This window comes from Hevea brasiliensis, chromosome 9 (genome assembly GCF_030052815.1).
Source record: "Hevea brasiliensis isolate MT/VB/25A 57/8 chromosome 9, ASM3005281v1, whole genome shotgun sequence".
NCBI lineage: Eukaryota > Viridiplantae > Streptophyta > Magnoliopsida > Malpighiales > Euphorbiaceae > Hevea > Hevea brasiliensis.
Window position 1 is genome coordinate 34,911,260 of NC_079501.1, and position 72,089 is coordinate 34,983,348.

The window sequence follows — 72,089 nt, forward strand, 5'->3', positions numbered from 1 at the left end:
AATTATATGATATGTGCATGCTAAATTGATAATGTGCAAAGTGAGACCTTAATAGTAATTAGGATGACCATAAAATCTTCCAAACAAATGATTAAGTTGGAAATGCTATAATTAAAGTAATTATAACATGGGCCCTCCATTGGGGCAATTATTTTAAGAAATTTTAAATAGTTGCATAAGATGCAATTAATTTAAGAGATTTTCTTAAGAATAATTGTTAAGCATGAGATGTTGTAAATATGTAAATGGTTTGGTGGCCAATATTGGATGTACCTGAGGACATTAAAATTATTTGCATAATTACTGGCTCAATAGGATCAACTTAACTAATGCAAGATAAGTCAATAATGAATGTACCTGAGATTTTGAGCATTAGAGGCTAGGTAAAGGATTGAACCTCACATGAGATGTGATGGGCAAGGAATTACTCACTTATAGTTTATTGTAATTCCAATAACGGATGTACCTGAGGATGATCAATAGAATTATAAGAATTCAATCACCCACTAGAAATCCATCCAACTAGGATTTTCGTTTTCTACTTTGGAAGTGTAAGATTCGCTAAGTTAGTGGGAGGATCAATTTGATTAAAAGACTATAATCATTTTGGTTAATAACATGATGCATTTACTAATTAATCTAGTTATTTTCTGCAATTAATTTTCTGATAATAATGAGCACAGAACAACCACCACAATCCAATATCCTTGCAAGCATACTTGATCGCAATAGGTTGACAGGGCCTAATCTCTCTGATTGGCTAAGAAATTTGAAACTTATCCTGAACCTTGAACATATAGGATATGTTCTAGATTTAAATGTTCCTGGTCCCTTACCTCCAGAGGTCCCTTACCTCCAGAGGAACATAAAACTTTGGACAAGTGGAAGGAGCATGATATGAGAGCTAAGTGTTACATGCTTGCTTCCATGAGTAATGAGTTACAGAAGCAACATGAGAACATGCAGAGTGCGAGTGAGATCCTCCTTCACCTACAAGAGTTGTATGGTGAGCACAGTAGGAATGCTAGGTATGAGATATCTAGGCAGCTGTTCCGCATGAGGATGTCTGAGGGACAGAATGTTGGGAATCATGTCCATAAGATGATTCGGCTGATTGAGCAGTTGGAACATCTTGACTTCAACATGGATTTCCAACTATAGACGGATTTGATCCTTCAGTCCCTTCCTGAGTCTTTTGGGAATTTTGTGACAAATTTTCACATGACTAAACAGGAATGCATCTTAGCTGGTTTACTCAACATGCTGGTTATTGCCCAAAAGAATATGCCGGGCAATAAAGGAAAAGAGGTAGCTTTGATTGCATCTTTTTCTGCTGGAAAGTCCAATAAGAAGAAGGGCAATTAGAAAAAGGAAACCTTAAGTTCCAGGATCTTCCAATAAGATAGCCAAACAGAAAAACAAAGATCAAAGCTGACAAAGGCAAAGGAAAGTGTTTCCACTGCTAGTAGGAAAGTGTTTCCACTGCCCAGAGTATATCAATCTAAAAGAATGCAATGTCATGATGAAAATCAACTCAAGTTCAAAATATATTTGGCACTTAAGGTTAAGTCATGTTGCAGAAGATAGGATTGCAAAACTGGAGAAAATGGGGATTCTTTCCTCATTAGGCTCTGAGCCTACTCTAACTTGTGAATTTTGCCTTCAGGGCAAAATAACTAGATCACCCTTTGTTGGACAAGGGCTAAGAGCTGAAAGTATTTTGGAGCTTATACATAGTGATGTATGTGGTCCATTTAAGAAAATGGCTAGAGGCGGTTTTCATTACTTTATTACCTTTACTGATGATAAATCAAGGTTTGGGTATTTGTATTTGATGAAATACAAACATGAATCCTTTGAAAAGTTCAAAGAATTTAAATCTGAAGTAGAAAATCAAACAGGAAAGAGTATTAAAGCTCATCGATCAAATCGTGGAGGTGAATATTTGAGTATTGAATTTGATGAATACTTGAGAGAGCATGGCATTGTTTCCCAGCTGACTCCTCTAGGAATGCCACAGCTGAATGGTGTATCAGAAAGGAGAAATCGTACCCTATTGGATATGGTACGTAGTATGATGAGCTATACTGATATGCCAATCTCCTTTTGGGGATTTGCATTAGAATCAACTTTGTATATTCTGAATAGGATTCCATAAAAATCAGTTTCTTCCACACCTTATGAGATATGGCATGGAAGAAAACCAAGTCTTAAGCATGTTAAGATTTAGGGTTGTCCAGCTTATATCAAAAAGCTGAACACTGATAAATTGGAAACCAGATCAGAAAAGGGTCGATTTGTTGGATATCCAAAAGATAGTTTTGGATATTATTTTTATTTGCCTATATCACAAAAGGTTGTGATAAGTAGAGATGCCACATTTCTTGAACAACAGTTTATTCAAGAAGGAGGCAAAGGAAGGCAAATAGAGTTGGAATTGGAGAATTCTGACCAACCAACAGATCAGATAGATATAGATCCATCTAGTCAACCTACACCCGTTGATGAAACATCTACAGCTGTTCCTCGTAGAACAACTAGGGTATCTCACCCACCAGTGAGATATGGTTTCCTTCATGAAGAAGAACAAGAGTTGTCTACTCATGAAGAAGTAGATCATGGAGATGATCCACTTACCTATGAAGAAGCTATATCAGATATAGACTCTTCAAAATGGATTGATGCTATGAAATCCGAAATTGATTCCATGTATAAGAATCAAGTTTGGGATCTTATTGAACCACCTGAAGGTATTGTACCAATAGGTAACAAATGGGTTTTCAAGAAGAAAATTGGTTCTGATGGAAAGGTAGAGACCTATAAGGCAAGGCTAGTAGCGAAAGGGTTTCGCCAAAGGCAAGGAATCGACTATGAGGAGACTTTCTCGCATGTTGCCATGCTTAAATCAATTAGGATTCTATTAGCAATAGCTGCATACTATGATTATGAGATTTGGCAGATGGATGTCAAAACAGCTTTTCTCAATGGATACATTGAAGAAAACATTTTCATGGAACAACTTAAGGGTTTTGAATCCCAAGATGGTTTCAAGGTATGCAAGCTAAAGCGATCCATTTATAGGTTGAAGCAAGCTTCGAGGAGTTGAAACATCCATTTTGATGAAGCCATTAAATCATTTGGTTTTATCAAAAATGAGAATGAGCTATGTGTATATAAGAAGGTTAGTGACAGTGCTATCACTTTCCTTGTTTTATATGTGGATGACATACTATTGATGGGTAATGACACAGGTATGTTGGCAACTGTAAAGGTATAATTGTCAAATACATTCTCCATGAAAGACTTAGGGGAGGCAACCTATATTCTTAGGATTCGCATCTATAGAGAGAGAGCGAAAAGAATAATTGGTTTGTCCCAAAGTCTATACTTGGAAAAGGTGTTAAAGAGGTTTAACATGCTTGATTCCAAGAGAGGATTGTTACCAGTGAGACATGGTATCCACCTTTCTAAAGAGATGTCTCCAAAGACACCTGAAGAAAGAAATAAGATGGCCAGGATTCCATATGCTTCGGCTATTGGAAGTTTAATGTATGCAATGTTGTGTACTAGGCCAAATATCGCATATGCTGTTAGTTTGACTAGCAGGTATCAATCCAATCTAGGTTTGGAACACTGGATAGCTGTCAAGAATATCCTTAAGTACTTGAGAAGAACTAAGAATTTGTTCTTGATATATGGAGGTGGAGACTTGCAATTGGATGGTTATACTAATTCTGATTTCCAATCAGATATCGATGATAGAAAGTCTACCTCAGGATATGTGTTCATTTGTAATGGAGGTGCGATGCTTGGAAGAGTTCCAAGCAGAGCACGATTGCAGATTCCACTACAGGTGACTATATTATCGCATCGATGTCGCAAAGGAAGCAGTTTGGATAAAGAAGTTCGTGATAGAACTTACAGTAGTTCCTTCCATTGAGTCAGTAGTTCCACTACACTGTGACAATAATGGAGCAGTCATACAGGCTAAGGAACCCAGGTCTCACCAGAAATCCAAACACATAGAAAGGCGCTACCATATTATCAGAGAAATAGTTGGGCGAGGCGATGTAGCCATGCAGAAAATAGCATCAGCTGAAAATCCAGCTGATCCATTCACTAAGCCTATGTCACAGACTCAGCTAGACCGACATCTTGAGAAGATGGGTCTAAGATATTATAATGAATGGCTCTAGTGCTAGTGGGAGATTGTTAGTAGTATGCCCTAGAGCATATCATTTAGTATGTATCTTGTACATATTTTTATTAATAAAAGGCATTTCCACTTTTCCGTTTACATAATATATTTATGTATAATAGAAAAGGTCCATTGATATTTTGTTAGAAATATTATTCTTAATTTGTTAAAAATATGAGTGACAGTATTTCTAGCACAAAGTATCATAAATAGGTTCACAATCGAGAATACTTCATAATAAGGACATGACTTATCCAGAAAGATTGTATTCATGTTTGTTCCCAAGTTATTTATATGAGATATAAATAAGATGGAATGGTGAGTCTCATGCCATATGACAAACATGATAGGCACTTATAAATGATAAGTAGGCCGAACCAGTGACATTTATGACAAGCACATGGAGTTTACTCTTGTCAATGCATTGTCATAAATCATATCAGTGCATATAATCTTTAGACCTGAGATAGCACAGTTATCTTATATATAGGTGGTTTGAGTTTGATACTACTTTCATACTTGTACTATGTATGGGTATATGGCATGTGTTGGCTCCTACTAGTTATATATGGAGGTAGGTGTTAATCAAGATGGAATCTGTTCCTCTAAGTAAATAGAGATAAAATCCTATGTTCATTTAATTGTTCTTGATGTTTCAAGTTCCTGGCCAGGACAGATAGATTTATTCAGAAAGAGTTTCTGATGAGAAAAAAAAAATCTTTTTAATCAAGAACTGGAATTAAAAGAGAACATAATATTCATAGCAAATGGGGTTTGACATAAACCATGACTCCAGCTTGAGTTGGGATTTTGTAATAGAGAGATTCTAGTGCATGGTAACATATGATTATAGGTTCATTTAAGGTAAACCTTATTACTAATTGGGTGGCCATAGCATGCTATGCTAGGTGTTAACCATGGTCTATGAGGTGCATAAAATGATTTAGAGAAATCATTTATGGTAAGAAAGAGTTCTGATGATATTAAGAGTTGATATCATATCTCATTGCCAATTAGTGATGAGCCTAGTAAGTCACACACATACACAAGTTATCATCTAATTAAATATGATTTAATTAATTAATTAAAGAGTTTAATTGATTAATTAAATAGGTTTGGTTTGTAATTAGATTGCAAAGTCCCTAGCATAACTTGAAACCAAATCTAGATTATTGGATGTATAGTATAAGTTAAATTTATATTTAAAGTGTTTAAATATGAATTTAATTAATGAGAAAATTAATTAATAAAGATTAATTAATTGATTTATATTTGATATAAGTTGATTAGAAGAAGAGAAATAATTATTTTGGGTTGAGAACTCAAAATTAAGACACAAGGGCATTTTGGTCATTTCACAGGGTGACATGTGGCACCATAAGATGGTGACAAATGGCATTACACATAAGCTTGCCAAATGTTTTTAATCATGTAAGATGATTAAAATTAAGATTAAATATAGGTTTGACACTTGGCACAATGTAATTGGGTCAATTAAACCTAGAACCAATCAGAGGGTGACATGTGGCAAGGGTTTAATGTGTTGACCTAGTTATATAAGTGTTGTTATGAATTAAAAATAACACAACCAGCAGCTCCTCATCCTTGGTGCCACCACCCAAGTGTCTCCCTTCTCTTTCTCTTCATCTCTCATCTATTCCAAGAGATTAGCAAGCAATCCCTTAAATTAAAAATACTAGAAATTGTTTCTAGTGTCCTGTTTATATCTTTAATCTCTTAAAAGGCAGAACTTGATTTTCTAAATGATAGAAAAAGCTTTAGAAGCTGTTCAAGGGCTGCCGTAGGTGTTCTTGGTGTGGACAAGCTAGAGGAACAACATCTGGTGTCCTGAAGACGAATCTCAAAGGCACAAATACGCTGCAGTACATCAAGAGGTTAGTGTGTTTGTTCTTGATTTAATCTAGGGTTCTAAAATTAATCTGATTAATTTTAAAATCTTAAATGGCAAATACAGATCCAAAAACATATTAAAAGAGTTTTAATATGTTGTTTATCATTGAAATCAAATAGATAAAAATAAATCTTGCATGATGCATGTGACCCTAGGTGAAAATTTTTGAATTCAATGGTATAAACTTGTGATTTTCACGCTTCCGCTCCTTCATTTCATTCCACACCAATAAGGGGTTGTTTTATTGCTTTGCACACTTATAAAATACTTACAACTAATGTTTATTAGAAAGGTATGATAAAAAGGATTCAGAAATATGAAGCTAAATGTTCCATTTGTCAAAAGCATAAGTATTAGACCTTGAATCTGGGAGGTTTGTTGTAGCATTTACCTATTCCAAAACAGCTTAAAAAGGCTTTGGGACTAGTTGCTATTATTTGAACCCTACTGTTTGTTGGTTTTACAACCCTGCAAGTGCACAGATCGCTAACAAGTAATAAAGTAGTGAGTGAAGTATCATCCCACGGGAAATTTAGTTAGTAAGTACCAAACTACACAGCAGTTCTGACTGTTTAGGCTACCGAATATGAATGAAGAGTATATTAAACTTAATTTGGATGCTGAAAATAAACTTTGAATAAAACTATCTATTGAAACAATTCCATAATTAAGATTTCACACTGTAATCTTATTATGGATTTTAATCTCGTCTATTCATTGGATTGAGGATCGTCACTTTGATGGAAATTAATCCTAGGATATCCTAGGTCCTCTCTCAAGGCACCTAAGGTGTGTTCCAATTAGAGCCAAACCCTACTTTCGTTGGTGATTAGTCCTAATAAAACCCTTTAAGATTTATGATTAATTTTGAAACTCCATAAAGGTCATCAGCCTATCTCTAAGTTAGATTTCCTAGGTTCAAAATCTTGATTTTCTAATATTAATCTTCACATTTCAGTCCTTCAATTAATATTTGTAATCAATACTAAGTGAGTACCAACACATAGCATGCATTAAGATCACAAGAAATTGAATCAAATGGGAAAACTCAAATCCAATAAATAAAACTCAGTATTCGTCCACAATAATAATTTCAAGCGTTACTTTCCCAATTCCAGAATTAAGGATTTACTCACTCATGGTGAGTTTAACAAACATAATAGAAATAAAATTAAAGAACATGAACGGTCTTAAAGAAATAGAACAAAAGAATCGATGAGGATTTTCTACAACCTTGAACTTGTGGAACTTCAGCTGGAGGCTTCCCTCTTGTACTGATGATCTACTCTCCAAGACGGCTGTGAAGGATGTGAATATGAAGGTGAGATTAGGTCTGGAATTAAGATTTCTCTCCTAAAACTTCAAAACTAAAAACTCTCTTCTGTTTTTTGCTGCTCCTCTATTTATATTGAATGATCTAGGGTTAGGTTTTTAGAGTCCTCAAGGCATTACGAGTCTCTTCTCTCTGTCAAAGTTGGAGCTGGAACCAATTTAGGAAACTGATTGTCGCGTGATACACGGCCCGTGTGTCACTACACGGCCCAGGGCCGTGTAACTTACTGGAGCTTGAATTATTGCATCTTGTATTAGGACAGGACTTTACACGGGCCTCAGGTAGTTACATAGGCCTGATTACACGGCCTGTGTAGTTTTGTACTTCAGCGAAATCTTCAAGCTTGGCCTGGCAGGTACTTACAAGGGTCTTCATATTTTACACAGGGCATGGTACACGGCCTGTATACTTTTATTCCTCCTTAGCTCTTTGTCTTTCTCCTGGCAGTAAGTTACACGAGTCTGTGGCTTTGATTACACGACCTGTGTAAGGTGTATCAGCAATACTTCTCAATTCTTTGGCCTTTCCAAGCTCTCTACTCTGCTCCTATGCCTTGGAACCTCTTCAAAACACCTGGAAACATATAGAAAACATAGAATTCAGAGTTTGGCAATGGAATTTACAAAAGTACATGGAATTGATGATTATGCATGAGATTACTTATCTAAATGCTATGAAATATTATACAAATGTACTTAAAAACATATATATAATATAAGTGTATCAAATACCCCCAAACTAAAACTTTTACTTGTCCTCAAGCAAATTGAAAACCTTTTTAGAATATATTTTAGGGAAAAACTCAGAAGTATAACCATAAATTCAATATGCATATAATTGAACTTCTTCAACCTTCATACCAATTCCCTTCCTTCAAGGTGTAAAGGTTTCAATAGCTACCTGCTTAAAACCTCATCCCCCTTTTTGTGGTGTTTCAACCAATTGCTCTTCTATGCATGGCTATTAATAAGTCACAAGTAACATGTTTTACCTAGATAGACTTATAAAATACTCACTCACCTCAAATTTAGCCTCTATTATGGAAATTGCTGAGATTGATTTAATTCCAACTCCATAGGCACATCTCAATTTCCTATCTCCACTAATGTAGCACATACTTTCAAAAGATCAAAAGGTCTTTAAAAAGGTTATAATGGGGTTAAAGGATGATAATTTGGTTACCAATGAAAGGGTTTTAAGGAATGAAAATTTGAGGTTAGATTTCATGCACAAGGCCTTAAGTATATCAAGTTTGTTCTGTTGATTTTTGCATGGGGAAGAAGGGTTTGTAGTGCCAAGCATACTTGTCATGGTGTTTAATTTTGGGACTCTTCTCTCCTTTTTTTTTCTTGTCCCTTTTGTCTTTTTCCCCAAACTCATTGCTTTGTTAAGCTAGAAAGACAAGTTTTTCTTTGATTTTAATTGTATACTTGCACTCTTCTTGGTATTTTTCATCTTCTCCTTCTTTTACATTTGATATACTTATCCTTTATGCACTAGACTTCCTCAAATGAGGTGAGTGTTTAGGCTAGGGGTTAGGTAAACATGCATGGGTAAGCAAGGAAAATTATACAGGTGAAAATATAGGCTCAAGTTGGCTATAAGGGGTATATTGTAACTAAAGGTGGCTTAAGGCTTAATAGGGCTAAATGAAAGAGTGCCTTAATTATTTCTTTTTCAAACATATGCTAGGATTTCGCCTCGATAGGTACAAGAGACATGTTCTAGAGCTGGTGAGGCATTTTTAGGTTTGTTTGTATTTCAGACATGTGACAAATTGATAGCTATGAAGGGGTTTAACTAGTCTAGCTCCACTAAGGTGATTAAGTCTTTCACAGATAATAAATTAAAGCCTTTTTACCTATCAAGATACATTCATTCCTCGATCCCATGAAGAACAATTATTAGCTTATTAATATTTGTGGTTATAATTCTTAGTTAAAAACCAGTTTAAAATTTCAAAATTTGTAAAATTTTCTGGAATTTTGATACACAAGTATAATATGGATATAATTAAGCAATGCAATGAAATGCAATGATATACAGTGCATGAAATGCATCTGTACCCCCAAACTCAAAGCTGACATTGTCCTCAATGGCAACACAATATGCAAAATTAAAGTACAGCACACAAAATTAGCAAAAAGCATATTATGTATTAAAATTTGAAAGTTTGGAAAAAAAAGCTGGAAATAAAGACCCATGAGCACTGAGTAGGACTAAGGCAACTAGGTTTTTACATGAAGGAACCTATCCTATAGTCCTAATTCTAAAAAGCCTCTGATGAGGATGATGGTCCCTCTCCATCGAGTCTCTCCATGATCATGTCAAGCTTGTTGTGGGCCTCTTGGAGACTGTCCTCTAGTGCTTGCATCCTGTTGTTTATGGTGGTCTCCATTCACTGAAGGTATGCAAGGACGGGTCTGTCAGTGGTGGAGTGTAGGGAGGCACTCAGGCTGGGGACTCATGGTGGAGTGGCTCTTGGGCTTCCTCCTGTGGCTGTGATGGTTATCCAGGTTCTACTTATGCTTCGTTTATCTTGGGGATGACATTCCCATTAGCATCGAGCAAGAAGCTAGTGTTTATGACCATTTTGCACATCCCCATGGAGATGCAGATGGTCTGGTCGATTTTGGTGGTATCAGGGATGGAGCACAGCCTGTGATGCCCCTGGACAAATCCGAAGTGGAGTGCTATAGCGGTAATGAGTCCATCAAGCACTATGTGGCCTGTCGGCTGTTGAGAGATGCGGTGAAGGTGGTTGCAAAAGAAGAAACTCATGCTGCATCACTGCTCGGTGACCATACACCAAAGGAAGAAGAGCTCATTGGCGTTTACCACGCCTAAGCTATCACTGTGGCCTGTGATGGTGTGGGCGGCGAGTCGATGCATGTACCTCAAAGCAGGACTAGTGATGCAGGAAGATTTGGACTTGCTGGAGTTATAAACCTTGGTGTTTGGTACAATGGAGCATCAGAAGTCCATGCTGTTATAGATCATTTTATTTTGCGGGATCTTTTTGAATCCGGCGCTGTCAAAGCCAAACACAGCCTTGAACTCGTCCATGTTCATAACTCGATCAACGCTAAGAAGCCAAAATTCGATCCTCCCCCTGTCTTCACGGTTTATGGGCCATAGGGTGGCCTTAAAACTGCCAAGGAATTCTAAAGTGGTTTCCTTGTAGGCCGAAAACTAGAGTTAGGTGAATCTGGTCCACCCAATGCCATCGAGTAACCCATCAATCTCTTCACGCAGGCCGAGTTGCTCCAACAACCCAAAATTCATATACCTTTTAGAAATAATCCTCCAGTTGTTAAGCCGCGCAAACAAGTCTAGGTGGGCAGAATCACGAAATGCCCAGGTAATGGAGAACTTAGGCTGTGCTGGCTGAAGAGGTTGCAGGTGAGGTGCTAGTTGTGGTTGGGTTGGCCTTGTTCGTGGGCTTTGGGGCAATGGCTGAGGAGGACAAGGTGAGAAGTCACATTCTTGCCTGGAGGAGGAGCCTATTCTTCTAGCTGGTCTCTTTACATGTGCCATTAGAGGTTTGGGAGAAGGAAAGGCTAGGGTTTTATGAGAGAAAAGGAGATTTGAGGGGTTTTTAAAGGGAGGGAAGCTTAGAGAGGAAGAGTTTCTGAGTGAGAGGGAGTTTAATGGGAGTTATGTGAATTTAAAGGGTCGTTGTGACCCTTCATTTTGCACATTTCGCGCCCTAGGTATCACGTCTGTGACATGATACACGAGGCGTGTACCACTACATGGGTCCCGACCATCAAACCTGTATAACTTTTTGCCCTAGAATGTCCCTTCTCTGCCAAGTTACACGGCCCATGTAAATTTGTTTTGGGACCCGTGTAACTTCCTGTCTGAAAATGAAAATGCTAGCTAAGTTACACAGCCCATGTAAATGCGACTTAGGACCCATGTAACCCTCTGTCCTCCTCAAACTTAGAGCTTCTCTCGCGATTATCGAAGCACGCCCCGTGTGACATTACATGGGGCCAACTCGTGTAAATGTCTGGAGATTTTTATAGAGGTGTTCCAGGGTTTCAGAATATTACACGAGGGGGTGTAAAACTTATACACGACCAGTGTAATTTTCTAGCTCTCCAATTCTTCAGTATTAAAATTTCATGCTATGACTATGAAGTAACCACTTCCTTGCTCTGTCTCTAAGGGAGAATGGGAATGCTCTGAGTCTTATAGTTTGATCAGATACTCCATTGATCTTGAATGTATCACAAAGGGCAAGAAAGCACTAGAGGTGGTAGTGCAGATCTTCTGTTGGTGAACCTCCAAACTGGGTCTGTTGAATCATTTAGAGCCATGCTGGTTTCAGTTTGAAGTTATTAGCTTCCACTGTAGGTCTCATAACACTAGGCTGAAATCCTTGGATAGATGGAGGTCCGTAGTCTCTCAAGAATCTTAGCCTGTTACTATTATCGGTCATAATTAGAATTTCTAGATTTCCTTAATCTTGCTCTTGGTGTCTCCTTTCTCTCCTAATGGCTCTCAGAGTTCTATCTATCTCGGGATCCAAGCCCAAAACTTCTTCTTCCTATTTTGCTCTGGTCATGCACCAAACCAAATACCTGAGAGAAAAGAAAAAAAATAAAACAAATTAAATAAAACTAAACAGTAAATATAAATGCCTAAATCAGCTAAATTATCTATCACTTAATATTACTAAAACTAAAATCCCCGGCAACGGCGCTAAAACTTGTTTGCTAGTTTTATAATCTCGCAAGTGCACAGATCGCTAACAAGTAATAATGTAGTGAGTGAAGTATCATCCCATGAGGAATTTAGTTACTAAGTACCAAAATACATAGTAGTTCTGACTGTTTAGGCTATCGAATATAAATGAAGAGTATATTAAACTTATTTTGGATGCTGAAAATAAACTTTGAATAAAACTATCTATTGAAATAATTTCAGAATTAAGATTTCACACTGTAATCTTATTATTAATTTTAATCTCGTCTATTCATTAGATTGAGGATCGTCACTTTGATAGAAATTAATCCTAGGATATCCTAGGTCCTCTCTCAAGGCACCTAAGGTGTGTTGCAATTAGAGCCAAACCCTACTTTCGTTGGTGATTAGTCCTAATAAAACCCGTTAAGATCTATGATTAATTTTGAAACTCCACAAAGGTCATCGGCCTATCTCTAGGTCAGATTTCCTAGGTTCAAAATCTTCATTTTCTAATATTAATTTTCACCTTTCAGTCCTTCAATTAATATTTGTAATCAATACTAAGTGGGTACCAACACATAGCATGCATTAAGATCACAAGAAATTGAATCAAATAGGAAAACTCAAATCCAATAAATAAAACTTAGTATTCGTCCATAATAATAATTACAAGCGTTACTCTCCCAATTTCAGAATTAAGGATTTACTCACTCATGGTGAGTTTAACAAAAACATGAACGATCTTAAAGAAATAGAACAAAAGAACCGATGAGGATTTTCTGTAGCCTTGAACTTGTGGAACTTCGGCTAGAGGCTTCCCTCTTGTACTAATGATCTACTCTCCATGACGGCTGTGAAGGATGTGAATATGCAAGTGAGATTAGGTTTGGAATTAAGATTTCTCTCCTAAAACTTCAAAACTAAAAACTCTCTTCTGTTTTCTGCGGCTCCTCTATTTATATTGAATGATCTAGGGTTAGGTTTTTAAAGTCCTCAAGGCATTAAGAGTCTCTTCTCTCTGTCAAAGCTGGAACTGAAACCAATTCAGGAAACTGATTGTCTCATGATACATGGCCAATGTGTCACTACACGGCCCAGGGCCATGTAACTTACTGGAGATTGAATTATTACATCTTGTATCAGGATAGGACTTTACAGGAGCCTCACGTAGTTACACGGGCTTGATTACATGGCCCGTGTACTTTTATACTTTAGGGAAATCTTCAAGCTTTGTCCGGCAGAGACTTACAGGGGTTTTCATATTTTACACGGGGCATGGTACACAGCCCGTGTACTTTGATTCTTCCTTGGCTCTTTATCTTTCTCCTGGCAATAAGTTACACGGGTCTATTGCTTTGATTACACGACCCGTGTAAGGTGTATCAACAACACTTCTCAATTCTTTGGCCTTTCCAAGCTCTCTACTCTGCTCCTATGCTTTGGAACCTCTTCAAAACACCTGGAAACATACAAAAAATATAGAATTCAGAGTTTGGCAATGGATTTTACAAAAGTACATAGAATTGATGATTATGTATGAGATTACATATCTAAATGCTATGAAATATTATACAAATGTACTTAAAAACATCTATATAATACAAATGTATCACCTACCACCTAATTTGTCTGTGGATGAAGACATGTTTGAACACAGGAGATGTTGCAACGTCGCACTATTGCCATAATGGTAATGTGGTTCCTCAAATGCTGGTGAAATGGAAGGGACGTGTTGTTAAAAAAGGCACTTGGATTGATGAAGTGGATATTGTTAATCAGTTTCCTTATTTTTGCCTTAAGGACAAGGCTGTATTTTAAGGGGTGGGTAATGAAATGCAGAAAATACAAAAAGCAAGTTAAATGGCCCTCGACCTTTGAGAGTATATACAAAGAGAATAGTAAAAAAAGGGCAACAAGGATGAAGGGAGTCTAGAAGACTCTAATACGAAAGATTATAGAAGAATTAAAGGGCAGCAAAGGGCATTGAGTAACAGCAATTGAATGAGCTGGCAGTAGCATGAGATATTATAAATATAGTACTAGAATAAAGGGAGAGGCAAAGAAGTTAGTTATTAAAAGTGTTCGAGCATTCTTGCTTGGGCCAGAGGACGAATTCCCTAGTGTTTATTTTTATTGGCTATTGTATTTTTTGGTTGGCTATTGCTCTGTAATTGACAATTGCAGTAAATACACGCTAAAATTCTCCCTTCTTCCTCTTTATTTCTATTGCAAGTTCTTTATTCTATCAAAATCATGCTGACATGGTAAAATCCCGGTACATACAGCATGCAAAAAGCTTGAATTGGTTAAAAGAATCTTGAGAATCATGCTAGAATGTATCTTAACACCATATAAATAGGCAAATAACACCTACTTAGGTACGTTGAATACACTATTACACAATATTGTTTCATTGTCATTTTCTCTGAAATAACATAACTAACTTGAGCGTTGTAGTGACTATCAAATAGTCGCTAACCTCATTCCATTTCTAATTTCAGGTAATCCAGGATCCAACATTAAGCAATCCAATGATCCAAAGACACACGCCAACATCACTTCCTAACTTTTCTCTTTAAAGAACTATGAAAATATAAATTTCCTTTCAATAAGAATCTTGCTTTTCTTTTCTTCCTTACCATCCTACAAACCAAATAAATTGACGAAAGGAATCTCAATCGGTCGGAAAATGTGAACTCTCATAAACTAAACTCAGCCAAAGCCGACATATAGTCAGACTAAGGCCCATAAACCCAATAATTTTTTATTTTTTATTTTTTTTTATTAAGACCCTTTAGTTACTATTATAGTTGAGACTTTAGCTCTATCTTAAATAGCAAAGATTATGAGAAGCATTTCCATGTCCTTGTCAATTGAATATGTTGCTTGCATCCAACTTTATTTTACTTATCAAATCCCTTTCAGTCATGATGCTTTATTTACTTATTTGTTACACATAATTCTAGAGATATATTCCATTTTTTTATTTTTATTTTTTGAGTTTCAAATTTTTGAAGCTTAATATAAAACAATTAGTTTGCTATAGAATATGTTGGATATATATACTTAGCTTAATTTTAATTTTAAGATTCATCAAAAGTTATTATATATTAAAATAGGGTTTTAATTAATTTTGTCAATTATGTAATCCTTTTTTCAATATTAAAAAAAAAATAACTTTTTAGATATCAAGTACTAAGTCCAAAGATCCTCCATAGTTAAACTCAAACATTTAGATATTTAAATATTAATCAATTAATATCAAGTTACTTGTAATTATTAAAAATTAATGAAGATTTATAATTATTTGATGAATTTTCAAACAAAAATAAGATTTGGAGTCTAAGTAATATTCTACAAATGGTATGTGAAGCCAAATTAACTTCCTCTTAACTAGGAAGACAAATAGAACTTTATACAAGGATTGCAAAGTTATTCCGGGAGAGGTTTTAACAAGTCAACTTCGGTTAGTAGTCTTGGATGTCAAGTTTAGAAACAATTCAAGGCTAAAAGAAATATTGTAGCTCGAACAAAGTGGTGGGAGTTCAAAGGAGTAAAGCAAGTGAAGTTCAAAAATGAGCTTCTCGAGTCCGAAGCATGGAAGTTGGATGTGGAGGCCAATGGTATGTAGATACAGATGGCATCAAAGATTAGAGAAGTAGCTAGAAAAGTACTTGGAGAGTCTAGAGGACATGGACCACCCTCAAAAGAGAGATGGTGGTGGAATGAGGAAGTATAAAAGGCAGTGAAGAGAAAGAGGGAATAGCATAAGAAATTACCTAAGTGTGATAATAATAAAGCTTATGAATAGTACAAGATAGCAAAGAAAGAGGCAAAAAAGGCAATTAGTCAAGCAAGAACACAGGCCTTTGAAAAGTTATATGAGAAACTTAGAATTAAAGTAGAGGATAAAGATATTTATAAATTAGCAAGGAGGAGAGAAAAGAAATGTCAAGATCTCAATCAAGTTAGGTGCATTAAGGATAAAGAAGGAAAAATGTTGGTGAAAGATGAGGATATTAAAGAAAGATGGATAAATTATTTTGATGATCTCTTTAATAATAGTCAAAGTGGTAATAGTGTGAATATAGATGCTAGAAAGATTAGATCTTCAGAAGTAAAGGAAGCATTTAAGAAAATGAAAGTGGCTAAAGCTTGTAGACCTGATGGAATACCAATTGAAGTGTGGAAGTGTTTGGGAGACGTGGGAGTGGCATGGTTAACTAAATTATTTAATAAGATTCTAAATTCAAAGAAAATACCTGATGAATGGAGGAAGAATATTTTAGTACCTATTTTTAAAAATAAGGGAGACATACAAAGTTGCTCAAACTATAGGGGAATTAAACTCATAAGCTATACTATGAAATTGTGGGAGAGAGTTGTGGAATATCGACTACGTCATGACACTTCTATCTCTCCCAATCAATTTGGATTCATGCCCAGTCGTTCAACTATGAAAGCAATCTTTCTCATTAAAAGCTTGATGGAGAAATATAGAGATGTGAAGAAGGATCTACATATGATTTTTATTGATTTGAAGAAGGCTTATGATAGTGTTCCAAGAGACGTATTATGAAGAGTGTTAGAACAAAAGATGATATCTATTAGGTACATACAAGTGTTGAAAGATATGTATGAATGAGCAACTACTACTGTGCACACAATGGGAGGGGACACAAGAGATTTTCCTATCTCAGTTTGTCACACATTACCCCTCCGTAAGGCATAACATGATCCCGTAGAATACTTAATGAACTACTGAACTTCACCTACCGATAACTCATTAAGTACCCTACAAGGGATTTTAAAACAATTTTCTTACATTTTGGAAGTGGTGAGCATTTTAGTAGGAATTAAAAACCATTTATTCAAAGTTAAAATACTAGTAAAAATTTTTGTCCATTTTAATTTTGCCGCAAATTTTATAAAAATTTTGACAGAGTTCCCTCTGTATTTTGAGAAATCAGTTCTTCAAATACCTGTAAAAAGCACTTCCAAAAATATTTCATAACTCCCAACCACCAATAATTCTCAAATCAACTCAATACAAGGCACTTCAAATAATTTCACAATACAAATCAAGATTTCTCATCTCAAAATATTTAATATCTTCATTAACAAAACATAAAGTAGTAAATTCATATGTACAAATATTAAATTTACAGAAGAAAATCAAAAAAATATTATTACAATTTATTTACAACTGCTCAATTTACATTGATACTTATGACATTACAGTATTTACATCAAAATAACCATAAGGGTATAAAACAATACCCGTACAAAAGGGATCAAGAAGTTCTTGTCAATCCCGCAGCTCACTCTGCTGCTTTCTCCTTGCTCTTATCTGCGACAGTAAATTAAACTATCGCTGAGTATAAACATACTCAGTAGTGCACAATAAAAATTTAAAATGCGATACATAAATCATTTATTGATTAAACATAATTTGAATACTTCGCAATCACATTTCACAAATATCTAAGCTCATAACAACTCATTTTGTCAAATAATATATTAAACACAGTTTAGTCAAACAATTTCATAAACACAGTGTTGCCAAAATCATACACAACTTAAGCCATGACACAAAATTTCCGATCAATGCCGCGTTGTACACCACGACAAAGCAATCTACAACCCCATTAATCGAAATCAATGAGGGAGGTGGCTAGCTAGCTAATGAGTACTCATCCGATCTACAACCTCAACTGGCAAGCCAGAGAGGGAGGAAAATAAACGATCTCAACCCCATAAATGGAGGAGGAAATGTGATACTGTCATGCTAAGTGTGAACATAAAATCCATTTCAAACATTTCACTCAAATATTGCATACAAAAATCAAATTAATTTCCAAAGTTACAATTTGATCACAAGGTGGCAACACAAAAGTTCATAAATTCATACTGCATGCTAAATCAATTTTTCAAGGGTAAAATGCTTAAATAGAATTTATTGTGCACAAACCTGACTGAAGTAGCCTCTAGGCCTTGACTCAGTCTCTCCGAGCTTCCAAGTCTTTTTCAGCTGAAACACATAATTTCATAGTGTTTCAGTACCATAACTTAACATAAGTCCAAAAATAAATTTAACTTCACTTTAACTAGCTTTATTGCGTTAAATTCGACGTTCTCGAAGTTTTTGTGTTTTGGGTTACTATTCACTACACTATTTAAGTCAAATTGTTGACTTTTTAAGGATTAATAGGTATGGGAACTCCAACTTCACCCACATACCACATTTTGGTCATCAAACTTGTTGGTTTTGGTCATTTTTTCAAAGCGTAGGTCATTTTGGCAAAATTACCAATTTTCGGTTTTGTGCTCTGAAGTTGCACTGTTCCATTGGTCGATCTACTGTTAGAATTTGACAAAACTTCCTTCATAGAAAATGTTCCTTATTGTCTTAAGTGTATTCTCATTTTTGGATCACCTCAATCGGAGTTTTGTAGCTCAAGTTATGGCCAAAATAAGTTTACTGTTCACGTGCACTGTTCATACTGGTATCTTGGGTTCTGGCAGATTTTGATCCAACTTTGGTCAGTAATTTGATCAAGTTAAGTTCATAATTTGGTCTAACTTTCTTCATATGAAATGTTCTACTATGTCTTAGGTTTCCATCGGTTCAAGAATTGCCTAAATCCGAGTTTCCTAGAAAGAGTTATAGCCATCCAAACATTACTGCTCAACTGAAAATCTGCAGAGTTGCAGGTTTGGTAACTCAACTTTGCTCAATAATTTGAATGGGTTAATGGCATAATTTGGGGTGATGTTCTTCATGAAAGTTTTAGGTCTATATGCCCTCTAATCCCTGGCCAAATTTCAGGTCAATTTGACTGTCTAACTCGAGTTATGACCAAATGAACAGTTACTGTTCATTTGGACAGTTTGGTGCAGTGGCAGCCTGCTCTCATTTCACTTTGGTCAATTGTTTCACCAAGTTTTGGTCAGTTTTTGGCCATGGTTCCTTAATGAAAATTGTGCTATTTTATGTCTATTTTCATCCCCAATTGATAGCATATCAATTAGGCTTGTAAAATTTGAGTTTTGGTCCTTCAAAGTGGGTTTGGTCATGCTGCCAGCAGCATGACCATTGCACCTACGAATTTAGTTTTCATTCCAACAATTCCCACACATCTCTTTTAGTCATTATTGACCATTTTTCATCTCATAATAGACTAAAGTCATCATTTAAGCATTTCTCCAAAAATTGGTTCACAAACCCTAGCCTCCAAACCCTAATTCACTTAAATTGTGCAATTAACTAAATTCAAAACTTTAAACCATAATCAATCAACTAAGTAGGGTTCCTAAACTCATTCAAACCCATTAAATTCATGCAATCCATACTCCCTTTAGGCTGGACAAAATTTCAGTTTAGTCCTTCTCCCATGTTTGTTTCATTTAATCAAGTTCTAAGCTCATTTTCAACCATCACATATGCATTTGAATGGATAAATGAAGAGTTTAACATACTAACCTCAATTTAAATGCCAAGCCTTTAATTCCTCTCCTCCTTTCTTCTTTCTTTCTCGTTCTTAAGTTGAGATTGCAAGGTCTAGTGAGGTTTTTAGGGGAGTCATGTTAATTGGGTGAAGGAAATTAAGCTTAATGGAAGCTTAAAGGAAGAAAACTTCATGGAAATTCATGGGGGAAGTGGGGCGGCAACCAAGGGCAAGGAAGAAGACTTTTTCTAAATTTTTTTTTTCTTTTGTTTCTTTTAACCTTATCCCTTTTTGAAGACCAAAATTCCCATTTAATAATTCACTTAATTAATTTGTTTATGACATCATTCATGATGTCATCAACTTTGACTTTTCCATCTTCTTTCTCTTTTTTTTTTATTTATTATTTTTTTTCTATTAGTTCTTTAATTTAATTCTCTATTCCGAAATTTTCTTTTCTCTGATTTTATTTGACAGTTAGGTCAGGAGTCAGCTCTCGGGGTCAATTGACCAAATTGCCCCTCGCCGGTTCATCCCGGTTTGCAAATAATCCAATATTTCTTCCGACTCCCTGACCTAATTATTTGACTAACTTAACAGTTCTTTTTCATGATTTTCTCTTTTCCACTGTGTTCATAAGGGTCCTAAGGACCGCAGCGTCACTTTTTATGGTTCGAAATTTGAGTTTAAAATGACTTCGCAGTCGTTTCCGAGGAGGTCACTCATCGCTGTGACTCTCGGCTCGTTTAACCTCTTATGTTCTGTTTTTCTTATTTATAGTTAACTAATTAAACATTACTAATTATTTGTGTTTATGGCTTCTCAAATTGTCTTAAGTGTGGCCCTAATCCCATTAATTGTCCGGACCGACACCGGTCACCGGAACAGTGAAATATACCAGGCTATGCAACGGGGGTGTTACACAGTTAGATTACACCAAGGTTTAACTGTAAGCCATTACCTTTTTACATTAGTTCTAGATGAAAACATATACAAGAGAGTATACCCCAGTACATGATGTTTGCGGATGATATAGTTCTAATAGATGAGATACGAAAAGGAGTCAATAGAAAGCTAAAACTTTGGAGAAGTACACTAGAGTCAAATGGCTTTAAGTTAAGTAGAACGAAGACAGAATACATGCATTGCAAGTTCAGTAAAGGCCGAACTGGTGATAGGGAAGGAGTTAGTTTGGATAGAGTAGTATTACCCCAAAGTAATCACTTTAAATATCTCAGCTCAATCCTTCAAGTAGATGGGGGATGTGAGGAGGATATTAGTCATAGGATTAAAGTCGGATGGTTGAAGTGGAAATGTGTCGCGGGAGTTTTATGTGATCGCAAGATTCCCAATAAGTTGAAAGGGAAATTTTACCATACAGCCATACGATCGGCCATGTTATATAGTAGTAAGTGTTGGACAATAAAGAATCCGTCTATGTCTAATATGAAAGTTGTGGAGATGAGAATGTTAAGGTGGATGAGTGGCCATACTAGACTAAATAAAGTCTGTAATAAGAGTATTAGAGAAAATGTAGAAGTTGTACCAATTAAGGATAAGTTGAGAGAAGGGAGATTAAGGTGATTTGGTCATGTGAAGTGTAGACATACAGAGGCTCCAGTTAAACAAGTAGAGCATATTGGGTTAGTGAATAGAAAGAAAAGAAGAGGTAGACCTAAACTAACTTGAAGGAGAGTAGTACAACATGACCTAAAAGCATTACACATTTTCGAGGATTTAATCCAAAATTGTTTAGAGTAGAGAAAGAGAATTCATATAGTCGACTCCAATAAATTTTTGGAATAAAACTTAGTTGAGTTGAGTTGAGTTGGTATGTGATAAAAAAGTACTATGCGGCAAGAAGTTGACTAAGTGTAAAAAAAAAATTGTAAAAAATAATATGTAAATTATTATGTATGATGTAAGCAGAAGTGAAATAATCCAAACTGAATCAAAATTTTAATTAATTAAAACTTTTGACAATTTTAAATGAAATCAAATAAAAATTTAATAAATAGATTAATATAATTAAATTGGAATATTTAGTTTTCATTATTCAATTTAATTAAATTTACTTAAAAATATAATTTTATATTATTGAATTATTATTAAGAATTATTAATAACATACAATTAAAGATTAATAATTTAGTTAAATTATATATTAATAAGAAAAATAACAAATTAATTTCAAAAAAAATAATAAAAATAACTAATTAAATATATCATTAATATAAATAATTGCAAAATAATATATGTTATTAACAAAATTTAGTCCTGAGATTTGAAAAATCTATAACTTAGTCCCTATATTTTCAAAATCAAGTAATTTAGTCACTGAAATTTTATTTTATTGGCCATTTAATCCCTAAGTTTTGGTTAAAACTGCAAATAAGTCCCTATGGTTGTAAAATGTTAGGATTGGAGTTGCTAAGTGAGCTTGGATTGCTTACTTGCATTTGTTGGACGGAACAATTACTATAGTTAGATAGTTTGTTGTATTTGAAGGGGAGATTGTTGCTTGTTGAGGGTAATTAGTCAATGTATTGAGAAAAGTATAAATACTCTATATCATTGTACTGTGCAATTCATTGAATGAATAAAATAAATGATTCTTTCTTTCTTAGCAATTCTTCTCTCTCTCTCTCTCTCTCTCTCTCTCTCTCAAACTCTTCTTCCTCTATCTCTGATTCTTCTCTTCTTTTTCTATTTAATTTCTTACTCTTCGATGCTCTTCTTCTATTTCCTACTATAAGATCGAGAGTTGGGTCTATGTCTAGAAGATCTAACATAAAACCAAGCAATTTAGTTCTTGACATTTTAATAAACTTATAAGTTAGTCCTTACAATTAGATTATAGTTAATTCCCATTAAATTTGGCAAAAATATCAAAGTATTTTTAACTCCATTTTCAATTTGAAAAAAAAAAATAGTTCTAGAAATTTTATTTTAATAATAATTTACATTTATATTCATTTTTTTTCTATTTTTTATATATAACAATACATGAAAATATATGAAAATATTATGAATTGATATATATATATATATATATATATATATATATATATATATATATATATATATATATATATAATGTAACACCCCTCATCCGTCTACAGTGTAGCCGAGCAAGGCGTGCCACACGGTGTGCCGAAGCACCTGATCTTATCTGATTTCATTACAGTTCTTGATATATTTATTCAAAAATGGTTTAGGCACTAACGTTGTTTATTAAATCTGACTAGTGTAGTAAATATCACATATTTTCCATATTCACAATTTCAATCTCATTCATATTCAGAATCAACTCATATATCAAAATGTTCAATTCCATTAAGTAACATAATTTATAAACTAATTACATAAGTTCACAGTCTACATAGTAAATCACAAACTTATTCAATACAAATTCTTAATTTGAATTACAATATGAGAAATAATTAAAATATATAAAATACATTATATGCTTAATGTGAGCCCTATCTACATGCATTACTAAGGAGGTGACAACCTTGAACTCTTCTGACACTTCTGTAGATCTAGACTCCAAAATCTCAGTCGAAATACCTGCGCGAGGAAAACAATTTCATCGCGCTAAGCGTTTCTGCTTAGTGGTGCAATAGTATAACAAGAAATAATATATACAAATAAAGAAAGGATAGAGCATAATTTAAATATTCAATAATCAATTTGATTTACTGGAATGTTTCTAGTATTAACCATCTTATATGCTAATTTGTACCCCTTTTGGAAATGCCGAGTTTACAACTTTATAGTAATAATATTCAATTGTGTTTCTATTGCTAATCTTTTTCTCGTTACATTCAATACTTTCCAATGTTTTTAATTGTTAATATTATTAATTTATTTCAATAAATTACACTATCCAAGTCACCTATGACAGTCTGACTAAACTGCATAATGGTAACTATGACTAAGAAGCCACCAGAACGTCAATGACGTAACCAATCACTATGGCTAAAGCCATAATAATAGATACAAACAATACGGCTAAAAAGCCATCAGACAGATAATCAGATAATTGGCATACAAGCCTCAGTAATACAGGCATAAAGCCCTCTGCATAAAGCATGAAATATAGGCATAAAGCCCTACGCATAAAGCATTACATACAGGCATAAAGCCCTGCGCATAAAAGCGTTATGTAGTACTACTCAAACATTACCCTATTGGCATGTTAACCTATTCAATCTGACACACGTGTCTAGGCAATATAAGGGCACATAAGTACAATTAAACATTAATAGGTATTACAGTGTCATTATTTAATTATAAGTTTCAATTTCAGGTTGTCACACTTGATTCTGTTCCTAGAGGGAACATAAATTTCTAAGTCACAATTATTCAGTATATCATCAAACAGATCACATTTCACATCAATTGTTCAGAAGTACCATTGTACTCAAAGCATTTTTCCTATCTCTGATAATGAGGACTAATGTCCTATTCACACATTCATGTGATTTATTGAGTCATTATGTTTCTTATTGTGTCTTCTTTAATTCTCTTCTTGAATCACTCCATTTGGAGTTATATAACTCAAGTTATGGTCAATTAACCATAACTAGGTCAAATATGAATTTTGGTTCCCTTAGTAGTCATTTTGATTCTGGACTTTACTAATTTATTTGGACAGGTTATAGCACCATTTAGGTCTAGCATTCTTCATAGGATTTGTTGCCCTATGTCTTATGGTCACTCAGAATTTTTGGTTGCAATTTTTCAAGTCTTGTAGGGTTAATTTATAGTCACATTATTAGGCTGAACTCAAGAGTCCTATATTAACATGCTCTCTATTTAGGTCAGTAACTTTGACCCTAAATTCAAGCCTCATACATTTATAAGTTGAGGAAGGTGCCTAAAGCAAAGTTTTAGGTATCTTTCTTAGCTTTCCAGATTAGTATGGCTCATTACATTTGGAGACTTCTTATTGAAGAAACGGAAGCGTGAAAAACACAAGTTTATACTATTGAATTCAAAAATTTTCACCTAGAGTCACATGCATCATGCAAGATTTATTTTTATCTATTTGATTTCAATGATAAACAACATATTAAAACTCTTTTAATATGTTTTTGGATCTGTATTTGCCATTTAAGATTTTAAAATTAATCAGATTAATTTTAGAACCCTAGATTAAATCAAGAACGATTACACTAACCTCTTGATGTACTGCAGCGTGTCTGCGCCTTTGAGATTCATCTTTAGGACACCAGATGTTGTCCCTCTAACTTGTCCACACCAAGAACACCTATGGCAACCCTTGAACAGCTTCTAAAGCTTTTTCTATTAATTAGAAATTCAAGTTCTGCCTTTTAAGAGATTAGAGATGTAAACAGGACACTAGAAATAATTTCTAGCGTTCTTAATTCAAGAGATTGATGGCTAATCTCTTTGAATTGATGAGAGATGAAGAAGAATAGATGAAAACCCTCAAAGTGGCGTGACAAAGGAGAGGAGTGGCTGCTGGTTATTTTTTCTTTTCATAACCACACTTAAATAGCTAGGTTAACACATTAAACCCTTGCCACATGTCACCCTTTGATTAGCTCTAGGTTTAAGTGACCCAATCACATTGTGCCAAGTGTCAAACCTATATTTAATCTTGATTTTAATCATCTTACATGATTAAAAAACATTTGGCAAGCTTATGTGTAATCCCATGTGTCACCATCTCATGGTGCCACGTGTCACACTGTGAAATGACCAAAATGCCCCTGTGTCTTAATTTTGAGTTCTTAACCCAAAATAATTATTTTCTTCTTCTAATTAATTTATATAAAATATAAATTAATTAATTAATCTTTATTAATTAATTTCTCATCAATTAAATTCATATTTAAACACTTTAAATATAAATTTAATTTATACTACACATCCAATAATCTAGATTTGGTTTCAAGTCATGCTAGGGACTTTGCAATTTAATTGCAAACCAAACCTATTTAATTAATCAATTAAACTCTTTAATTAATTAATTAAATCATATTTAAATAGGTGATAACTTGTGTATGTGTGTGACTTACTAGGCTCATCACTAATTGGCAATGAGATATGATATCAACTCTTAATATCATCAGAACTCTTTCTTACCATAAATGATTTCTCTAAATCATTTTATGAACCTCATAGACCATGGTTAACACCTAGCATAGCATGCCATGGCCACCCAATTAGTAATAAGGTTTACCTTAGATGAACCTATAATCATATGTTACCATGCACTAGAATCTCTCTGTTACAAAATCCCAACTCAAGCTGGAGTCATGGTTTATGTCAAACTCCATTTGCTATGAATATTATGTTCTCTTTTAATTCCAGTTCTTGATTAAAAGATTTTCTCATCGAAACTCTTTTCAATAAATCTATCTGTCCTGGCCAGGAACTTGAAACATCAAGAACAATTAAATGAACATAGGATTTTATCTCTATTTACTTGGAGGAACAGATTCCATCTTGATCAACACCTACCTCCATATATAACTAGTAGGAGCCAACACATGCCCATATACCCATACATAGTACAAGTATGAAAGCAGTATCAAACTCAAACTACCTATATACAAGATAACTGTGCTATCTCAGGTCTAAAGATTATATGCACTGATATGATTTATGACAAAACATTGACAAGAGTAAACTCCATGTGCTTGTCATAAGTGTCACTGGTTCGGCCTACTTATCATTTATAAGTGCCTATCATGTTTGCTATATGGCATGAGACTCACCATTCCATCTTATTTATATCTCATATAAATAACTTGGGAACAAACATGAATACAATCTTTCTGGATAAGTCATGTCCTTATTATGAAGTATCCTCGATTGTGAACCTATTTATGATACTTTGTGCTCGAAATATTGCCACTCATATTCTTAACAACTTAAGAATAATATTTCTAACAAAATATCAATGGACCTTTTCTATTACACATAAATATATTATGTAAACGGAAAAGTGGAAATGCCTTTTATTAATAAAAATATGTACAAGATACATACTAAATGATATACTCTAGGGCATACTACTAACACTTATGGGAGATATGCCTAATTGAATTTGCTGAATTTAATGGTCAATTGTACCATTTCTAGATTTGGTGTGCCAACTTAATCAATTTAATTGACCTAGTTTCTTTAATTTCTAGGTTTTTGTCAAATTGCCAATATTGTAGGTCTATGTCTTATTGAAATTTCGGCACTGATTTCATGTCATTTGGGGTTCTATGGACCAAGTTATGGTCATTTTACTATTGATGGTCAAGTTGCACTTATATTATAAATTCTGGGTCACTTTTAGGTCAATTTCAATTCTGGCAGATTTAGTACCCTAACTTGGGCAAGCAATTTGACTTGGTTCTAGTCATTTATGGGCTTCGGTGTCTCATAAGAGTTATAGCTCTATGTCTAATCTTTTCATTAATATAAATTTCAGATCATTTGGACCTGTTTTGAGTGAGTTATGGTCAAATGAGTGACTACTGTTCATATGGTCAAATTCTGGGTTTGCAATGGTTCTGGACAGTTTTGATACTTCAACTTGTGCAAGCAATTTGACTTAGTAAATGGCATTTCTGAGTTTTGTGATCTTCACCAAAGTTGTAGCCCTATGTCTAAACTTTCCATTGGTATAAATTTTAGGTTATTTGGACCTATCTACAGTGAGTTATGGTCAATTGATTGACTACTGTTCATATGGTCAAAAATTCTGAGTTCACTAATGGCAATCCGGATTTGGTCACTTTTTAGGTCACTTTCTAGGCAGAATTTTGGCATGACCTCTGCATAAAAATTGGTATATTTAAGGTCATATTTCACCTCCAATTGGTCTCATACCAATTGAGGTCACACAATTCCATTTATAGCCTAAAATGTATACTGCCCTCAACAACAACAACCTGCATTGAAAATTGGCACTTATAATGGACATTATTCACATTGCAATTTAGTCAATTGTCCAACAATAACTCAATGTAATCAAATACCCAGCAACAACTCAATTCACTTAAATCAAATATCCAACAACAACTCAATTCACTTAAATATCCAGCAATAACTCAATTCAATTAAATCAACTGTCCAACAATTAGACAAGTATCTAAACCCTAACTCAATTGATCAAAATCACTAATATACCTTCATTAATTCATTAATCCACATTAATACACATAAAATCAAGGCTCTCCTAAGTACATCAAGGCTGCCTAATTATACATATGCTTCAATCTTCCATATACACTTCACAACCTTACTTCAAAGTACCCATTTCAAGCATACACATAACACCAAACTACTAATACATGTAATTAGCCTAATCAACTTCATTACCCATCAATTACATGTAAGAACAAATTAAACTCCTTTAAAATCCATGGCTGCCGAATTCATGCTTCATCATTACTCATCAATTTCTCTCAAATTTCTTATCAATTCAATTCATCACAACCTTAAATCAAAGATTAATTAAGGAAGGAAGGGAAATTAGCACTAACCTCAACTTGAGCTTGTTAAAACCTTACCAAAGCTCTTCAAATTACTATCAAAAGCTTCCTTGTAATGTGGGGAGTAACTTTTGTGAAGAAATTTGTAAGAATAATTGTGAACTTGGGGAGAGATTAAAGCTTGCTTAAAGTGCTTCAATGGAGGATTTTGGAAAATTCCAATTCGGCTAGGTTTTGGGAATGAAGAAGATGAAGTGCTGAAGTGGGAAATGTTGTCCACTTGTAACTATTTATACCTCCACTTAATTTAATTAATTATAATATTAAGTTTTTCATATTTGCAATTTACACCCCCCATTTTCCCTTAATTGCATTTCATTTCTAATTTCATTTTTCATGTGATTTTCATAATTTAATACTACTTATTTTTAATGGACATTTAGGTCAAAAGTCCACTCTATGTGTCAAATGACCAAAATGCCCCTCTTTGGATTGTATTTCTAATTTTTCGGTACTACCGATTAACTCCTTGACCCGCCGATTTCTTTAATTTTCGTTTTTCGTTTATACTGACTTACTACTTTTTCTTTGACATTTTCAATGTCAATTACACCTTAGTAAACCTTTAATTAGGTCCCGAAAATATTTTTCCAAGTTTCTCGCAGTCTAGGGCTAGTCAACGGTCCCCGCCGTAACTTCCCGGTGTAGTCACCCATCGCTAGAGTTTCGACTCGCTTAACTTAATCACATTCCATCTCTTTTATTTTTTCTTAATTTTTTGTATTTTTTTTTATTTATTTCATCAATTTATGTCTTTTCACTATCACCGAAGTGTAGTTCCAGACATTCTAACTTTTCGGGGCAGACATTAGCTATCGGAACAGTGGAACATACGGACTACGTAAAGTGAGGATATTACAATTAAAGTAATAATGACATAAATAGAATTTTTTAAAGTTATAAATGCTTATTTATAAATAATTATAAGGATCAATTTGTAAAATATATTCGATTTTGTAATTAACAAAGTTTTTTAGGATCTTAAAGTAATTAATCCATATTTTAATAATTTAAATTTAAAATTTTTTAATTTAATGAGACCCATATTTTAAAAATACAGAGAGTAAATCATTAATAAAATAAAATCTCAAAGACTAAATTATTAAGAAAATAAAGTCTTTAGAGACTAAATTATTTTCATACAAAAAATAAAGATAAGGGCATTTTAATAGTTTTTACTAAAATTAATGGTGACTTAACGAAATTGTAAATATAATGATTAAGTTGTAGATTTTTTCAAATTTCAGAGATAAAATTATTTAATTTTAAAAATACATTATCTAAGTTGTAGATTTAGTCAAATCTCATAAACTAAATTATAGTTTACCATTATTTAAATAATTTAATTTAAATTTTCAATAATGTGTGCAAAATAAAAATAATAATAGATAAACTACCCACGAATCTGATTAAAATATATTATTAATTAACTGAATTCATCCAAACTCAATTATTACTAATATTATTCAAGATTCCAATTCTATGTCCCCACGTCTCACTTTTTTTTTTCTTTTAATTTTAATTTAATTAATATTTAAACGTAACATTTCATGATTTGAAATATTATATTAAAATTAAAATTAAATATCAATAAATTGAAACAAATTATAAAAGATTTTATATCTCTTAAGTAACATTCAATGTTTAATTCTATAAAAAAAATTCTATTGAAAATGCTTTATTTCATAATAAACTTTTCTGATATAAATAGACCTAACCTAATGGGTTAGGAGATAGTTATAATTTATTGAAAAGATAAAATTAATTAATTTGAATTTTCTACTGCAATTTATTTATCTAATTGTCCAGTTCTTTTTACATATTCAATTTGTTTTCTTTTACTATATTTAGGGTATTCATTCAATCGATTGAATTTTTATAAAATAAATAAAAATATGAAAATTAAAATTAAATCAAATCAATTTTAATGAAGAAACTTAATTGAATTTTTCGGATTGATATTGAAATTTTTAAATTACCTCTTTTCATTTCTTTACAATTTATTTAGAAAAAGATGGAGTAAACTTATTAAAGTCTTATATATATATATATTAATGAAAATTAATATATATATATATATATGAAGACATTAGAATTTTTAAAAATATTCATAATAATTTGATAAATTTAATTTATTAATGAAAATTAAAATTAATTTTAAAATAAGTAGAATTCTCTTTATATTATTTATGATATTAAAAAATAAAAAAATTAATTAAACTATAAAATCATTAAAAAAATAGTTTTTTCTACTAAAATTCTATTTTATGTTTATAAATATATATAATATATATTGGAATATATATATATATATATATATATATATATATATATATATATATATATATATATATATATTAAATAAAATAAAAATATTATAGAATTAAAAGGAAAAAAAATAATTTTGTTTAAGAAGAATTATATAATTGATATTTTTAAATTATTATATAGAAATATTTTTTTATAGAGTAAGTGGTGAAAATTCGTAGCTAATTACTTTAAGTAATGAGAAGTTACTTTATATAAAATCGTCACTAATAAATTTTAACGACAATCTACACATATTTAATACTTTTTTTCTAATTGCCAAAGGTAAGAATTAATAGTTTAGGTAACGAGAAATTATTCTATATAAAGTTATCGCTAATATATTAGTAGTGACTTATTGATCGTTAATGCTTTCAACCATTAGAAGCTATTTATGGCTAATAAATTTTAGTTATAAATTATTCATGCTAATATTTTAAGCTATTTAATATAAATTTATCACTAATAATTTTTAGCAATGACTTATTCATCTCTAAATTTATAAATAATTTAATTTTTAATATTATTACAATTAATATAAATTAAAATTTTAATATTAATTGTAGTTATATTAAAATCTTATTATAATTATATATTTGTAATCTTATAACTATTATTAATTTATTAAAATTATTTAATTTATTTCAATACAATTAATAAACAATATTAAATATCAAATCTTGCGTATATTAACTTGTTTTTTAATTATTTTAACTATTTACAAATTTATAATATTAAATTATAAGTTTATTGGATAAAAAATCTAAAATTTTTAAAGTATTCACACTTGTAACTAAAATTTTAAATTGTGTATATTATAATAAAATCTTAATTAATTGTCACAATTATGATCAAATGGACTAAATTAAATTTAAAAAGTTAACAGCAACTTACAATACAGTTTTTAAAATTTTATTTGATTAATAAAATAGTTTATTGATTTAAACTTTATATTAAAATATTTAAAATTTATTCATAACACAAAATATATTTTATATTTATTATTAATTCAAATTTCATACTAAAAAACTATTTTAATATAATAAATAATTTAAAAATTACATAATAATAAAGTAATTACAAAATAATCAAACTGTAATTTTTTTTTTCCAATTATCAATTATGTAAAGTAATCATGTAGTAATAAAATAATATTTTTTTACATAATAATAAAGTCTATTAATTTAAATTATAAAATTTTTTTCAGTTATCAATCACGCAAAGTAATTATGCAATTTTTTTTCCAATCATCAATATTAATTTTTCTAAACTTGTAGGTTAATCAATAAAAGTAAATTTTTAGCATAAAATTTCATTTAAAAATAAATATAAATATATTTTATATTATAAATATATTTCATATAATAAGAAAAAAATATTTAAATATAAAATTTAAATTAATAAACTATATTATAATTTATCATTGACTTTCTCAAATTTAATTTAGTCCCTTTAATTATAATAATGACAACTAAGATTCAATTATAATACAAAATTAATATAACTTTAGACAGATTAACTTTTTTTTTTTACAAAATTACGGACCGCTGTATGGTCAAGGCTCAATATGTAATTTTAATAATTATTTTATTATAATGTGAATATTTTATGTAAAAAAATATTATAATTTGATTACTTTGTTATTATATAATTTTTAAATTGTTTATTATATTATATTAAAATATATTTTAATAAAAAATATTTATATTTTAAATAAATATAAAATATATTTAAATACAAGATTTAAATTAACTAAATATTTTTTTAATCAAATAAAATTTTAAAAATTATATTATAATTTATCATTAACTTTCTCAAATTTAATTTAATTCCTTTAGTTATAATTACAATAGCTAACTAAGATTAATATAATAAACATAATTTAAAGTTTAGATTATAACTATAGATATCTTAAAACTTTTACAATTTTTTTTTCTAAATAAGCCTATTTATAATTACTGAAATCTCTTTTTTATCATAAAAAAAAAACTAAAAAAAATAAAACTCAATCAATCCGATTGGACTAGAATAAACGACCATACTAGATGTAGCTCGTCTTATTGACGCCACGTCTACGTAGGGATGCAGGGCAATCTGAGTAAATTCAGAAAACAGTGGCCCTACTCTAAATACAAACAAGGGATACAAAGACAAGCTTCGCCACCATCATCTCCGCTAAATCAACATACACAAATTTGTCTTATTCGCTACAAGGTGTACCAAATCCAAAACCTAATGACACGTTAACCCAAACGCAAAACTGTAATAAGCCACCTGGTCCTTGTTCCTTTTGCCCGCTGCCCGCGTTTCACTTTTCTCTCAGTCAAACCTCCTCCGTCACCTCTCTCTGTGGTTCTTTCCTCTCCTCCTCCTACATAATAAATCGCTCACCCTTTCGACTTTTTCAATTAAATTCAACGATGTCTCGAAACGTCGCACTTTCCGTCGCCGTCGCTGCTCTCTTATTCTTATTTACCTTCGCTCATGCTCGTGCTCCGTTGGATCAGCCGGAAAATGACGTTACCAGCCGCGATGATCGTTTAGCCGACTTACCTGAGTCTGATCCCAAGGCCACCGCCACCATCGTCCTCCCAAGTGAGAAACCTGAATCCAAATCAGCTAACGTCGTGAAGCTTGAGTCGGAAGAAACAGAATCCACCGAATCCAAATTGCCCGGAAAGGAAATTGGCACATCGGAGTCTTTCCACGAGAAATCAGAGACCGAGACAACTGTGACGGTGCCATTGACGCTTATCACTTTCCGTCCCATCAACCGCCACTTCCTTCGACGTCCATTGATCCCGTTTCGTCGTGGCCATCGATGCCGTGGCCGCTACCAGCACCACAACCAGTTAAAGCCATGGGGCGGTCTACGTTTTAAAAGCCCGCGGGAGGTTTACTTCGGCAACGACATGATTCTTTCTGGAGGTAAGGATCTTGGTTTAGCTGGGCCTCGTCAGATCCCAGTGAGATGGACCAGGTTTAACCACGGCGGGAACAGGTTCTCATTCGTCAACGACGAGTCGAGGAGAGAGGAGATGATCAAGAGGCCTCACCACCACCAACACCACCGCCACCACCACGAGGAGGAGGAGGAAGGAGAAGAGAGAGAGCATGAGGGTGCATTTATGAAGGGGATTCGCAAGTTCTTGAACCATTTTTGAGAGCCATCAATGGTGATAAGATCTATTTAATTTATGGTTTTTTTTTTCCTTTAAATTTCTGGGTTGTTATTACTTTCGTAAATAAGTCGGCATCTGTATAAGATGTGCAAACCTCTATATTTGTGCCTAGGACGTTAGATGTTATATGCATGAAGGTGATGAGATTGTGTACCAGATTACATGTGCACTATTTAGGTGTTGTATACTGTATTATATGCTACTTTATGGATGTTTGGATTAGATATGTTTCTCAGATTATATTCAAACTTCTCTTCTCCTTGAATATGGAATATGGATAGATCGGGTTTGGAATATTGTAGCAGTAGCTTTTTTTAAAAACAATCATAATCAACAGTGGAAAATCTAGATTGCAGAGGGATTACTGATCTAGGATTAATGCCTCCTTGTATTAACAATCTCAGTAGTTCTACCAAAGGGTCTTCACAGGACAAATCCAGGTTGTCCATTGAAAACAGCAATTTCAAGTCAGAGAGTAATCAGTAATTAGTCATTTGCAGATGATCTTTACCTCTCGGGGTCCAGTCAAGAACCTCAAGGTGGAGTTCTTCTAGAGGTCTGTTTTGTTTGAGAGTTCAAATAATGTAGAATGATTTTGTCATTATAGTTTGCTTGTGGCCGATGAATATTCGTTCATTTTTAAGTGCGAAAAATTCAAGACTTTTATTTTTTGAACTGAAATGAAAAAAGAATTACACAATATTAAATATGATCAGAACATGAAGCAGCCTGATGTGTGGCAGTAAGCTCAGAACATGGCCATGGGCTTACCTCATGAGCAGCACCACTTACATCAGAGCACTTCCATTGAGTAGATCTTGGTCCTGGGACGCCATGTAGGTTGATGTTGGACAGACATATAGCAGTGAAAGGAGAGTTCTTCAGGCCTTGTATGGAACCCGGTTGCTGAACCTTCTCCCCCCAAACACTTCTAAGCGTGATACCCTTAACAACTGGGAGAGCATTTGGATTGAAATTGTCATCTGGGTGATCTCCAACATCACCTGCAATCTTTATCCCCTTGCGCACGTTTTCCATATACACATCAGAAAATGTGATATTTCTTATAAACCCTCCTCTGCCAGTGTTTGTTTTTACATGTATGCCAACTCCCATATTGTAGAGGCTTATGTTTTCTGCCAAGACATTCTCCACCCCACCAGAGGTTTCACTTCCAACCGCAATTCCAGCAAAAGGAGATGATCCTCTTACTCGCCGGATTGTGATGCCAGAGCTTGGTCGACCATAAGCTATCCCATATTCATCCCACCCGCTTTTCACAGCTACAAGATCATCTCCAGTAGAAATGAACGAATCCTCTATGCATACGTTAGAGCTTGAATCTGTTTTAGTGAATTATGAAAATGAAATTAAAAAATACATCATAAAGTGTGTTTTCCCCAGCATTATATTTGTATCACTAACAGATATGGATGCCATCCATGACAAATACTTGCAAATTCCAACCCAGCAGCTGCACCTAGGAAGGGACTAGTTAAACTTATTCCACATCAGACGCCTCCAGCCTCTTGTTAGGCAACGACAAAAACCAGAAAAATGCATTTAACTACTAGATCCTGTTATTTTTGTTCCAAATATTTTCAGTCCAAAGCAAGGCAATGTTGATGCCGGGCTGTATGAAATGATTTGTGGGTTTTGCATTTGTACTGCAGTTTAACACTTCAACTGTCTTGGGACAACTTTCCATATCTTCCCCAGACAAAAAAGTAGCAAACTTACCCCGTGCATGTACACTCATAGATCCAACAGAGTGACAAATCACACCAAAAAGGAGAAAAAAAAAAAAAAGAAAAAAGAAAAAAAAAATTATAGTACATACATACCTGGATCAATTCCATCAGTATTGGGAGAATCGTGTGGGGCCAAGATGGTAACAAATTGGATAACAACATTGCTGTAATCAATGAGGTATGTATCAGATAAACTATGTTGCCATGCCTAAAATTCTTACACAAATTGCACCAGTCTGATAGCAATCAGCACAACAAGGATCTCAATAGGACAGAAACAGAGAGGGTTCCACTAACTTTCACTAATTTGAGCTATGACTTAAATTTATTGCCAATATAACACAAATTCTGCTAACAATCACTTCCCTGGCACACAACTTTAGTCACTGAGTTTCCTACGAACCTATACAGGCACTTATCAAAAATATTGCAGATTCTTGGACAACTGTGATGATAAAATGAGTTCAAGCTAAAATCCATACATTTACAGGAAACGGCCAGTATTTCAGCTTTTATAGACAGTTGTATTATCACCTGGTGACCTAAACCTGTTGAGCATAAGTAAGAATGAAAAATGAAGATGACCAGGAAGACCAAGACTGTAACAAACAGGGGAGCCGAATGTTATATGCATTTAGTGACTTTCAAAAGTGGGCAACATAAAAGCCAAATCGACTTCCTCTTAATCAGGAAGACAAATAGAGCTCTATGCAAGAATTGCAAGGTCATTCCAGGAGAGGCTTTACCAAGTCAACATCGATTGGTAGTCTTGGATGTCAAGTTTAGGAATAATTCAAGTAAGGTCAGAAAAAATAGTGTAACTCGAACAAAGTGGTGGGAGTTCAAAGGAGTAAAGCAAGTGAAGTTCAAAAATGAGCTTCTCGAGTCCAAAGTATGGAAGCTGGGTATGGAGGTCAATGATATGTGGATACAGATGGCATCAAAGATTAGAAAAGTAGCTAGAAAAGTACTTGGAGAGTCTAAACGACATGGACCACCCTCAAAAAGAGAGATGGTGGTGGAATGAGGAAGTATAAAAGGCAGTGAAGAGAAAAAGGGAATGGTATAAGAAATTACCTAAATGTAATAATAATGAGGCATATGAACAATACAAGATAGCAAAGAAAGAGGCAAAAAAGGCAGTTAGTCAAGCAAGAGCACAGGCCTTTGAAAAGTTATATGAGAAACTTAGAACTAAAGAAGGGGAGAAAGATATTTATAGATTAGCAAGGAGAAGAGAAATGAAATGTCAAGATCTTAATCAAGTTAGGTGCATTAAGGATAAAAAAGGAAAAGTGTTGGTGAAAGATGAGGACAAGATGGAGAAATTATTTTAATGATCTCTTTAATAATAGTCAAAATGGTAATAGCGTGAATATAGACTATAGAACAATAGAAAAGAATGTAAATTATACTAGAAGGATTAGATCTTTAGAAGTAAAGGAAGCACTTAAGAGAATGAAAGTGAGTAAAGCCTGCGGACCCGATGAAATACCAATTAAAGTGTGGAAGTGTTTGGAGATATGGGAATGGCATGGTTAACTAAATTATTTAATAAGATTCTAAACTCAAAGAAAATGCCTGATGAATGGAGGAGTATTTTAGTACCTATTTTTAAAAATAAGGGAGACATACAGAGTTGCTCAAACTATAGGGGAATTAAACTCATGAGTCATACTATGAAGTTGTGGGAGAGAGTTGTGGAGCATCGACTACGTCATGATACTTCTATCTCTCTCAATCAATTTGATTTCATGCCCGGTCGTTCAACTATGGAAGCGATCTTTCTCATTAGAAGCTTGATGGAGAAATATAGAGATGTGAAGAAAGATCTACACATGGTTTTTATTGATTTGGAGAAGGCTTATGATAATGTTCCAAGAGATGTCTTATGGAATGTGTTAGAACAAAAGAGGGTATCTATTAGGTACATACAAGTGTTGAAAAATATGTATGAAGGAGCAACTACTATTGTGCGTACAGTGGGAGGGGACACAAGAGATTTTCCGATCTCAATTGGATTACACCAAGATCAGTCATAAGCCCTTACTTTTTTACATTAGTTTTAGATGAATTGACGAAACATATACAAGAGAATATTCCTTGGTGCATGATGTTTGCGGATGATATTGTTCTGATAAATGAGACACAAGAAGGAGTCAATCGAAAGCTAGAGCTTTAGAGAAGTAATATAGAGTCAAACGGTTTTAAGTTAAGTAGAACGAAGACAGAATACATGCATTGCAAGTTCAGTGAAGGCCAAACGGATGATAGGGAAGGAGTTAGTTTGAATGGAGTTGTACTGTCCCAAGTCCTTCAAGTAGATGGGGGATGTGAGGAGGATGTTAGTTATAGGATTAAAGCCAGATGGTTGAAGTGGAGACGTGCCATGGGAGTTTTATGTGATCGTAAGATTCCCAATAAGTTGAAAGGAAAATTTTACCGTACAGCCATACGACCGGCTATGTTATATGTTAGTGAGTGTTGGACACTGAAAGAGTCGTATGCATCTAAGATAAGAGTTGCAGAGATGAGAATGTTAAGGTGGATGAGTGGCCATACTAGACTAGATAAAGTCCGTAATGAGAGTATTAGAGAAAAGGTAAGAGTGGTGCAAATTGTAGATAAGTTGAGAGAAGGAAGATTGAGGTGGTTTGGTCATGTGAAGCGTAGATATACGGAAACTCCAGTTAGATAAGTAGAGCACATTAGGTTAGAGGATAGAAAGAAAAAAAGGAGTAGACCTAAATTGACTTGGAGGAGAGTAGTACAACATAACCTAGAAGCATTACATATTTCTGAGGATTTAACCCAAAATCGTTTAGAGTGGAGAAAGCGAATCCATATAGCCGACCCCAAATTTTTTGGGATAAAGGCTTAGTTGAGTTGAGTTGAGTAGATGCATAAATCATCAGTTCATCACTAGTGCATGAACTTTATAGCCCAAATAAAGAGTCACACCTAGCCAATCTACAATTAATTTGACATTCCAACATGCGTCAAATTTCTCCAATATTTATGAACAGAAGCTATAAAAGCAAAAGCTTACGTTGAACTATTACCTGCAATAAACAGGATGAATGTTCCAAAAGGGAGAGTTCTGGAAAATCACATTGGATATAATTATGCTTCTTGAATTTATAATTTCAACAAGATTAGGTCTTGTAAATTGGAGAGTTCTCTGCCTCCACATGTTCCACCAGACATCTCCTTGTCCATCAATCGTCCCATTCTCACCTATGAAAAAAATATATATGATTTTTTGAGCTGCTATACAAATAATATGGGAACTTTTTGAACTTCTACACAAATAATGTGAAAACAATAAAATACTACCGAGTGTAAAAACATGAGATATCTAATTTAGACTCAAATGAAAATCTCATCTAATATGGGCACTATTACAATAAAACACAACTGCCATCCATTATATTAATTGAATTTTTATGTAGAGTATCTAATATATATGTAAATATGGCTTTGGATTTGAAATTTTAGCTAAAATCTGTGATAAGAAAAACAAAAATAAGCTCATACTTCCTACCAAATCCTTCAGATAGTGCATTTAAATAGGCCTTCTTGTCCAGTATTTCAAATTTAAACTCCTCCTAAATTCAAGAATTTAAATACAACTTAAATGCTAAAATAAAATATAAGGTATCTCTACAATGCAATAGTTGAAATCCACCTGTGATTACCACATCATGAAGTCCATCTCCATGAATAAAGCTCATATACCTCCCACCAGGGCGCTCCCTCCCTCTTCCATACGATGGCAAGGGAGCAATTAAGGGCCAATCCCAAGAATCCTGTAGCATAAAGGAAGATGGAAAGATTATGAAACTAATTAAAGCAAGTTCAAATAATAAAGTAGTATGCTAGATAGACAGTTCATGAATTACACATTTCTTCTTAAAATATTGCATATAGGATTACTATATCTGAATACAAAATATAATGCACCTGTCCAAACTAAGCCCATTATTCTCTTAGCTGGCAATGAGACACCATAGGCATTCAGCTCACTCAATAAGTCCTTAATCTAATGGGTTGGCCATACAAAACCTATAAGAACAATATATTATATATGATATTTGATATGGAAAAAAGAAAGAGACATAATATAATACCTCCCTTCTATACGTACTAAAAGTTAGGACAAAATAAGGAGGGGCTTAATTCTCTCTCTTAATAACATTTTTTTTTTCACTCAATTCTCTCTCAAAAGAACCAAGCCACCTCTTACTTGGGCATATAGATGGTTAATCTTTTTGGAAATGGGTAAATTAACTTTTGACTATTGTTTTTATTCTAATAGGAGAAAAATGGTGGGTGTATTTCCACTTCTTGAGTTATTTCAAATCCAATTTACCTTATAAGTTCTACTATTTATATGATGAGAAAGTGAAGAAAAAATGGTCAAAATAATTATTAAACTAGGAACAAATCAGTTTTAGTAGAAACAATTTAGAAAAATGGTTCTATGGTAAAAGGTATTGGATGAAATTGTATATCTTATGTAGTGATCACAAACCTACAAGGTTGCGTAAAGCTGTTTGCATGTACAAACATGTAATTAGATTATACGGGGGAATATATAATCTCTAAAAATACTCATATATGCATTTCTTTTATATAGAATTACTATGGGCAAAATTGCTTACTTAGTTTAGCCCACAGTTCACTCCTACACAATTTAGTATGATTTATGCTTAGATAATTGCATGATATTTTATGAAGCCTATAAAACATGGTTTAATAGTAGTTTGGATTAAGTTATTATTTTTTCGGAAAAGTACTATTGCTCAACAGCTTTCCATACTAGCTATAATCTCCATTCTATTTATGTTTGTCTTTTGTTTAATATGGATCTGAATTTGGTTTTTCTTTTCTAATAGGTTGATACTGTTGGGCATCATATTTTGTTGATTGTGATGGCTAAAATGAAGAGAGCTATAATCTTTTCTCTTGAATGATTTCATAGGATTAAAGGCATTAAATATCAAGAATGAGGAGATAGAATATCTGTATAACTGGGAAAGTGAGAAAGAGAGAAACCTTTTATAGATTTGTGTTTATACAGGATAAGTTATTAATGTCATGGAAAAGAGAAAGACTTGCTCAAATAATATTTGATAGATGATGATTCACTTTAATAAAATTTTAATTAAATTATGATATTTTAACTTTTGAGATTACTTAAATGATTATTTTTGTCTATTTATATCGGTCCTCTTCTAACTTTTGAGCTTGCTAATGATATTGAGAGACTATTTGGTCAACTTTTTTTTAACTAATTTGATAAAAAAAAATTATAATCTGATTATGTATTTTCCAATAAATTTAATGCAATCATATAATTGTTATATGACAATAATTATTTAATAAACATCACACCAAGCATAGTTCGGGATCATTCACTTTGTGTTTATGAGTAGTCGCAAACAGAGTCACTTTCATCTTTACTAGCTATGAATGCTACCCGCACCCACTCTAAGGTAGTGGAGATCTCAATATTCAATTGAAATATAATAAAAAAAATAATCCGACATGACTTGCCAGCTATTTGGCTTTTGGATATCCAATTACATTAGTTGTTAACACCTATAAATGCCATGCACAATTGCACATGCAACATTATCCACCAGCCCCACCATTTATTTTTCTCTTCTTGTTCTAGATCCCCAGACCCCACCACCCCTATAAAGCAAAAATTATCTAAAAACCTGCAATCAGTAAATGGGGACTATCTACACTTATTTTATTCCATAACTATAACTTTTTAGGTGAGGAAGAAAGGAAGCATCAAAACAGGTTCAAATTCCCAATACCCAGTTTTTTTTTTTTTGGGACCCAATTACCCAGTTGAGCACTCTACTTGCTCAAAGGCTAATTACCGGGAAAATGCCTTAGTAAGTCCCTTTCTTGGGTGGAAATTATCACCGCAAAAGTTTTACAAGATATTGAGCTACTAGTTGGTGGTTCTCGCTTACAAACAATGTAACCCCGTTGCAGAACTAAAATTAGTGCCTTAACAAATGCATCATTAACTCTAATCCTTTGTTTTACTCAAAATAAAAGAAAAAAAAAAATTCAAACACCCAATAAATGATAAATCGAACGGGCAGCAGAGTGAACATCTAACCTGAGTGGCCTTAATAACGGCACCTCTAGCCAAGTAGAGAGTCATGCGGCTAGTGAGATTGAAACTCCCCGTTAAGTAAACCCCAGGAGGTATATAGAGCAGCGTACCACCTCTCCTCCTCAGATGTTGAATCCGATATATTGCCTCCCTAAAGGCCTTGGTGTTCAGCGTCCTCCCATCGCCGACGCCTCCAAAGTCCGTTATTGATATCTTGTCGTTCCTATACCTCATCGGTACTATCCCTGAGCAGGTCACCACTCCGGCCACCGCAAAATGACTGAAAAAGAGAACGAAAACAGAAACCCCGAGAAAAAGGGAAAGAAAAGGTAGTGACATTTTCGTAATTTTGGCTAGTTTTGGAGGGCGAATTCAATACGGACTAAAATAATGAGGTTTCTGGTGATTCTATAAATAGTGCCAAGCACAAAGAAGGTGAAAAATATATATATAAAAAATTTTTGAAGAAGAGATTATGAAGTGATTAAAAAGGAAAAATTACAAATTAGAACAGAGATTTAGAGAGTATAATGATAGATCTGGAAATGATACAGAGATGGATGTGGTAATGGTGATTTTGATATACATTAAACAAAGAACATCGCAAGAAAAGAAAGAGAGACCAGAGGAGAATCAACTCAAGAAACTAACAGGAGCCATGAAAGCTGAGCTTTGTCTATAAGTGATTGTCTTTGGAGATTGGAGTTCCGTCTTCCACTAACAATGAGGGAGAGAGAGAAGGAGTAGCAGTACGTTTATCTGAGCAATGATGAAGCCGTTAATAAAGGAGATGTGTGACGCTAGACCACCTGCTAGTGACTGTGAGGAGGGCTTTTATTGTCTATTTACCGTTATGACCCCTCCACATTTGGACATCATCCGCTTGTGTTTTTCTCCTATTAGTATTTTTCTTTTTGGAAGGGTTTGCTAAGAAGAGATAATCCTACAGATGCCCATACCAATTGATGGGAAATTCCCATATGAAGTCGAGTTAGTAGTCGTGAGTCTACGCTCCCTCCTATTGTTGTTGCAAATGGATAGCGGCTGTGAGGTCTAAAGGTTTTTAGTGTGGATGTGGCAACGCCAAAAGTCATGGAATTAGATGTAGGGGTATGTTTGAGATAGGATTGCAGTGATAGAGATGGAGTTGTTGGCAGGTGGTGGCATTGAAGGCTTACTTTAAGCTTAGAATTTTAAAAATAATTAAGTTTTTAGTGTCTTAATAAAGATCGCTGTGCTTCAAAGAAAAAAATTTAAATGGCAATATTATTAAAAGGGGTAATTATAAATTTTATAGTAGTTAATTTTTTGTAGACTTTAAATAAATATTGAAAAATATCCTATATAAAAAAATAAAATTAAAAAAAAACTTAAAATTTCATATGTTTTAATTTTCAACGAGGAATTTATCGATTTTCAGCTTTAAGTAAATTTTTAATTATAAATTGTTAAAATCTTTTATGATTTTAGGAATTTGTTGTCCTCATTCAGTTAATTAACCAATTCAAATCAAATTTTGAATTGTATATATGATTTATGTTTATGTAGAACAGAGGGCTTGTAACTTAGTAATTTGTTTTTTTTTTTTTTTTTTTTTTTTGGGTGGCATACGATTTTCTAGCTTGTGTTTGTGTACAATCCCCTTCAAAAGTTTGTTGTAATTATATTTCAATAAAAGATGGTTCTATCAATTTTTTTTTCACTTATTCTTTAGCTTTTATTATTTTGGAGAGGCAAAGAGAGAGAGATAGAGAGAGAGGAAAATTTTAACTTATTTGATTATACTAAGTATATTAACAACAGCTCTATTTAATTCAATAATTAATAATATATCACTCATTGGATAAGTGTCAGATTTGAATATGGGTAAACATTCAATTAATGGAATCGAATTGAAATGAAATAAATTTTTAACTAATTAAATTATTAATCGATTTTAAAAATATTAATCAAATCAAATCAAAATTAATCGAAATTAAAAATATTTCATTAATTATTGATTATAACCAAATTAACTAATATACATATATATATTAATTATCTAATAAAATATTAATAAAAATATATTTATAATCTTTTCATTTAAAAAAAATAATAAATATGATTTGACGTTAATAAAATAATAATTATAAGTTAAATATTATTATAAAATTATAAAAATAATAATTATAAATAATATATTATTAATAAAAATATAATTAACATATAAATTAATAGAAATTTAATTGTTTCGGTTAGATCGATTACCAAATCAAAGATAACCGAACTAATAACTAAAAATTAAAAAAAATTTTTGTTACTAATCGAATTGAATTGAACTGAACTGAACTGAACCGAACTGAACCGAACTTACTTTTATTGAAATAATTAAATTTTATCAGTTCAGTTTGATTATTCTATTATAACTGAATAATACACACCCTTAAGTTTGAGTCTTTGCTCTCTCAATTCTCTATCTAAAAACAACAATTAAATTCCATTTTGGATGAAAGGATGATGTAATAGTTATAACTAAATTTAAAGGATGTAATTGTTATATTTTTTAAATAATGGAAATTAATTTGTAATTTTTAATAAACTTTAATAATTATATTATAATTTACCTTTTTTTATTGGGTGAATACTTTGTTATTTTTAAAGTTAAGTTGATCTAATAATTACATAAAGAGCTATTTCCTTTAATTAAAAATAGGTAACAAGCATATTAAGTTATTATATTTTACATTTTTTTGCTATTAAGGCTCCGCTTGTTTCACGGAAATGCATATGAAAAATATTTTGTATAAAAAATATTTTTTTAAAAAAAAATTTTCATTAAATATTTTTCGTTGTTTGGTTACAATTTTAAACTAATAATATGTATTTATTTCATGTATATATAAGTGTGTTGACATTTTAATAAGATTATCAAAATTTAAAAATTGAAAAATGACTTCTTCTTTTAGAAAATAGAAGTCATTTTTCTTAAAAATGACTTAATTTTTCCTTTGATCAAGAAAATATTTTCCGTTGATCAATTTTCCTGAATGCCCCAAAAGCCAGAAAATGCAGAAAATATTTTTCAAGAAAATATTTTCTGTGAAATAAACAGAGCCTAACTTACTAAATTTTATATTTTTCCTTCTAAATTTTGAACTTTAGTAAACAAGGACTGAAAATTTGAAAAGAGTTAAATTGACCCCTCTTAACCTTCCTTAGGATAACAGATGCACCAAGTAAGATTATAGTAATCCTGTGAAGCTCGTTCAGGAATGGACTTCAAGTGGTAGAAAATTTAAATCGCAGGCTATCAATTGCTGTAGGGGATTATTCTAAATGTAGTTCCTTTGTCCTTTCAATTTGAGATCCCTCCTTATTATAGGCTAGAGTATTGTAGAATGTTAGAAATCCATAATGGTAGGGCAGAACTCACTGGAAGCGAATAAGTCTCGAATCAACCTAGTCATTTTGTTTCTCAGGTAAATTTGGAAGTCCATGTTATTATCTCACATTGCTAAGGAACATGTTTGGTGAGGGCTTAATAAGCTCTTAGGTACTCTTCCCTTGCAAGTTGGTTTTTAAAGATGAGTTATGCCTAGGCAGATTACTAGTCACCTGGTTCAACCTCAATGCACAAAATGTTTCTTAAAACACCAACAATAATTTCCTCATTATTTTTGTCGCTCCTGTTTTTATGAAACTTTTCTTAAAACTCACATAAACTCTCTCTCAAAATTTCCTCAAATCTACAAGTTATGGATTTACCTTCAAAAATTTGAGCTACTAAAGAAGGTTGAGCTTTTGTTTATATATAAGCAAGGAATACAAATTTAATTTGAATTTTTTTTATCTCGAATTATGCACCATCGATTCTAAACAACTAAAATTACATGCCAATTTCAAATGGTGTGCTAACAAATTTTATGGTAGCCATTTTGTTGACTTTCATCATTTCAATTTAAAAAAAGATAAAAAAAAAAATAGGCAGTATAAATGTGAGCGCCTTCTATTAAGAGGGACCTACGCTCAACAATTCTCCCCCTCCCAACAACATGGAGGGCTCTACCATTGCTGTTGTCAACCGATAGTATATAAACTTTTCTCTTGGAAGAATCTTTGTTAACATATCCAATCTATTTTCATCTATATGGATCTTCTAAAGCAGTAGCTGCTTCATCTCCACACATCTCTGATCCAGTGATATCTCACATCAATATACTTGAATCTTGAATGGAAGGAGGAATTCTTCTCAAGGTGAATAACACTCTAACTGTCACAAAATAACTGTTACTTTTCCTGATAGACACCAAGTCTTTACATGCTTCCTTTACTGCAATAAGCTTTACTTCAGTAGTGGACAAAGCAACACATTTCTGTAACTTTGACTGCCATGACAAATCTCCTCTTGCAAATGAAATTAGATATCCTAATGAAGACATTCTTAATTCAACATTGCCAACCTCTCCTCTTAATTCTTAATCTACATATGTGCAAACAACTAGCACAGGATTGCTTTTCAAAACATAATACATTTTTAAAGCTCCACGAAGATATCTAAAAGTCCATTTCACTGCAATCCTATGTTCCTTTTCTTATATTAGAAAGGAACCGACTCATTACTCCAATTGAGTGAGAAATATCTGGCTGTGTACAAACCATGGCATATGTCAAACTACTAACTATTGAAGAGCACGAGACCTTGTCCATCTCTTCCTTCTCCTCATCTGTAGAAGGGCTTTATTTCAAACTCAAACTAAAGTGATTAGCAAGAGGACAATTAACTGTTTTACCTTTCTCCATATTGGACTTTTTAAGTACTTTCTCAATGTACTTCTCTTATGACAGCCATATCTTCTTGGCATTTTTGTCTCTTATTATCTTCATGCCAAAGATCTCCCTTGTTGGCCCTAATTTTTTCATGGCTAAAGACTTACTCAACTTCTTCTCCAAGCTATTGATTCAGGAAACATTTTGGCCAACAATCAGCATATCATTCACATAGAGTAAAAGAACAATAAAATCATCATCAGATAATTTTTGAATAAAAACATAATGATCTGAAGTAGTCCTTCTGTAGCCTTGCTTCCCTATAACAGACTAAAACTTCCTATACCACTATCTTGGTACCTATTTCAAGCCACATAGGCTTTTCTGCAACTTGCAAACATAATCCTCTTTCCCTTTCTCTTTGAAACCGCTGGCTGCTCCATGTACATCTCTTCTTGCAACTCACCATGAAGAAAGATAGTCCTTATAATCACTTGCTTAACCTCTAGGTTAAGACTTGTTGCTAATCCCAGTATTGTGTGAATGGATGTCATTTTCACCAGCGATGATAAAATCTCAACAAAATCAATACCCTTTCTTTGGTTGCATCCTTTAACAACCAGCTTGGCTTTGAATCGAGGATGGAGGCCATCTTCTTCATGTATGATCCTAAACATGTGACACCCCTTACCCGTCTACAGTATATCCGAGTAATATATGTCACACAGTACCGGAACACTCTATTTTATCTCAATCATTTTTATTCTTTCTTAATTTATTTTTATCATAGTTTTGAATATAATTTGTGAAATATAATTCATTTAAGTGATTTATTGAAACTATAATTTATTTGAGGTTCCGAAAATTTTATAGAAAATCCGGCAGAGTACCGGCTAAAAATGGAGAAAACAGTTCTTCAGAACCTGTTAAAAACACTTCCAATAATCATTTCCAATCATTCTCAAACTCCAATAATCATCAAAATCTCAATATTTTTCAACAACATTTCCATTTCTCAATCATTCATTTCTCATGGTATTCATATATAAGCAATAAATAAATACTCAATTTTCCATTCATAAACATAATTTCCATTATTTACATTAATACCAAAATACATTACATAAGTTCAATTACATATGAGAAAATAAAAGTTAATTATAAAATATCAAAAATGAAACCTAGTGTCCTACCGATGCACTGACGTCAGTGAGGTGACACGGATACTATGTAGAGCTGCAGGAGGTCTCACCTAGTCTGTAGTCTACTGGGCTCTCGGTCAGTATCTCCAGAACCTACGCGTGGCAAAAGCAACGCGCTAAGTAATAATGCTTAGTGGTGCCAATAATAAAATAAAAAGAAATAACAAAAAATAAATATGCAGTGAATGTATTGATGTCTCATTGTAAATAAATTTTTGTTGAGTATTTGTAGTCGTACTTATTTTGTACTGGTTATATTCATTATTTCATTAAATTTATCCACTTTCATTTTTGGTTGCCCAAGTAACCTATATTGGACGATCGGATGGATAAACGTAACCGCACTGGGTATCAAGTACCTCGGGCCGCCACACCATCGGTCACATATGTATCTCCCGGTGTGCAACAGAACAACTATTAAGCTGTAATAACATTAGGCACGAGGCCAAGTCTCAACACAATGTCAGAATGGCTAAAAGCCATGAAATCACAGAATGGCATAATGCCATGTGCAGTACTGCTAACTGAACCCTATTGGCATGCCAAACTATCCAAACCAATCTTGTTAGGTATACTAGGGCATTTGACACTTTTGAGTTTTACAATTTTTGAATTTCAAGTTTTGGTATTACTATTCCCTTCATTAGTCAACAAAAATATTGACTTTTGCATAGACAATAGGTACATTGGTTTTAATACTCCCAACATACCACATTTTGCACTCAAAATTTGTTGGTATTGGTTACCAATACCATTTCTAAGCTTAAAGTTAATTAAGCAGAATTTTCAATTTTCATACTTTGTTTTTACTATTCCATTAATTACTGTTGTAGTGGGAATTTGGAAAATTGATAAACATGAAAGTTGTTCCTTATTTTGTCTAGTTGAATTTCCTTTTTTGAATCACTCCATTTGGAGTTTTGTAGCTCAAGTTATGGTCCAAAAACCACAATTGGCCGGATTGGAATTTTTCTGGATTGACCATATCTACAGTGCAGTGAACAGTGACTGCAACTCCCTTGTTGGATAGGTTCTGGTCATAATTTGGGGTAGGTTTCTCCGTGAAAGTTGTTGGTCTATATCTTAGCTTGTTGCTGGTAAAATTTCAGGTCAATTGGGCCATTCTACACTGAGTTATGGCTAAATGAACAATTACTGTTCATTTGGTCATTCTGCAGAAATAGATTGCAGAACACCCGGATTGGGGCAAGCTTTTGGTCCACTTGGTTTGGTCTTATGGGCATGGTTTCTTCACCAAAGTTGTGCCATTATGTGTCTAGTTTCATGTCCAATTGGCCAAACACCAATTGAACCTACACAGCCCAAGTTATGGCTGTCTAAACAGGCTAGACTCACAGCCAAACCTGCAGGTCACACAAGGCAGCATACCAAATCAGTTTTTAATGCTACAATTCACTCCAAGTTATGGTCAATTTACCTCAAATGGTCACTAATTGACCATTAGAATGGTCATTCACCATTACATAAGCAAAGCCCAAATTTTTCTCCAAAACCCTAATTCCCCATTCCAATTCACACAACATACATTAATTAGACATACTAATTCATTATCAATATATATACACTTCAAACACCATCTCTAATCTACTCTAAACCCATCAAAACAATCAAAATCACCACCCCCAATAGGCTGCCAAAATTTACCATATACCCTAGCATGCATACTTCTCTTCAATTCCCACAAATTCCTAGCCTAACTTAGTGTCTTAACATGGATATCCAAAGAAAGAAAGAAAAAAATGGCACTAACCTTAGTAGGGCAGAATTTTCTCTTGTTAATTCTTCACTTTCTTTTGTTTTCTTGGCTGCCAAACACTTGCTCAAGATGTAGAGACAAATTTTATAAAAGTGGACTTAGGGTTTTAAGTGAGATTTGGGTGGGTTATAAAGCTTTGATAAGCTTTCTATGGTGGAATGGGCATGCAGTTTGAGAGCTACGGGTGAGTTTTGTGAAGGTGATGGCTGCTGGATTTTTATGAGCTTTTGTTGTATTCTTATCCATATTTTATTAGTTAATTTAAGTATTGATTAAATATGATTGGTGGATAAGTGTTTAATGACATCATATGATGTCATAATTGGTATTTTCTTCCATTTTTTTTCTTTTTTTCTCTACTCATTTTCAATTTAATTTTTAGCAATATTTATTCATATTTTATGTTATAATAATTATTTACTTAACTGTACAAGTCGGCCAAAAATCATCTCTGAAGACGAAATGACCAAAATGCCCTCCGTTTGGCTTAACTGGCCAAAATTGTCTGTACCAATTGAAAAATTTTTCTAAATATTTTCTTAGCATTCTAATGCCATAGGAACCTTAATAACCATTCTCTGGAGTCCCAAAAATTATTTTATGAATTTTTCCCCAGGTCTAGGCCTCCTAGTTGCGAGAACCGCAACTTCCTACTAGTTTACCCATCACTTGGGCACCAGCTCATTTAACTTGGTTGTATTTTATTTCTAAAATTTTTTTTCTAAATTTTTCTTATTAATATTTGAGTTAATTATAGTTCCTCACTTTAGTTTAAATATTTTTCCGGACGTTCTAGTTGTCCGGATCGACACTGATCACCGGAACAGTAGAATGTACGAAGTTGCTACAGGGAGGGTGTTACAAAACACCTATCCATTTTTCAAAACTCTCTTGCCTATTAGCAACTTCACTAGCTCAAATGTTTTATTCTCATACAAGGATTTCATCTCATCTTACATGGCCTCAAGCCATTTCTACTTGTGTTCATCATCTATAGCTTCTTCAAAGCATTTAGGTTCTTCCTTGTCAGTTAGAAACACATACTAATCAGTAAGGTATCTGTTAGAACGTTGTCTAGCCTTATCCGATCTCTTTAGCGGAACTGGAGAAACCGCAGGTGCTAGTGGTTGAATGTGAACACCTTTATCATCTAGTTCATCATCAGTGGGAGCATAATCAGCTTCAGGTGGATTATCTTGAATGTTATCTCTAACCTCTCTTGGCATTATTATTGGAGGGATCAACTCTAAGTTTGTAGAGTCATCATCAGATTTTGAAATGACCTTCTAAACCTTATCTGTAACACCCCTATTTGTATAGCCTGGTATATTTCACTGTTCCGGTGATCGGAGTCGGTCCGGATAATTAAGGGGATTAGAACCATACTTAAGACAACTAGAGAAGCCATAAATACAAATAATTAATAATTGCCAATTAGTTAAGTATAAATAAGAAAAACAGAACATAAGAAGTTAAACGAGCCGAGAGTCACAGCGATGGGTGACCTTATCAAGAAGGATTGCGAAGTCAATTTAAACTCAAATTTCGAACCCTAAAATGTGACGCCGCGGTCCTTAGGACCATTATGAACACAGTGGAAAAGAGAAAATCACGAAAAAGAATTGTTTAGCCAGTCAAATAATTAGGTCAGGGAGCCGGAAGAAAGATTGAATTATTTGCAAACTGAGTTGAACCGGAGAGGGGCAATTTGGTCAATTGACCCTGAGAGCTGACTCTTGACCTAACTGTCAAATAAAATTAGAGAAAAGAAAATTTCGAAATCGAGAATTAAATTAAAGAACTAATAGAAAAAAAAAGAGAGAAAATGAAAAAGTGAAGGAAGATGACATCATGCATGACATCTTGCATGATGCCATAAATCCTATAATTAATAAATTAATTAAATTAATTTTTTTTGGTCTTCCATAAGACAAAATACATAAAAGAAAAGAAAAGAAAAAAAAATTAATTTGGTCTTCTTCCTTATCCCTTGCCGCCCTCACTCTCTCCTTCACCTCTCTATGAATGTCCTCCATTAAAGCTTGCACTCAAGCTTAAACTTCTTCACTCAACCTTAATAGCTTCCATAAAAACCTCATTAGAGCTTGTTATCTCAACCTAAGAAGAAGATTGAAAGAAGAAAGAAGAACAAAAGATAGAAAATTGGAGTTTTGGGAATCCAAAGCAAAGGTTAGTCTTCTAACTTCCAATTATCTAATCAAATGCATGTTTAGTTATTTAAATGAACTTAGAAACTAAAGAAATGAAACAAAAACACTTGTGGAGGACCAAACTGAAATTTCGGCCAGCATGAAGGGGAGTGTGATTTGCATGGTTTGATTGTTTTGGATGGTAATATGAACCTTAAGTAGTTAAATGGTTATGATTAAAGGCTTGAATTAGCTAAATGCAACAATTAGTGTGAATTAGGGTTTTGGACATTAGGGTTTAGAGATAAAAATGTGAGAAATTTGTAAATGATGTCCTTGACCTAGTTTAAGGAGAGAAATGTTCAATTGTGACCTAATGAGGTGTGTTAGGAGTGTTTGAATCAAAATCAAATTCGGATTGAGTGTGGTCATGCTGCTGGCAGGATGACCAAGTTACCTTTGAGGGACCAAAAATGAAAATTTACAAGTCCAATTGGTATGAGACCAATTGGGAATGAAAATAGACACTAAATGACACAATTTTCATTTAGGAAGCATATCCAAAAAGTGACCAAAACCTAGTGAACAAATTAACCAAACTTGGAAAATCTCAGTCTGCCCTGTACAAACTGACCAAATGAACAGCGTTTGTTTATTTGACCATAACTTGAGCTAGGCAGGTCTAAATGACCTAAAATTTTACCAGTGGTTAGATGAGATATAGACCTAAAACTTTCATGAAGAACACAAACCCAAATTATGCCATTAACCAAGTCATTTTGCCACCCCAAGTTGGTGACCTAAAACTGCTAGAACCAAAATTGCCCAGAAAATCTGGGTTAAGCCCAATCCGGAAGCTATGGTTCAAATGGCTATAACTTGAGCTACAAAACTCCAATTGGAGTGATTCAAAAAGGAGAATAAACTTAAGACAATAGGAAACATTTTCTGTGAAGAAAGTTTTGCCAAATTCCAACAGTAAAATGACCAATGGAATAGTGCAACCTTAGACATCAAAACTGAAAATTTATCAAATTTGCCTAAAAGACTTAGAATTTGAGTAAACAACCAAAACCAACAAATTTAGTGACCAAAATGTGGTATGTGGGTGAAGTTGGAATTCCCACACCTATTAAGCCTTAGAAAGTCAACAATTTGACTTGAATAGTGTAATGAATAGTAACCCCGAAACACAAAATTTAAAGAACGTCAAATTTAGCACATTAGAGCTAGGTAAAAGTGAAGTTAAATTTATTTTTGGATTTATGTTAAGTTATGGTATTGAAACACTGTGAAATTATGTGTTTCAGTTGAAAAGAACACCGGGAAAGAACCCGAAGAATCGAGTCAAGGCCAAGAGGCGACTCGCTTAAGGTTTGTGCACAACATCAATATGCTTTAAATTCATTTACAAGTGCATGAAATGTATATTATGCTTTTGCTTTGAATTGATGAAAGTTTATTTGTGAATGTTTGAAATGGCAATGTTTAGCAAATTGTTAAGATAAGTTTTGAAACCACAATGTTATGACCATATATTTGAACACCTCACTAGCATGACTAGTGGGGGTAATCAATTTCAAATTTTGATTCCTTCTCTGGATGAAGTGTTGAGGTGTGCCAGTAGAAGAGGAATTTGAATGGATATCCATATATTTGAGCTAGCTAGCCTTGTAATGTGATTTCTCCTTAGCCTCTGGCTATTGAGATTATATTTGTTTCGAATGGCATGATATAATTGTGGGTTTTGTGAAATGTGTTTTGATACTTCGAAATGAACTTGTTTGCATTAAAATCTCATTATTCATGTTTTGTGTTTAACTCTCATGTTCAGTTCAATTTTTGAATAAATGTAATTTAAATTCTACATAAAGATTATTTTAGTATGTTGTGCACCACTGAGTCCTAGTACTCAGCGATAGCTGTCATTGCTATCGCAGATATAGAGATTAGAGAAGCAGCAGATTGAGCTGCTGAGGATTGAGGATCTATCAGCTTGAAGTTATCGGGTATAATTTATACCCTGACTGTAAATATCTATTTTGATGTATGTATTGCATATAATTGTATGGACATGTAAATTCGGTCTTGAGCAGCTTGTATAAAATTTGTATAAAATTTGTAATAAATTTTAGTTTGGATTTTCTCTTAATGTAAATTTTTTGTAATGATGTATATAAATTGTTTTATCTTTAATGAAATATGAATGGAAGTATTTTGTTTTAAATTGAATGAAATTCATTAATAGTATTTTGATGATTGTTGAATATTGGAAATTACGGATTTAAATTTTGGAGATTGATAAATGATGTTGAAATTGATTGTGAATTTGAAGAAGTGGTTGAAATAAATAATTGTAAGTGCTTTTTACAAGAATTTGAAGAACTGTTTTCTCAAAATACAGACGGCACTCTGCCGAAATTTTTATAAAATTTGCGGAAAAATAAAATGGGCCAAAAATTTTAACTAGTTTCCAACTTTAATTAAATATTTTAATACCTATTTAGAAATGCTCACTACTTATAAAAAGTAATAAAATTGTTTTAAAATTCCTTGTAGGGTACTTAATGAGTTATCGGTAGGTGAAGTTTGGTAGTTCATTAGGCATTCTACGGGATCATATTATGCCTTACAGAGGGGTAAGGTATGACATTATCAATATCCTTAATAGTATGATATTTAACAAGCACAACATCACGACTCCTTATGAGCTTTTTCTAGACTGGATCATAAAATTTTCTACTATTACAAATAATAGGTACAAAGAGAGTTTTTACAAATAAGATCTACCAAAAAATAGTGGCATTCCAAGCATTTCCTAAAACACCCATAATAATTTCTTCATTATTTTTGTCACTCCCATTTTTAGAAAACTTTCCTTTACTCACATAAACTCTCTCAAAATTTTCTCAAACTTATAAGTTTTGGATTTCCCTCCAGGAATTTGAGTTATTGAAAAAAGTTGAGCTCTTGTCTATTTATAGGTGAGGGAACACAAATTCAGTTTGAATTCCTTGTCTCGAATTGTGCACCACTGATTTTCTAAATAGCTAAAAATATGTGTCAATTCTGAATTGCGTGCTACCAAATTTTGTGGTAGCCGCTTTTGTTGACTTTCACCATTTCAATTTCTTTTTATATATATATAAAAAAAAGACAGCGGCACAATTGTGGTCGCTTTCCATGAAAGGGACCAACGCTCAACACTTTCAAGACCTAACACTTGGAGTGGTGGTTCACAGAGACTTGGCTTATGCCCATTGTGTAATGATAGGTGATTCAATGCGTAAGGTGCCCATCATGACCAATGAGAACGTTGATTTTCCAAGCATGAGGTATTGTTATGATCTCATATTATTAAAGAATAATCTTGAGGAGAGTTTAATAAGTTCCTAGACACTCTACCTTTGCAAGATAGCTTTCAAAGGTGAATTTTGTATCTAGGTAGTCTATTGGCATGTGGTACTCAACAATTTTTATCATTCAAGGAATATTTATTTTGGAGCCCAACGGAAATCCTAGCTCAAGCCACTAGTTTCAAGGAAGAATATGATATGATTAAGCCAACCCCTCATCAATAGCAAGTCCATGCCCACCACAAATTCCTAAGGATCCAAGTCATGCCTAGTGGCAATTACCTGCAAGCCACTATGTCAACGTGAATTTCGATGGTGCAGCGGACTCAAAAAACAATCGCAGCGCTATTGAGGTGGTAGCTAGAGACCACTGAGGTTTCATCCTCTTTTGTTCAGCCAAACAGATTAGTGTCTACTTTGATCCGCTGGTGGTAAAGAGTATGGCACAGAGAGAAAACTAAGGAATTTGGAGCCACTAAAGTGATTTTAGAATGAGATGTCAAACAAGTCATAGACACTCTAGTGGTCTCACAACCATTCTTTCAAGTATGGAAATATGTATTTCAGATACCTCTCGATAAAAAAAAATTCTCATCAGTTTTATACAATTTTATAAGTGTAATTGGGCTGCCTATATGGTGACAAGAAAAACCCTTGTTAGTTTATCCTTTTTATTGATATTGATCTCAATGTTGGATTTCAGTACACTATCCAATTGTAACAAGTTCCTTAGGAAAAAAGCGTAATGTCCAAGGATCCAGGATGCATTTTGCCTTCAAAATGAAATAAGAACAGTTCGATACCAGATTTTGCAAATGTATACGTTTTCTTTCAATTTCTTTTTATCTGTGTTTACATTTTTACGAAAAAGCTTGGTTGACTAGATAGTAGAGGACCAATGAATGTGACAGCGTTGCCATATTATGCAGATGCTCCTTCGAATTGAATATTCCACCATCACTGTCCAGCCTATATTTTCCTATTATCAACATGCCTTTCAGAATAAACATTTCTCAATAGATAATTATGCCTCTGCTCAAATGATTAAAAATTAAAGTTATTTTGGGCCAAATTATTCCCATCCAACTGGTATCACTTGCAGAATGGAAGAGATCAAATGAGAAAGACCTAACTGTAAGAAATGTGAAAAAGAAGAATCCCTCAACCCTACAATATTTGAGTGTCAGAGGGACAGAATCACTACTCTTTATTACCAGCTAAATTAACTTGCACCCGCCCACATGCCTCTCCGATGGCCGCTCGATAAAATCAAGACTCTCTCTTTGGTCATTTCACAGTATTGGTACACACAATGCAAAATGGAAAAGCCAGGCCATGTCCTGCATTTAACTTATGACACAAAGGTATACTCATCATCAATCCTCTGGCCATTGATCTTCCCATTCATTGCGTACAACAGTAAGAGCCTGCCAAATTGAATGCCCCATAATCTCATTCGGTACAAAAGGAGCAATTGCAAAAGCTCGTACTAAATGTCAATCTCTACTTTGAATTTGGTTCACAAGCTATGCACAAGCAGCACGCCCCACCACAATATCAAGAACTCTAGCCCAACAAATCGTTTTCCCTTTTTCCTTGTAACACTCCAAATTTTTAAATTTTATTATTTTGTGAGTAATATTAATATTTTAATTTTATTTAAATTTTAGAAAATTATTTGAAATTTTTTGGATTCTTGAAATCGGATTTGATTTTTCGAAAATATAAAACTTTGATGATTTTTAAAAATTAATTTAAAGACCACGTGGCAAAACTAAAAATATATTTGGAGTCTACGAATTTTTCTGAGTATTCTAGAATTTTTTCAGAATTTTTGGACCTCATTTTCGGTCCCAAGGCAGAGTAAAAAATTTAAAATTTTGTATCTTAAATCAGACCGGCCGAATCAAATCGGACCGGATCGGACCGATCGAATCGGACCAGCTTCTTCTTCCTTTTTCTTTCTCCCCACGCGTGTCCCGACCTCTCCTTTTCTCTCTCCCGTTTTCTCTCTCCTCCCTCCTCTCCTTGCCGGCCAGCCGCCACCCAGCCCTCCCCACCTCGCCGGCGCGCCACCTCAGCCTCTCCCTATCACCGGTCGCCGACTGGAACGCCAGGAAACCGTGCACGAAGCCGCGCGACGCGCAGTGCGCCGCTTCGTCTTCCCGGCCGAAATCCGGCCGATCCGGCCACCGATTGGGCGGTGGCCGAGTCTTGTGTCAAACACTATCTACACCTCGAGAGCTTTCCATAGACACCAAGAACACCAAAATCCATTGAACGGTTTTTTCAATTTTTGTCCGGAAAATTTTAGCCCATTTTGACTTTCGGGCTAGATTTCTCGCAAATCGTGAACCCCACGAGAAAATCGAGAGTACCAGAGTTCTCCACTCGTCGAGACCTTCGCAGCAATATAAATTTTAAAATTTTTCGACACCGTTTTTCGGTGGGTCTCACAGAACTTTGTAGTATTTTTCCGAGCATTAAATGAGCTTAGAAAATTCCGTAAAAATTTTATACTAACCCCCGTGTTGTAGGCTTTGTGTAGGTATCTTCAATTTGCAGAAATTCGACAGTTGTCCGGGTCTGTGAATTTCAGGCCAGACAGACCGGCTACCGAAAAAATCTTGGAATTGAATCGAGATTTTGGCTACCCCACCATTGTCAGACGCCCCGAGCGCGTTCCCGAGATCGGAATCGGCATAGGTAAACCCAAACTTTACTTTTTCATAATTTTCTAGTGCTTAAATGAGATTAAAAATCCATAAAATATTCATGGTAGCTCAAAAAATTATGATTCTTTTTGCATTAGCCTAATAATATTGCTAAGGACTGCGGGGAAAAGTTTTAGAATTTTTAGAGTTTATTTGGGTAGTTTTTGCAAAAATAGTCAATTATAAGGACTCAACTGTAAATTTATATATTGTGATTGATGACTGTTTGGATGGGCCCAGGAGGGGCTGTGTGATATGATTGAGTTGTGAGTGTATGATTTGTGAATATATAAGTGCGTTTTGAGCCCTTTTGCAGGTTGGGTAGGTTCTAAGTATAGGGGAGACTCTGCCAGATTTTCAGCACGACTTAGGACGTATTTGGTCTTTTCTTGGTTTGTATTGAGTCAATTGTATTAAATAATTGTAATAAAATTGTCAGGTGAGTTGGGACAGCCTTCTTCCTCCGCCTAGCCGCCACAGTGACTGTTGTCAAGTCTGTGAGTAAAATATTAATTTTAATTGTAATTTCGATATTATTATATGTTCAAGCATGCCCATGTATCACTTATATGTATATATCTATGTAGTTAAACTCTAGGCACGTTTTATATTGCATTCACAACTGTTAAAGTGCCATGGATGTTGTTGTGATAATTTGGAGCAGTATGCGTGCGTTGGCGTGCTTGTGATGTGGTGTTGGCTATGGATAGGACGGGTAGACACGGCTTGAGATCTTCGCTGGGACCCAGTCCTTCGGGGTAGACACAGCTTGAGTTCTTCACTGGGACCCCGATTTGGTTTATTAAGCAAAAGTCCGGTTTGAGTTCTTCGCTGGCACAGGTTGGATTTACGAGAGCTGTATAGTGGATCATCTCCCATATATTTATGATTTGACATTACTGGGTGTGTGAGTACTCCAAATTACCTTTTTGCTGTTATGATGTGAAAATATTACTGATGTTGCATTTCACTCTACAGGGTGCATTAGCTTTAGATAGTTATAGAGATTATGATTAAAATTGATATTTTACTCTCTGAGTCGAACGCTCACTCTTGTTCAATATTTTTCCAGGCCACATGAGGATATTTTTGAGGTTAACCTGCTTTTCTCCCTTGCAGGTTGTCTATTAATGTTTGTATAAACCTGTTAACTTAGAATTTCCGCATGTGTTAGAAATATTTATTTGAATTGGGTCTGTAATATAAATTGTCATTTTGGACCTGTAAACTTATTATTTTATGCATGTGTGTTGGGCTGAATGAGGAAGCTGAGCTCCCATTTATTTTTATGTTGTTATGAGTATGTGAAGGGTGAGCTGAGCTCCCCAATTGATTATATATTATGTTTACAGGTCGGGTGAGTCAAAAACTCCCCATTGAAAGTTCTATTTTGTGGCTTAACTTTGTCTGGTTTAATTCTTGAAATTGGGCCCAATGAGCCTCAGAGTTGGGTTAAGGAATAGTTAGGCTTACTACGGGTCTCGAGGGCTTTAGGCTGACCCAGGTCCTAGTGCCAGTTCAGCCATAAGTTGGGTCATGACATTCCTAATCAAAATGTCCTTGTATAGGGAGGAGTTTTTGAATCACAAATGATAATGAAAAAGGAACCGTTGAAGGAATGCATTAAAGGATGATGAAAAACCCGAGCTGTGTCCGGGTCTATAATTCTACATCATAAAGGCAACATTTATTTCCATTATTTAACTTTGAACTTTTGGCTTATAGTGTTAACCATCCAAATTTCATATCTCCATTTCAGAATAGCTTGGTTGGGATGATCCTACACAAAAGGGGCCTCACTTATCATCTGTGCCCAAGCCTGAAGATGAAGGATGAATACACATTCAGAAAGTATCACGAGGTAACTTATTTAAACTGGAGCCAGCAAGTTCGCTAACAGGTAACTAACAAATCATTCTGTCTTCACTTGAGCGAAGACTCTGTATATGTTATATATGGGCTTGATGAACGATCAATACACATTGTACGTATTTTTGATTTCTTCCTAGAGACAAGATTATCCGTTCTTATGACCCTTCCTACAACAAACAGAAATAAATGAACATATAAATTTCCATGGACGGTGCCAAGAAGTGTGTGTTTCATATCCGAATACGCAAAATAAATGATTGAGCCAATTATCCCAATGCATACATATATACAATCAGAGGTCAATACATACCCCATTATTAAAGTATTAAAAAACCACAAAGTAAAAAAAAATTTAATTTCTAGTTTCATTTAGGAAACATATGGCCCCGGATGAACTTAATTGTCAGCTACTATAGACAAGATATCCAAGTAGTGAAAAGAGAGTAAGCATAAAGTATAAAGAAAAAGAAAAGTTGACATTGCCTCTGGGATGCAAAACTCCCCATCTGCTTCTGACAAAAGAAACCTCACATTTTCCACTAGCATAAACAGAACCCACCGCACTGGGAGTCTGCCCCACATACGTCAGATTCTGTCAATGGGCTCAGTTCGGTCTTGCACAGCCAAACGCTCCGACACATTAGCCAGTGACTTCAGGTTGCATTTGATTAGAGCCTCAACAAAGTAACATGTTTCATCCTTGGTGTTCCCATCCGGCACATCAACAACAAATGACTCAATGACCACTGTCCCTGGTCTCCCATCAATGACCTCTGCATGGACAGTAATGATTGAAGAGTAGTTCTGCAAATTTGAGCAAATTAAGCAAAGTCATTGATGAAAGAATTATGTAACATAAGTACATTGCAAAGTCATTCAAGAAGGCCTAACCATATACGGCGTAATTATCAAATATGACAATAAGGAGCAACAACTTTCATACTAAAGATGACGGTATAGCAAGAGGAAAATCTAATCAGCAGTTGGCGCAGGTTGATGTACTGACAAAAGAAACTTATCCAACTTCGAATTATAGCCAAATACAAAAGCAAATAAAGAAAATGCTGCACAAGTTGTGCAAGTAAAGAAGGTTCAATAAGCATCCTTGAAATGCTCATTTTAAGAGGGATATTTACGGAGAACTCTAGCTAACTATCATAAGAACTCTTACATTTTCCGGTAAATAACAAAAATCAAAATATGTAACAAAAATATAATTCTATCCGATCATTTTCTTGACACAACAGATGAATGAATGAAATCGATGTAAGCAAATAAACAAGCTCTAATGAACTATATAAATGGGATGAATTTCTGAAAAACAATAGTAATTCTGCATCTATAGCTCGTATGGAAATCAAAGCACTGTTTCTTTTAGGAGGCTCTCAACACTTAAAATCTCAATGGCAATATCAAAAGACAACAATCAATCTTTAACGGGAAAACATCCTTGAGTGGACCCAATAGTAAAAATTTTATAGAATTATTAACTCAAGTGTCCCTGCAACTACATGGTTTTATGGCTCAACAAAAACTCATCCCACCAACTTGCCTCACAATTCTACATTTTATTTTGTAACATAAAAAGTAGAACATAAAGCGAATAGGATACAACAATTTAGGCAAAAACTGCACCACTGTCTACTAAAGACCAACTTATAAATATCTTAAGGATGTTAGTCATTTATGTGATCGTAAGATTGCTAATAAGTTGAAAGGAAAATTTTACTGTATAGCCATACGACCGGCTATGTTATATGGTAGTGAGTGTTGGGCATTGAAAGAGTTGTATGGGTCTAAGATAAGATAAGAGTTGCGGGGATAAAAATGTTAAGGTATATGAGTGGCCATACTAAATTAGATAAAGCCTATAATGAGAGTATTAGAGAAAAGGTAAGAGTAGTGTCACTTGAAGATAAGTTGAGAGAAGGGAGATTGAGGTGGTTTGATCATGTGAAGCGTAGACATACAGAGGCTCCAGTTAGACCAGCAGAACACATTATATTAGAGGATAGAAAGAAAAAAAGAAGTAGACCTAAATTGACTTGGAGGAGAGTAGTACAACATGACCTAGAAGCATTACAATTTAACCCAAAATTGTTTAGAGTGAAAAAAGCGAGTCCATATACCAATTTTTTTTTTTTTATAAAGGCTTAGTTGAATTGAGTTGTATCAACAAGTCCAATCCTATCAAGTTCACGAAAAATTTATGTTCCCAACATTGTTCAGGTTAGCACCTCAAATATCAAGAGATTCAACTATTCAAAAGTATTCAAGAGTGCCACCCAAAACTGAACCAGTGTGCCCTCTCACTCACGCACGCATGCGAAAAAGAAAGGGATCAAATTATTCGTACCTTAAGCCGATGATCTCCCCCAACAATGGTCATCCTAAATATATGCTCTTCATCATCCAGCAGCTCCAATCGTTCAGTGCTAGTGGTAGCTGGAAGTCCTGACTTAACATTCACCTCCCTAACACTTCCAATCTGAAGGCCTCCCTGCACAATGCACCTACTAACAAACGGCTTATACCTCTGCGGTTGATCAAATCTCCTAACCAAAGACCACACCTAATAATTGTTCAAATACCACAAACATTATATAAAACATCAAAATAATATAACAATATTATCCAAACAGGCCCTAAAACGCAAAATCCAGACCAATTACAATAATCACTTACAGCCTCAAATGCTATCGGATCTACCAAAATGAATCCTCCATTTTTTTTAAATCGATTAACCTAAAGAATAATAATAATAAAAAAAATAATTGCAAAAAGGGGGGCTTACGAGATGAACAGGAGCTTTGATGTGTTTAACGAGAGAGGAGCTACACTGGTGGTCTTTGACATCGTGCATATGGTGCCTCCTGATGTAATCGTCTGCCATCTTGCAAAACGCATTCCCGTTGACGGTCATGTAATCACAGGTCACCATCCAGGCAACAAAAGAGAGGAAGATCGTGACCCAAAAAAAGAAGGTCAAAAGATCGCCAGGAAAAGCGGAGATAGAACTCAACGAGTGAATCGGAGAGCGGAGAGCGGAGGAGGAAGAGGAGGAGGCCTCAACAGAAGCATCCAAAATGCACCGCCTCCACGGACAGCTCTACCAATAGCTAAACGTCCAGAGCTTCCCATCTAATCGTTTTCTTCGTTTACAAATGAATTTAAAATTTGTGATAAATGGCAACTTGCAATTTTTTTTTAAATATTGTTTATCCGTACTTTCGAGGGGTTGGTCCCTGGTCCTGACTCTGATAGAGATTTTTAATGGAAGAGATGGGTAAATTAGATACGGCAAAAGGCTCTAAAAAAGCCCAATTTTTATCAAATAATTAATTGGGTGTCTAAACAAAATTTGCAGTCAATCACACTCTTGAAGTTTTTAAATGGTCCATCATGTGGGCCCTACTAAGTAGAACATATATCCCCAAATCAAAAGGCAAATCCCTCAAGTGCCTCAAGCTTTTCCCAAAATTCTTTGAGGAATTGAAAGCCTACCTCAGCTTTTAACCCTAGCCTTGATGCCAAATTCGCATTTGTATCGAGATACTTGGAGCTTTTGATGGGGTTTCGTACGAAGTGAAATTGAAACTACCTCCGTGAAGAAAAGCAGATTTTCCAAATTTGTTGGTCTTGCCAGAACAATTCCAATGAAGTTATTCAATGAAACATTTAAGAACTTGAGCCATCTAATGAAGGAAAACCACAAGGGAAAGTAATTAATAATGCCATGCTATGAAGACATTAAAATCAAGTTGGAACTTGACCTTGAATTGAATTGCTGGAGAGATCAAATGAGATGCAAGTGTGACATGCTATTGAGAAATTTTCATGAAATGATTGCTGCTCAAGTTTCTTAAAGAAAGCCTTATTTCTTTTATAGGAAGATGAGAACAACTGGAATATGCGGGTTAGAACCAAGAAAAGATTGAACCCATAAACATGCTTGTAAGCCTTAGAGGGTATTTGGTTCAGTTGTTGGACACAGCTGATAGCTGATAGGTATCCAAATAGCTAAACCAAAGTGTTTGGTAAAACTCTAAAAAATTAGCTAATAACTGAAAGGTAACTAATGGAATACCTATCAGTTGCAGATTCTATCAACTATAAAATGGAAGCTGTTTAGAACTGCTCTATATATTTTTTTATTTTTTGACTAAAATATCCCTACTCTAATGTTTACGCAATCTTTCATTATATCGTCTTCTTGCTCATATTTGAATCAAAATACAGATTTCTTTTCAATCTGTTATCTTCCTTATTTTACTTTCTTGCTCCTATTTCGATTGAAGCTGTGATTTCTTTTCAATTTTCGTGCCATCATTGTATCTCCTTCTTGAGCTTATCAATTAAAATTCTAATTTCTTCTCAAGGTAGAATTGATTTGTGACATTAAAGTGCATCAGATTATCCCTTGTTGAGTCAAGAAGGTATGATTTTCTGATTTCTAATTCTATTTATACTACTGTTGTGTCTCCATTTTTGGTTTTGAATTTAATTTGATTCTTGTTGTTGTTTACACTATTGTTGTGTCTCCAAACTTTGATTTTTGTCACTGTTTATAAATTCAATTTTCGTTATTGCTTCAACCCATCAAATTTAGAGAGCTAAATATACATGAAGAAAGCACATGCAAAATCTAATATCAAGGTTGCTTTTTTTTCATACGCTATCAAGATCTGATTGATTTCCTAATTGATTTTATATGTGACATTCAATCTGAGCAATAAAAAAGCATCAGCCTTACAAAATCTGAAAAGCAATGACTATAATTATGAACATAATTCATCTTTCCATTTCTTGATATCCAATAATTAATTTATTAGCTTTGCTAAAAAAAGTTTAATTTATTAGTCAAGATTTTCTCAATTCTTTTCATATATTAAAAATTCTTAATAAAGTAAAACGTATTATATATTATTATAATATTAATCATTTCATAATTAAAAAAAAACTATATTTTCAGTATATAAATTTTAAATCATTATTTAATTTTACAAATCAACATTTCCTATTCAAATCAAATTTTAGTCCATTGCAGGTCTTAAACTTAAAGCAATAGCTTCTAAATTTGTTTCATTCGTCCATAGATTCTTTCATTGATTTCAGTTTGTGAAATTATCATCTTAAGTTGACAATCAAATTTGATTTTTATCCCTTTTCCTCGTTCCAGATCTGGTAAACGTATTTGAAGTTTTTCTTCCTCAGTTTCTTTTGTATCCCAATCCATCTGATCCACTGAATGGAGAAGCTGCTGCTCTAATAATGCGTGATCGCACTGCTTATGAACAAAGAGTGAAAGGTAGCAACTCTAAACTCAAATTATGAATTCACACATTATGATTTCAGTTTAGCTGCTATATATATATATATATATATATATATATATATATATATATATATATATATATATATATATATATATGTAGAGAGAGAGAGAGAGAGAGAGAGAGAGTAGAATACTTCTGGTCTTAACTGCAATTTCTTTTTCCCCTGATGCTATTCACCTCACAATGAAAAAAATCAATGGTGTTCGTGAATCTAAGAGCTGGACTTAGAAATTATGTTATGTGCCTAGTACAATAGTAATCATGTTCCATTTATGATGATAGACATCTTTAGAGGTCTGAATGCTTTGCATAGAAAAGAAACTTGTAATTCCAGTCTCAATTTCTTAGCATTTTTGCGTTCAAACTATGTATCTATATTTGCTTAATACAGTGTTAGTGAGAAGTAACTTATTAACTATTTTCTGATTTCTAAAGCTATTAGGTTGCTATTATCATTTTCTTGCACCCGTGTTTTTTGAAGTTGCTTGTCATCTAATAGGGCATTTAGGCATGCCTAGCACACCATGAATTATTTCAATTGCCCCTTTGTTTCCATTGTATCATATAAAATCAAACCATTTTCCAATGGGGTTTTGGTTGTTCGCATTTAGAATAATCATCACACCTGAATTATTTCTATTACTCCTTTACTTCCATTGTACCATATGGAATCAAACCTGTTTCCAATGGAGTTTTGGTTGTTGGCATTTAGAATAGGTCTTACACATTTGAGATCAAGTAGGAAAATTAAAACACGAGACATAAAACAGTACCTTGAGTTCCTTTTGTGGGCCTTCGTAGGGCATGGTTAGATGCCTTGAAAGTGTGTGGATCTTTACTGTGATTTTCTAGAACCTTGAACGTATGCTGAAACTATTACTTAAATCAAATGAAAAATTTCTTCAGTGTAATTCTGCTATAGATGTTAATTAAAATGGTTAACTGTAATGAATAGAAAGTTATGCTAATAGAAAGAAGAAACGACAATTACTTTCATTTGGTGCATGATTGCTTGAAGACATGGGGAGCAATAACTATTTGTGTTATTATTAAGCACCTTTGGTCAAATATTGTTGAATTGAGCATCAAATATAGTGCTTCAAACACAATGTTTATTTCTAGCAGAACTTTCTTAGGGAAAAAGATGTGCTATATTTATATAGCATGAGAGCTGATGACAGGTTATTATTCATTGCCCTTTGAATTGATCCAAAAGGTTCAATCTAATTCCAGTGTGTTCAGTGATCGAGGTATGAGATAATAATTTAGTTGAGGACAATATTAATTTTGCCAAATATGGGAATCACACCTTGGAAATAACTAGGGACCTGGAAGCAGTATGGCTCAAATTTCTTGATCAGTCCTTTGAATTCTCATTGCTACTGATTTGGTTTTGGTTGAACATTTTTCTTAATCCAAGATAGAAGGAACTCTAAAATTAAACAATTAATATGGGAAAAAGAATTGTTAATTATGTTAGATATATAAAACTATTCTTAAGACCTTCATCTACAAGTTTGAGCTTTTAGGTTAAATAGTGTCTCGACATGGTATTAGAGTGGTAAGGCTCAGTGGCCATAAATCTAGATCCAAAAACATGGTGGGTTGAGCCACAACGAGCCAAACCTCATGAACTTAGCTAATCGAGCTAAACTTGGGTGAATCCATGGGCTAATGCAACGTGCTATAAAAATACAATATCTCTTTACCTTGATAATTTGTAACCAAATTGAAACCTCATAAATCATTTCAGAAATCATTTTAGTGTAAAAAGTTCATGACCCTATATAGTTGTGTAAGTTTGATTTAAATAAGCTTTTAGACAGTGAGATTTTGGACCTTTTATAGCCATAGACTGTGATCTCATCCACTCCCCTGTTTTCTTCCTTTATTTTTATTTTTCGTTTTCATTCTTTGTTTCTTGTTTTATTTTCATGTAAATAGTGTTCATCCACTCAAGCTATGTAAATGATTTACCTAATTTTTAAAATTTTTGTACATATTCTCTTATATTATTATCTACTATTGCACATGTAAATATATTGAAAGAAGTCATTATATGTTGCCTCTACATAATCATTAAAATAATATTTATCGGAATATGTTTTAAAAAATCAATTTACTTAAATATGTAACTGAAATTATTTTATCAAGATATGGTGACTTTAGTGAAAAAACATTAACATCCAGAGTAAAGTTTGAAATATGGTGATCTCATGTTTCTTGGTGTATTTTTTCAAGAGGTCAATTTGTAATAGAAGTTGGTTGCACAGTTCTTTTATTAACTAAACAAGTCAATTTCCAATTCTCATGATCAATTTTAATGTTGGAATTAGCTATAGTACTAAGAATTATTTGATGCTTATCATTGGAATTCGGAGATTATGGAAAGAGTTATTATTAGTTATCTCATGATAAATTCATGTAATACTGAAGGTCTAGATTATTATTTTTAGTTTTATTTGCCTTTTAAAAGCTTGAATTCTTACAAATATAAGAAACTTACTTTCATGCTTTTTTTCTTGAATTAATCTCAAAATGGGAGTTTATGTTTAATACTCTTGCATACTTTTATTTATTTGAATACTATTTTTATTTAGAGTTAATAGCATTCATCTTTATAGGTTGATATGGCTATAAAAAATAAAAGTGCTGGAAGGGTTGTATGGAGTAGTGAATAATTTAATTTGTTTGTTAAAATTTGTGTTCAATGCACTAATTTGGGCAAGAGAAATGGTGGTGAATGGAGTGACAAAGCATATACATGGTTACAGAATGAATTGAAATAAGTTGGTGTAGAGTAACAATTAAGGCACAAGTGGGATTGGATGAAAGATGAATGAAGATGTGGAAAGCATTAAAAGGGAATGAAATAGGATTAGGATGGGATCCCATAAAAGGCACAGTTGTTGCTCCTGTAAGTTAACTAAAGAAAGAACTAGCTTTTAAGGCTTCATTAAAAATATAGGCATTTAATTATTTATTAACACTAGTGTTTTGATTTTTATATGTATTAAGAAAATTTAAATTTTGTAAAATTTTGAAAGAAAGGAATTGGACAAAGAGCTTTATGAAAAATATCAAGAATTATTTCTAGGAACTGTGGACTGGAGAATTTGCATATGCACCATCATCTAGAGTTTTACCTAATGAAACTCAGGAGACGCAACAAATTAATACCGTAGATCATGTTAAGGAGAATATTAATGCAGAATCTAATTTTGATAATGATTTAGATGAAATGATGAATGCTGGTTTTGGATATGGAGGTTCATTTAGTCAAGCAGTAGGTGAAAATGTGGGTTTAGAGAGCAAAGAGGAGAGAGTTGTCTAATGACCCTGCAATAAAGAAAAAAAAAATAATAAGGGCAAAAAGGTTTCAGGTGCTACACAGATGGCTGATACATTTAAAGAGCTAAAAGAAACTATAAAAGAGACCATGGAATCTAAGATTGCAACTATGTGTAGTCCTTTGGGAGATCGCCCAGGTTGTTCTATTGAAGAAGTTATGAAAGATGTATTAACTTTGTAACTTATAGATAAAGGAAGTGATATTCATTTTTTCTGGACACCATTACTTGATCAAAAGTCAAAAAGAGAGATGTACAATACTCTCAAAGATGCAAAAACAAAGTGGAAATTGCTGCAATTTCATTTCTCATTATGGACTAATGGTGTATGGAAGCCTTCTACTTAGTAGATGCCATTACTTGTATTTGCGATTTTTCTTATTTTTCATTGCTTGTTTGAACTCTTAATTATCAAGTTTGGCATTGCAATAAAGTTTTAGTGTAATCATGAACTTTTAAAGTTAAAATATTTAGTACTTAATATTAATATATATTTGAGATTTATTTGTTTTATTTTTTCTTGATAGAAATAGATGTTGTTCAGTGAATGATTTGTGATGACAATGATGATGAAGTTTGTCAAACAACCACATATGTAGTTGATATTATATGTAGCTATTACTTATCTTATATTCATAAAGAACCTTGCATAGATTCATTCCATATAGGACTTGTATGGTTACATGAAATAATGAGAGGCAATGAGAGAAGATGAGTTAATTTATTCAGAATGGATAAAGACACATCAATAAAACTTTGTCTAGACTTAGAGCATCATTACAAATTAAAATGTTCTAAAAAAAAAGACTGTTTTGGAAAAAGTTAGCATGTTTCATATGTTCTCACTTTGGGAGCTTCAATTAGGCGAGTTCAAGAAAAGCTTCAACATTCAGGAGAAACTGCAGTAGGAACAATCATGAAGTATTAAAAGCAATGTTGTGCTTGTCAATTGATATGATAAAACTGACAGACACCATGTTAAGTAATATTCCTCTTGAGATACTGAATGATGACAAATATATGCCTCATTTCAAGGTATATTTTTCAAATTTTTTTCTTATCTTTATATATAGTACTATATTACAAATATCATTAAAAATCATTAAGTATTTTAATTTTAAAATCTAAACATTTGAAAAATAAGGCTGCATTGGAGCAATTGATGGAACTCGTTTGTCTGCTTATGTTCAAGAAGAAAATTTGATTCAATGTATTGGTAGAAAAGGGGTCTCTGCCCAGAATATCATGGCTACTTATAGCTTTGATATGCAATTTACATTCATAATGGCAGGATGGGAAGATACAACTCATTATGAACACCTTTTCTATTTTGCTATCAATAACAAAAATTTAAACTTTCCCAAACCACCACCAAGTAAATGCGTATTTTATTTTCATTTGTCTCATTTCTTTTTTCAATTGACCATAAAAAGGCAAGTACATAGATGTACACAAATATAAATATAGAACCTTGTACTATTATACATTAGTGATTTGTTTTTTTAATAAAATGTATTTCATATGTAGGAAAATATTATGTAGTTGATGCTGGATATCAACAGATGAAAGGATATCTTGTACCTTATAAAGGGGCTAGATATCAATTACCTGATTTTCAACGTGGTGGAAGACCAAGGGGACTCAAAGAAATTTTTAATCATTAGCATTCATCTCTAAGATGTTGCATTGAATGAACTTTTGGAGTTGGAAGGCAAGATGGAAGATATTGCAAAAAATGCCTCCTTACTCATTTCACGTACAAAGAGATATAGTAGTTACATCCATGGCATTACACAATTACATTCTGTAACGTCCTCACTTTTGGTAGTCCGAACATTCTACTGTTCTGATGACTAATGTCTGTCCAAACAGTCAGAATGTCTGGAACTACACTTCAACTAGAGTGAAGAGGCATAAATTGACTGAATAAAGATTAAGAAAAATCAAGGAAAAATAAAACAAGCAAAGTGCAACTCGGTTAAATGAGCCGGGTCACAACAATGGGTGACCTTACTAGGAAGTGACTACAGAGATAGTTGCCAATCACAGACTCGTGGGGAAGCCCTGTGAGACAAATAATAGGATTAAATTGAAGGCTTTAAGAAGTTTAAAAGGCAATAAAAATGCTAAGAAAAAATTAAGAAAAATTAATCAATTAGTACAGATAAATATAAACCGATAAACTCAATAAGGGACATTTTGGTCATTTCAACCTCAGAGTTGAATTTTAACCTAAATGTTAATTAAAATGAGAGGGATTAAAACATATAAAATAAATTAAATTGTGAAATTATACTTAGAAATGAGAAAAGAAAAGAAAAGAAAAGAAAAGGAAATAAAATTTTGAGGTGAGCATGATGTCATGATGACATCATAAAAAGTGAAGACTAATGAGGAACTAACAAATGCTCATTAAGAGATAAAGAAGACATAAAAATGAGTCAAAATTCAATTAAAACAACTCTCTTCTTCTTCTTTTCCTTTCATGGCCGAATTTCACTTCCCATACTCTCTCTCCATTTTCTTCCTTTTCAAAGCTTAATTCCCTAGGTTTTCTACCCCAAAACCCTAAACACCTTTCAATAAAAATTCACCCCACACCTTGAGGAAGATAAGGGCAGCCAAGAAGTGAAGGAAAATTTAGATTTGAACAAGGTTAGGTGAAGCTCCAAAGAGGTTAGTGCTTATTTCTTCTTTTTTTCTTCACTAAGTATTGAGCTAATGTTAAGATGAGTTAAATAATGCATGAAAGTTAAAGAGAATCAAGGGTTATGTTAAGGAACCAATTTCAACAGCCTTGGGATTAGGGGAGATTTGATGATTTTGATTGTTTTAAAATTGCTAATAATGATATGTGAGGAGGATACTTGAGTTAGATAAGGAATTACATGTGTATCACATGAATTGGAATGTGTTGAGTTAAGGTTTGGCCTAACAATTAGGGCTTTTGTGAAATTGCTTGAAATTGACCAAATTGAGATTAATTGTTGCTATTTAGTAGTGCCATGTATGCCAATTGAAGTAAGGGAGTTAGAAAAAATTGAAATTGGGAGTGCAATTTTCTTGCAAGAAATTTGGACCTATGAGTCCAGTGTATTTTTTGAGCTATAACTGAAATTGTGTGGCTCCAATTGGTATGAGGCCAATTGGAGGTGAAACTACACCCAAAATACCCCATTTTTTATAGAGAAACTATGCCCAAATTCTATCCAAATCTTGACCTAATTACTGTCCCAATCCGGCTTACCAAATCCTAAGTCCAGAAAATTGATCAAATGAATAGTCTGTTCATTTGCCCAAATGACCTGAATTTTATACCATTGGAAAGCTTAGACATAGGACTACAACTTTCATGAAGAACACAAAATCTAGAAATATCTCTAACCAAACCAAATTGCTAGCACAAGTTAGATCAACAAATCTGTCCAGAACTAAATTGTCCAAGAATTCTGGGCTTAGGCATATCCGACCAGTTTTGGCAAAATGACCATAACTTGGTCTAAAAAATTCCAAATTCCATGAAACTAGTGGCAAAATTTCCACAAGACATAGATCTACAATATTAGTATTTTGACCCAAACCCTGAAATTAAGAGAACTAGGTCAATTGGCTAGGTAAAATTAGCATACAAATCCTAGAAATTGTCTAAGTGACCACTTGACCCCAGAACAGTGTTTAGACCATATCTTCCACTAGAAAATCCCAAATGGGATGAGCCAAACTATTTTGGAAACCTAAGAGATAGGGCTCTAACTTTTTTTTAGAAATCTCCCTCAAATTAGGAGTGTAAGTACCCTGAAATTGGAGTCAAAACCACTGACCTGAACTTGGACCCTGAATACACAAGGTACCTGAGTCCAGGCCAGTGATTTGGTCATAATTAATTCTAAAAAACTTGAAAAATTGTGATTTAAATATTTGAGTGACCATAAGACATAGGATAACAATTTTTATGAAGAACACTAGGCCTAAGTTTGGCTGTAACATATTCAATTAATTAGGTAAATTGTAATTCTAAAATCTACCTATTTAAGGAACCAGAATTAGGAAATGACCTAGTTATGGTTATTTGACCATAACTTGAGTTCTAAAAC

General features: G+C 33.5%; 3 protein-coding genes across 3 annotated transcripts; 1 reads left to right on the plus strand and 2 right to left on the minus strand.

Moving 5' to 3' along the window:
* The first annotated feature begins 32,837 nt into the window (after positions 1-32,837).
* LOC110671537 (uncharacterized) lies at positions 32,838-33,825 on the plus strand. Its single transcript, XM_021834021.2, has one exon. The coding sequence runs from the start codon at positions 32,838-32,840 to the stop codon at positions 33,579-33,581; it is 744 nt and encodes a 247-aa protein (XP_021689713.1). The 3' UTR covers positions 33,582-33,825.
* A 354-nt stretch (positions 33,826-34,179) lies between these two features.
* On the minus strand, positions 34,180-42,593 carry LOC110671536 (probable polygalacturonase). Its single transcript, XM_021834019.2, has 5 exons — positions 41,496-42,593; positions 39,039-39,159; positions 38,413-38,587; positions 35,444-35,514; positions 34,180-34,942 (listed from the first exon to the last, which is right to left on the minus strand). Exons 1-5 carry the CDS (start codon positions 41,829-41,831, stop codon positions 34,302-34,304), a joined length of 1,344 nt encoding a protein of 447 aa, XP_021689711.2. The 5' UTR covers positions 41,832-42,593; the 3' UTR covers positions 34,180-34,301.
* A 16,915-nt stretch (positions 42,594-59,508) lies between these two features.
* LOC110671559 (abscisic acid receptor PYL8) lies at positions 59,509-62,481 on the minus strand. Its single transcript, XM_021834048.2, has 3 exons — positions 62,104-62,481; positions 61,666-61,881; positions 59,509-60,113 (listed from the first exon to the last, which is right to left on the minus strand). Exons 1-3 carry the CDS (start codon positions 62,248-62,250, stop codon positions 59,895-59,897), a joined length of 582 nt encoding a protein of 193 aa, XP_021689740.2. The 5' UTR covers positions 62,251-62,481; the 3' UTR covers positions 59,509-59,894.
* Between the last annotated feature and the right edge of the window lie 9,608 nt (positions 62,482-72,089).

Excerpts from the sequence above, each read along its gene's own strand:
- LOC110671537 (XM_021834021.2), top strand. The coding sequence starts at position 32,838 with ATGTCTCGAAACGTCGCACTTTCCGTCGCCGTCGCTGCTCTCTTATTC.
- LOC110671536 (XM_021834019.2), bottom strand. The coding sequence starts at position 41,831 with ATGTCACTACCTTTTCTTTCCCTTTTTCTCGGGGTTTCTGTTTTCGTT. Across the intron at positions 39,160-41,495 it reads CCGTTATTAAGGCCACTCAG|GATTCTTGGGATTGGCCCTT; the intron begins GTTAGATGTTCA and ends TTTATGCTACAG. Across the intron at positions 35,515-38,412 it reads ATTCATCCTGTTTATTGCAG|CAATGTTGTTATCCAATTTG; the intron begins GTAATAGTTCAA and ends CATTGATTACAG.
- LOC110671559 (XM_021834048.2), bottom strand. The coding sequence starts at position 62,250 with ATGGTGACCTGTGATTACATGACCGTCAACGGGAATGCGTTTTGCAAG. Across the intron at positions 61,882-62,103 it reads TCAAAGCTCCTGTTCATCTC|GTGTGGTCTTTGGTTAGGAG; the intron begins GTAAGCCCCCCT and ends AACAATTATTAG. Across the intron at positions 60,114-61,665 it reads GGGGAGATCATCGGCTTAAG|AACTACTCTTCAATCATTAC; the intron begins GTACGAATAATT and ends TCAAATTTGCAG.